This window comes from Silene latifolia, chromosome 3, assembly GCF_048544455.1.
Source record: "Silene latifolia isolate original U9 population chromosome 3, ASM4854445v1, whole genome shotgun sequence".
In the NCBI taxonomy this organism is placed as follows: Eukaryota; Viridiplantae; Streptophyta; class Magnoliopsida; order Caryophyllales; family Caryophyllaceae; genus Silene; species Silene latifolia.
This window is the reverse complement of record NC_133528.1, coordinates 144184392-144243095: the sequence shown is the minus strand read 5'-3', so window position 1 is coordinate 144243095 and position 58704 is coordinate 144184392. Positions and strand designations below refer to the sequence as shown.

The 58704-nt window shown below is 41.2% G+C and overlaps 3 protein-coding genes, 1 long non-coding RNA gene and 4 other non-coding genes across 34 annotated transcripts; 6 read left to right on the top strand and 2 right to left on the bottom strand.

Annotated features, from left to right (window-relative positions):
- Positions 1-4292: 4292 nt before the first annotated feature.
- LOC141648266 (putative protein phosphatase 2C 28) lies at positions 4293-9572 on the top strand. Of its 4 annotated transcripts, none has more exons than XR_012545979.1 (6): positions 4329-4726; positions 5349-5788; positions 6206-6573; positions 7189-7425; positions 8081-8504; positions 9401-9572. XR_012545979.1 is itself a non-coding variant. In XM_074456808.1 (5 exons), the coding sequence occupies exons 2-5, from the start codon at positions 5470-5472 to the stop codon at positions 8324-8326; spliced, it is 1170 nt and encodes a 389-aa protein (XP_074312909.1). In that variant the 5' UTR covers positions 4293-4726; positions 5349-5469; the 3' UTR covers positions 8327-8683. The 4 variants fall into 4 exon arrangements, 2 of the variants coding, with proteins under 2 accessions (XP_074312909.1, XP_074312907.1); XR_012545978.1 differs by having other exon boundaries at positions 8078-8504; XM_074456808.1 differs by lacking the exon at positions 9401-9572 and having other exon boundaries at positions 4293-4726; positions 8081-8683.
- Positions 9573-11686: 2114 nt separating this feature from the next.
- LOC141648265 (photosynthetic NDH subunit of lumenal location 1, chloroplastic-like) lies at positions 11687-15952 on the top strand. Of its 2 annotated transcripts, XM_074456804.1 has the most exons (8): positions 11688-11890; positions 11975-12058; positions 12809-12882; positions 12968-13090; positions 13184-13255; positions 13546-13642; positions 15140-15163; positions 15637-15952. In XM_074456804.1, exons 1-8 carry the CDS (start codon positions 11779-11781, stop codon positions 15738-15740), a joined length of 690 nt encoding a protein of 229 aa, XP_074312905.1. In that variant the 5' UTR covers positions 11688-11778; the 3' UTR covers positions 15741-15952. The 2 variants fall into 2 exon arrangements, with proteins under 2 accessions (XP_074312906.1, XP_074312905.1); XM_074456805.1 differs by lacking the exon at positions 15140-15163 and having other exon boundaries at positions 11687-11890.
- A 1774-nt stretch (positions 15953-17726) lies between these two features.
- LOC141648263 (dihydroxy-acid dehydratase, chloroplastic-like) lies at positions 17727-23030 on the bottom strand. 22 transcript variants are annotated; one of them, XR_012545971.1, is made up of 13 exons: positions 22949-23030; positions 22663-22849; positions 22323-22394; positions 22182-22229; positions 21147-21208; positions 20931-20970; positions 20751-20845; positions 20376-20641; positions 20076-20260; positions 19394-19682; positions 19119-19251; positions 18266-18619; positions 17727-18147 (listed from the first exon to the last, which is right to left on the bottom strand). XR_012545971.1 is itself a non-coding variant. In XM_074456802.1 (11 exons), the coding sequence occupies exons 3-7, from the start codon at positions 22392-22394 to the stop codon at positions 20204-20206; spliced, it is 333 nt and encodes a 110-aa protein (XP_074312903.1). In that variant the 5' UTR covers positions 22663-22849; positions 22949-23030; the 3' UTR covers positions 17727-18147; positions 18266-18619; positions 19119-19251; positions 19394-19682; positions 20076-20203. The 22 variants fall into 22 exon arrangements, 10 of the variants coding, with proteins under 10 accessions (XP_074312903.1, XP_074312895.1, XP_074312898.1 ...); XR_012545967.1 differs by having other exon boundaries at positions 20751-20988; XR_012545968.1 differs by having other exon boundaries at positions 20751-20970.
- Positions 23031-23557: 527 nt separating this feature from the next.
- On the bottom strand, positions 23558-25770 carry LOC141646390 (uncharacterized). Of its 2 annotated transcripts, none has more exons than XR_012545533.1 (5): positions 25465-25770; positions 25272-25328; positions 24529-24582; positions 23766-23934; positions 23558-23689 (listed from the first exon to the last, which is right to left on the bottom strand). It is a non-coding gene; the product is annotated as an uncharacterized LOC141646390 (long non-coding RNA). The 2 variants fall into 2 exon arrangements; XR_012545534.1 differs by having other exon boundaries at positions 23825-23934.
- A 15151-nt stretch (positions 25771-40921) lies between these two features.
- LOC141650047 (small nucleolar RNA R71) lies at positions 40922-41028 on the top strand. Its single transcript, XR_012546110.1, has one exon. It is a non-coding gene; the product is annotated as a small nucleolar RNA R71 (small nucleolar RNA).
- Positions 41029-45257: 4229 nt separating this feature from the next.
- LOC141650444 (U5 spliceosomal RNA) lies at positions 45258-45374 on the top strand. Its single transcript, XR_012546476.1, has one exon. It is a non-coding gene; the product is annotated as a U5 spliceosomal RNA (small nuclear RNA).
- Positions 45375-46966: 1592 nt separating this feature from the next.
- On the top strand, positions 46967-47069 carry LOC141650456 (U6 spliceosomal RNA). The gene has a single exon (XR_012546488.1). It is a non-coding gene; the product is annotated as a U6 spliceosomal RNA (small nuclear RNA).
- Positions 47070-47412: 343 nt separating this feature from the next.
- Positions 47413-47515, top strand: LOC141650454 (U6 spliceosomal RNA). The gene has a single exon (XR_012546486.1). It is a non-coding gene; the product is annotated as a U6 spliceosomal RNA (small nuclear RNA).
- The last annotated feature ends 11189 nt before the right edge of the window (positions 47516-58704 follow it).

Sequence of the window (58704 nt, the reverse complement as noted above, 5' to 3'; positions counted from 1 at the left end):
ATCCGGACCCTGATGGGTAGGATATGGATCCTAATTTTTCGGACCCCGTGGATATGGGTTGGATATGGATCCACTTATTTGAAAATGGATCTGGATATGGATCTGGAAAATTTGGATCCGCCGGATATGGGTCGGATATGGATCCAACGTTGGTGTGGCGGATATGGATCTGGATCCTATCGGACCCTACCCAGATCCGGTTCATTGTCATCCCTACTAACACTACACAAACACAGTACACAAGTTGTAAGTTAAAGATGGCAATGGATCCTGGACCCTACCCAGATCCGCGGATCCGGACTCTGATGGGTCGGATATGGATCCTAATTTTTCAGACCCTGTGGATATGGGTTGGATATGGATCCACTTATTTGAAAATGGATCTGGATATGGATCTGAAAAATTTAGATCCGCCGGATATGGGTCGGATATGGATCCAATGTTGGTGTGGCGGATATGGATCTGGATCCTAGAGGACCCTACCCAGATCCGGTCCATTGCCATCCCTATATAAGTCGAATGGTTACGGACATGTGGTGATGTGGACATACTAGCTCCTTCGTCTGTCATAAAATTAAAATTTCAATTTGGTCACACTAACTTCATGCCTAAATATGTGAGTAATGTGACTGACATTCATGTCCTACATTTTTTAGGTAGAATAATAGTCGGCCTACGAGTTACGAAGTACAAGATACTATACTTACCGAGTTGCTGTTCTATCGTAGTTTAGTGTTCGACTGTTCTTCCATCCGTTTAAGGGTAACTAAAATTCCACATAATTTTTAAATTCAGAAGTACCCTGTATGTTCTTTAATTTGTTAATGAAATAGAAATATCACTTCAACAATACGTAATGAATACATATGAATGAGAACAAATGAAAACAAGAGTTAGCTAAAATGATAAGAGCTTTTTTATCCCAAATTTAAAATTGGGGGTTTGATTTTTATCCGCGACATAGTGCGCTTATTTGAACCAAAAAAACAAACAAAGAACAATACGTATATGAATTATGGAGCACAGTCTTTTGACAATATATACTCGTAGATAAATAAAATTGAACAATTACTAATAAATGGAGAGAAGATAGCCTAAGATTAAGTGAATAAATATAGGGAAGTGCTAGGGCGAGACCGGGTGTTACCGAGTTTCGATAACACCCTAATAAAAAAATAGAAAAAAAATTAAAACTGAAATTGGGGTTTAACTTTTGCGCCAAACTTTGATGGATACACTCGTAATTTTAATTCGATTTTTCCACAAGAGATTAATCTCATCAATTGACGATGATGAATTTAACAAGATAAGCTTTTGCAATGTCATCAAATTGAAGGAGGAGAAATGCAAATGGTGCAGTAGTCTTTGCAATCAACCATTAAATTCCCTTTTAGCAAAATCTGTACTATAAAAGATGCACAATAATGAAGATGAATAATAGACTATAATCCTACGATAGAAAAAGAATAGTGGATTAATCTAATAAACGAATGAACAGATTAAAATAATCTTGATCAACGTAATTTATGGAACTCTGAATCGATTCCGAAAGCTTTCAATTAATTTAGAAGAAGTATGGTGTTAAATACTTGCAATTTTTACGAAACTACCCTTTACTTACTAAAATATTCAAATTTCATTTTTTTTAAAAATAAACTAAAAAATGCTACTAATTTACTGAAATACCCTGGGTATTACCGAGTTTCGGTAACACCCGGTGTTACTATCTCATTTTCCATAAAGGAACCGTCAATTTTTTGAATATCTCAGTGACTCAATCTAATGATTGAAACAAATGTTCCATCAAATAGGTCGTATTTTTGAATCACTCGGGCTTATTAGTGTATCGATTATGCGGATATCAACTCGTTTAGTTGGTAAAATTCTAACTCATAAAATGTGATACTAATAACTTGGATTTAAACACCGTGAACAATAAAGTCACCCATATAACTCTTTTTACACAAATACTATCCTACAACCAGTTGTATAGTAGCATTGTACAACTGCCTCAAAGTTGTCGAGCTCTTATACAAAGTTGTTGACCTATTTTACAAGTTATTGAGCTATTTTACAAAGTTATTGAGCTTAATAATTATTATGTTAAGCTCAATAACTTTGTATCATAGCTCGATAATTTTGTTAGTAGAGCTCGATAACTTTATAACAAAGTTCAACTACATTGAATAAGTTGTATATACAACTAGTTGTATAATATATTAACTGCTCTTTTTACCCGAAAAAAAAAAAAAAAAAAAAAAAAAAAACTAGTGTATTAAATCTCTAGTACATACACTCTACATCCAAGTGAATGTTTCACATTTGTTTCCAAAAACAAACATCAATAATTGAGAAACAGTGACATAATTTTTAAACAAAAATCATTTAGGTGAAAAAGTACTACTTGCTTCATATTCAACGCACATGTTTGTTTCAATTACTATTTCACACACCCCAAAATTCACATATTTAATAGAGCAAGAGTTAATTCAAGTGGTAAGAGTCTCATGAGTTGTAATATTATGAACTTGTTTGCTTGTCAAAATCACGGGAAGTGAAACTTTTCATGGAATTTAAGTTCCTCCATTATGGAGGAAGTCACTTACTTAGCCCTCCCCTAGGTAAGTGGCAATTCTCACATGAATTCATTACCCATATGTCAACCAAACACTTTTTGTGCAATTCACATGAATTTCCATTTCATGTGAAATTGGAGTTCATGTGAATTTATCTTCCCTTATGACAACCAAACAACCCCTAATTATAATGTTGACGGTTCGGTGTGCTTATTTGAACCCGAAAAAAACCTCACATACTAATTTCGAAAATATCTAAAATATCACAACTCAAGTTTAAAGGGTTAGATTTTGTCGAAAAACGCCGTTCACTAATAGGATAACCACCAATTCTTATTTAAAATCATCTTAACTTAAAAGCTCTTTTACACCCGTATCAAACAGATATTGTTAAAGATTTTGAATCACAGACAGTTCACAACAAAGTCAATCGATAACTAAGAGAGTGTTTGGTTGGGTATATTGGAATGGAATGGATTTAGTCCATTCTATTGTTTGGTTGGGACGATTTGGAATGGAGTTAGATACCCAATGGATTCTAACTCCACCCCAACCCCTTGGAATCACATACCCACCTTCCCCTTTTAGATTAAAACTCCATTTTAAACCTTCTATAACGTATGATGAATCAAACAAGATTAGACAAGTATGAATTTAGAACCTCATGCTACCATACTTTCAAACTTCATTCCATTCCATTCCAACTTGTTGAACCAAAGGACCCCTAAAAACTTACAAAATGCTAAGTAATTTATTTAGTCACAAATTCTCATTTTAGACGGATAATTTCTTTTGAAATTAAGACACTTAAAATGTGATCATTTTACGATAAATATGACCATTTTAATAAATACGAACATTTCATGATAAAAAAACTATCATTAATTTATTATTTAAAAGGCAATTTTAATTATAACTTTTAATTTAAAATGACGATATTTTTCTCGTATGAAGTTAAACCGTTTCAAGGAACCTTGTTTAGTTCCAGTTGGTCTTACTTTAGACAGAAGCAATAAGATAAGATTTTGTAACCATTTTATAAATAGGTATGACCCCTATTGAAAAACAAGTTATCATAAGCTATAACACGTGCTATATCATTGTGGTTAAATTTAACCATAAAATGGTCACATATGTCCATAAAAAATTTCAGACAAAAAGTAGTCGTTTGAAATAAGAATTTGCGGTTTAGGCTCCGTTTGGCAAGGCATTTTAGGTACCTGATTTGGTCAAAGTAGCTTATTTGACCAAAATTTCAGGTACCTTATTTTTTTGTAGGCGTTTGGCAAGTAGCTTATTTAACTAAATAAGCTACCTGGAATGAAATGCTACCTAGAGTAGCATTTGAGATTTCAGGTACCTAATTTGGTTTGATTTTCCGTTTTTACCCTTTATATTTATACTATTAAATAATTATCATATCCTTTTACGTCATTTCATCAAAATCAGTTACCTTTTCAGTTAGTTTGCCAAACTTTTTTTATATAATCAACTACCTTATCAGTTCCTAATTTTCAGCTACCTTATCAGTTAGCTTTTCAGGTTTCAATTAGCTTTTCAATTTTCAGCTACCTTTTCAGGTTTCAGCTACCTTTTCAGTTAATTTTACCAAACAGAGCCTTAGTTTTACCTTGGGGCTTGGTGGCTTGGATGAATCAAGTTGGGGTGTGGAGCCCAAATCTGGTCCTATGCTTTGCTGGCTTGAAGCTCTCAATTGTTGGTTTTTAATGACCTTTGTCTGCCTAAACTCTAAAAACCAACACCTCCCCTTTCCCCTTTCCCCTTTCCTCCTCCTTCTCCTCCTTCCACCATTACTACTTCTCTCTCTATATTCAATTCAATTCAATTCAATTCCAACTTACTTCATTTCAGTCCATTGAATACTGTTTATATCCCACTTTCATTCTTTGCATCATCATCTTCTTCTTCTTCCTACTAAACTAAAAAGTTGACAAAAAAGTGCTAAAAAGGTTGAATCTTTGTTAATTACAACACTAATTTTCATTTAAATATCAAAATCCCACCATCAAAATTTGATCTTTTTGTTGATTCGATGGATCTTTAGATCTAAGAGTGTGTTAAAACTAATAGTGTTGCTTATTTTTGTGTTCTTTTTCTCTGGATCTTTGTAACCATCCCATAATTATAAGGTAAAAAGTTGTTCTTTTACTTCATTTATTTGTCTATGTTGAATAATATTCATAGTTTTAGATGATTTGTTAGGTTTAGTTGTTTTAGGGTTTGGATGTTGTGGATATGAAATGGGTTTTTTCTGAAAAAGAAATTGTCAAATTTGGTTGATGTTTTCATGGGCTTCTGTTCTTTTTAGGTAGAAATATATCTGGGTTGATGAACTGAAGTCCTTATTTTCTATATTGGGTTGTGATTGAATTAGACATGATTTTTTGGATATTTTCATCGTATGGATGATCTGTTAGGTTCGGAAACAATCTCTTTGTGTTGCTAGCATAGGGTAAGCCTGTGTATATCTGACCCCCTTATCCCGCAATTTGCGTGAGCCACTGAGGTATTGGGGTAATGTTGTTGTTGTATGGATGATCTGTTAAGCTCGGAAACAACCTCTTTGTGTTGCTAACATAGGGTAAGGCTGCGTATATCTGACCCCCTTATCCTGCATATTGCGTAAGCCATTGTGGCGTTGGGGTAATGTTATTGTTGTTGTATGGATGATCTGTACATGTTCTTAGGGTAAACCTGTAATTGAGGTTTATGTTGTTGATGTGGATTTTCCCGTGAATGCAAATTGTGCAGTAGTGAATTGCGAAAGCTGTTGGATACTTGGATCAAAGAAGAGTTGAGTTTTATTGGGTTGGAAAATGTTGTTTGGTATCCAATGTGGGAAGTTAGGAGGGTGGTTTGGTTGAGATGAGGTATGCTGTCAGGGTTCATGAATTTTCTGAAGGCCTGTTTGTGGCCGATTTCGGATCCTTCAATTCACGCGGGTTCTGATTCGAGTGGGCGACAAGAAGGACTTTTATGGTATAAGGATACAGGGCAACATGTTAATGGTGACTTTTCAATGGCTGTTGTTCAAGCCAATAGTTTACTTGAGGATCAGAGTCAGCTTGAGTCAGGAAGCTTGACTTCCTTTGACTCTGGTCCGTTTGGTACTTTTGTGGGCGTCTATGATGGGCATGGTGGACCAGAGACATCGCGGTTTATCAATGATCATCTATTTAATCATCTACGCAGTAAGTATTCGAAATTACTTCTGAACTTTAATGTCCTTTATAAAACTACATTATAGAATTGTTCTTATGGTAAATCATATTAACCCAGTGCCTCATACGCGCTCCCGCCAATGGTGGAGTAAGGAGGTTGGTGCCTTAAAAAAATGGAATGTTACCCCTACTTGTAGAGGTTGTTTTTGGATGACCCACTATGAACGTGGAATCGAGAATTGTATCAATTGATTGTTACTTCAAAATGGAATGAAGGGCAACTGTTTAATGAGCCTTTTTGCTTTATTAACTATAATCTAGAACTCAAAAATATTAAGTCTTTGGCTCTAAGTTAGTAAGAATAATGAGTCACTTGTTTTAGTAATGATTATTAATTTGCCGCTAAGCAGAAGCATCTAAAGTTCTGAACAAAGAGTAAACATGCAGGATTTGCTTCGGAACACCAGTGCATATCTGCTGATGTCATTCGTAAGGCAGTTCAAGCAACAGAAGATGGATTTCTGTCTGTTGTAAGCAAGCAATGGCCAGTGAAACCCCAAATTGCCGCAGTTGGCTCATGTTGTTTGCTAGGAGTGATATGTAGTGGGACCCTCTATGTCGCGAACGTTGGGGATTCTCGTGCAGTTATGGGTAGACTAGTGAAGGCAACTGATGAGATTCTTGCTGTCCAGCTTTCAACCGAGCACAATGCATGTTTAGAGGCAGTGAGACAGGAGCTACGGGCCGGTCATCCTGATGATCCACAAATAGTAGTGTTAAAGCATAATGTTTGGCGTGTAAAGGGTATTATACAGGTAAAACTTCACTCCATTATAGAACTTTCTTTTTGCAAAAAGCTATTTTTTTTTCTGTTACCTCCTATTAATGTTATATAATAGACACAAAACTCTCAAATGAGAATGAAGGGTTCGTACTTCGTAGTAATATTATCACGGGTCTCATTCTTATGAGAATTAAATGGAACAGTCATTCTTTGAGTTACTGGTGTCAATGGGTATTTGGGTAGGGTTTGTAGTAAAATGGATAGTTCTCATGTGATATAACATGAGTCCGTCGTTTAAGAGACTTATTGGCAAATAAAATAAGCTATTAACCATGAATGGTATCCTCAAATGTCTCTGACAGAATCAGAGGAACTCAAATTTTGTTCCTAATTCGAGGTAGTTGAAGTTTGAGAAGTCGGTGTTGATGTAATAAAGATATACCTTATACTATGATGGTCTAATCAGAGGAGGAAGTGGAAGTGGAAGTGAAAGTGAAAGTGAAAATTTATGGATGGCATGGTTTATAAGTTTAACAAAACTATGCTTCAACTTGTACAAAATAAATTTTCCACGTCGCCTCCATCGCACTTGTTCAATTCTTTCTTTGAAATAAATTCACTGTTCTAAAGAGTGTTCACTTGCCAGGTTTCAAGATCCATCGGCGATTTTTATCTAAAGAAAGCAGAGTACAACCGAGAACCTCTATACAGCAAATTCCGTCTTCGAGATCCAATCAGGAGACCGATTTTGAGTGCAGAGCCATCAATTTATATTCAAGAACTGCAGCCACAAGATCAATTTGTAATATTTGCTTCTGATGGACTTTGGGAGCACCTTAGCAACCAGGAAGCTGTTGATATTGTTCAAAACAATCCACGCAATGTAAGATTCATTAATAGCCCGGACATTTGTCATACAGTGATTTAGTGAGTCGGGTATGAAATGGTCTCACACCCATATCTCTCTTAGACCGCATTTAATTATGGTCTAATGAGTTGGTGTCTCGTTGGAGATTGTCTCGTATAAGCTTTTGTGGTAATCATAAATCTGAAGGGCATACTCCATACAACTTGATTTGCAACCCCCACCCCCAACACACACACCAAAAAAGAAAATGTATATCGCATGAACCGTTACTGTTTTGAACTGAAATTGTCAATATGTTGACAATCCATGGTTAACACCGACCTAATTCTTGCATGTCCGTTTTTTAATTACTACAATAAACTTGGCGGTAAGTTTCCTGTAAGGGTTTTTTTCTTTGATATATTGTAAAATCACCCATTAAGAGAACCCATTTGGTAATTATGGTAGCTATCATGTTAACCGAAAAATGGGTGGGATAATGCATGCTTTTACTGTAATATTAGCGTAGGGCCACATTATGCGAGTATTTGTGTAAACTTAAGAGGCAGCTTTTTCGACACATGTCCTGTATATATGCTCATCTTGTTTCTTTGTGCTTAAGTCACGCAAGTAGTTGAGTTTGTGGTTCATTTGGCTTTTAAGCTTTTATGTTTAATCTCTTATTTAGCAGGGCAGTGCCAAAAAGTTGGTGAAAACCGCACTTCAAGAAGCTGCTAAGAAGCGAGAAATGAGATACTCAGACTTGAAAAAAATAGATCGTGGTGTCCGCCGTCATTTCCACGACGATATTACCGTGATTGTTTTGTTCCTGGACTCGAATCTCATAAGCCAAGCCTCCAGCGGGGCCAAGTTTCCGAATGTATCCATCCGAGGCGCTGGAGTAACACTCCCAGCAAATACTCTCGCTCCGTCATGAGGCCCAAGTTGCCTCGGTTGTGGCCCCTTCAGCATGTCCATATGTTCTTCAGATAACGTGGCATCTTCTGTAAGGCGATAAATGCAGTTAGCTCGTTTAACATGGAATCTGATAGTGAGATTGAAGTTACTATCCTGGAAGAGAACGCTGTGAACTGGATGTCGAACTTCAAGTGATGGTTAGTATCTTTTGTTGCTATGATTTTCCACTTACCTTTGCTTCTTAATCTTCGGAGTATCTGTTAAATTCTATTGTTTATTTTCAAGTGTTTTCATAGGCTCAGTGTAAAAAGAAAGGAAAGTCTATGCTTTTTTGGCTATTTATTCTTTATAATCTGAAAACCCTTTCCCTATCCCAGACTGAGCTTTTACATTTATGACCCGCCAAGGGAAAACTGAAAACAGTAGACTGTAAGTGAGGTGTTCCTCCGGAGCAGGTTATCGTTATGGATATGCGAATATGATTGAGGCGCATATTCATCTGGAGAATGCGTTTGAGCCACATTTTGCTATTGTACTCAGTACCACCATACCCACATGGAAAATTGTATTAAAGTAATACGAGTCACATTCTCTATGTGAGTATGATGTTCCTGAGTTTCAGTAACTCGGTGCTGGACTGCTGGTGGAGGCCCAGGTCTTTTTTATCAATATAGCCTCTCTTCCGGTGTAAGGTTGGAACTTGTAAGGTTCGCTTATGTAGTGTATTATGGGATCTGTGATTTTTCGAGGAGTGTTTTATCAATCAATATTGTATTTGCTGATCTGCATAAATCAGCTCAGTGTCAGTGTGTTCAGTTACATTTTGGTTGGAATTATGCCGTCTGATATTTCTTAAAGATGGCCAATGTGTAAAACAGACTATGAGTGCTGTGTATATCCATCCTCTCTTATATGTACGAACGATGCTTTTGATATTCTCCGATCAGAGACGGAGAGTTTACGGTTCTATATGCTCCATCATTCCATCTCCCTCAGGAAGCCGCGGTTGATTCTATATTTTGCATAGTGAGGAAACGAGTTGTGTTAGAGTGCATACCATACTGCATCACTCATGTTGGCTAAATGATCTCAGGTTTGTCGGCTACATGAAATGTTTGCAGTTTGCACCGATATCAAATTTTGCAATCAGGGCCGAAGGATCTCATTGAACGCTATGTTTTAGACTATTTGTATCATCAGGACGAAAGTTTTGGTTTGAAAGTTGTTGACATGATATTTGTGGTGATTATGATCTCTTTCTCTCTCGCTATCGACTCGAGATCCGTTCTGTTGCTAAATCGATAACGTGTGGCAAACAATGCCCGTAGAGTCATAGAGAAGATTATGAGTCCTGCTAGCAACCTTAACATGGTTTAACACAGTTTCTCGGAACACGGCTTATAGGGGTTACAACATACAATGAGTCAATCCTAACAACCTTAACTCAGTTTAACACGGCTTATACAACTTACAATGAGTCAATGCTAACAACCTTAACTCAGTTTAACACGGCTTTTTCGGACGGTACTAGCGGTAGTCCCATCCCATCTCGATAATGGAGTCGTGAATCATGACCTTTTTTTGTTCATCGTCGCAGTGGTTTGGGTCCATCAATTGCCGGATTTGAATGCTACTATACATATTAGGATGACTTATGGTGAATCCGGTAACCCTGCCCTAGGCCCAAGAACTCCCACCCGCCTGCATGGGTACTCAAATTCACAATGAACGAGTATTTTGCATTATGGCTAAGGATAATAATGGATCGAGTTGGGGTTGGGTGACCCTTCTTCCGGTATCCATTTGATGCTTTTGATTTTCATCTGACTTATCTGTCATCCATAAAATTTATCACCGGTCAGGCGATCATCCATCTATCCGTTATACGTGAATGAAACGAGTGGGTTGTGCGATAAACGAGTGAGTTGAAGAAGACCAACTAAAACTCTCTCAAGGGGAGAGTATCCATATGTGAATGCTCGAACTTATGCTCTCGTTCAGAATAAGTTTATTTAACTGACATTCCCAAGTTCAAAAGGACTAAAGATCCACTTTAGCACATTCGGTCCTATAATGAGCATCTGTCGTTGAAAGCTAAGGGGTGCCCGTTGATATGATATCCAATATCTTTGCCCAGTCACTAGGTGAACACCAGAAGGCGTGGTTTTACAAACATTGAAAAAAACAATTTCCTAACATCCGAAGACCTTACGGTGGAATTTTGTAAACATTATGCTGACAATGCCGAGATCCAGACTAGCATAAGGACTCTTTAAGTGATGACACAGAAAGAAATGGAGGGATCTACTGAATTCCTAACAAGATCGCGCGCGGAAAGCGTGAAACTTACTAAGAAACAAGAAGAAACTGATGGTAGACAGGTTCGTGAAGATTCTTCGACCCCTTTGTCGAGATGCGCTTACTCTAGGGGTGATATTGGTGGTATTTACTAATATTATCGGAGGTATGGAGGTTGTTATCTTATACTCCCTCCAATCCTCTATTTTCTTCCTCTTTAGTTTGGGCACAAGAATTAAGAAATGGAGTATTATATTGATAAAAAGTTGGGTGGGGTTTGGTGATAGGAGAGAGGGATGAATAATTAAGAGTTAAATAATGAATTGTGGGCCACAAATATTAAAGTAAGGAATAAAATAGGATTAAAAGAGTTGGGTGGGTGGAGTAATAGGAGAGAGGTATGAATAAAATAAGAGTAAAAAGTTACCAAAAATAGAAAGGGGAAGAAAACCTGAATAACCGTTTTAGGAAATAGGGAAGAATATGGTGAATTGGAGGGAGTATTCTTGTGGGTTCCGAAGTAGCATTTAATTCGAGACGGTTACGTTGTACTGGTACTATTATTATTGTGGATTCTAGTCTATTTGGCTAGTGTGTTTTACTTCCGGTTTGAAAGATTTTGTCATGGGTTCGACTTTAAATACTGTTTCATCTTATTATTACTTATATTTATTTAAGTTTACGGTTTACTTGTGGCTTCAATTGCGCGTGGGAAATTGGCGCTAATTTCCCAACATATTAAAGCAAATAAAAATAATATAAAATGATAAAAATAATCTGAACTTTCAAAAAATTGAAATAAAATGTACTTATGTTGGTTTTATTGCATAATTTTACGACATGATTAATTACTTAACGATTACGATATAAAAATAAACATTTGTAAACGACGTTAATATTACCCGTTTCTTTCTGACCCTAACCCTATCCAAAACTCATACCAGCGGTATTTTACAAATCTGAAATAAACAGCCTCCCAGAATTTACCCAAACTCGATAGGATCGAACCCGTAACCTGTCCTCCGAACCCATTTGACATGTTTAGATTCACGGTGTTACAGCCCTTGGAATCATCCACCTTATCTTATCTTATGTTGTTTGGACAACATCCAAAATGAAACAAACAATAAGAATAGAATGCAATTTACATGAGAAACAGTAGAATCCAAAGTCATGGCTGCATCATCATTCTCTCTAAGCCTGGCTCCTGCAATCCTATATCACAAGGTATCATCATGTAATAACAGAATAACATGCTCCAATATCTCCTCCTTGCCTCATCAAAGTAAGTTCATTTTATATTTGTGTTATGTCTTTGATTTTCTTTGTTTGATTCATCATTCTCCTTATGCTTGCTTGCTTATATCAGGATACTGTGACAGACGATCACTGATGATGGCAGCTGGAATGCTAGCTTTAAGTTTCATTTCTCCTCAAACTGCTTTAGCCCAAGGTACTAGCCCAAGCCTCTCCCCGTCGTCGACCTCTGCTCTCCATGTTTGTGTTCAGTAGTGTCCCTTTCTCAGTTTTGAGATTTCCAATTTTCCCTAATTTCTCAATTTAGGGTTTCTGTGTTTTGCTTTCTATAATTTAAAGTGTTGATAAATTATGAAATTAGTGATGTTGTTAAATTAAAGTGTTGTTGGTGATTAATTGAAGATTTGAGTGTTGTTGCTTCTAAAGTAGTGGTGTTGATTAATTAATTGAAGATTTGAGGTGGTGTTGCTTGTAAAGTGTTGATCTGTTAAATAATCTAGTTCTTGAACATTAGTTAAGATTTCGTTTGGTTAATAATGCTCAACGGTGTTGTTGCTTTTTAATTTTTTTTTTTTTTTAAAGTTTTGTAAGACCCGCATATTTATTTAAATTTGGGTTTGTAATTTGTAAGATATGTTTGATTTTAACGTATAAGATATTAAATTTTTTATTATTGCCATTTTACGTCTTTGGACCTTTGAATGACCAAGTTTAGATGTTGGTTATGATGTTCTTCTAATTCCCTTTATTTTAATATGTATATTGATTTATTTATTTTTGCCGTGTCCGTGTCGTGTCCGTGTCCGTATCTGTGTCCGTTTTCGTGCAACCTAGATCGTAACTACCTACTGTTTTGCACTAACCTTTTGGCATATATCTTCATTAATACTACAATCTACAGAAGGGTGAATAATGTACCACTGACGCACACTTTTTAGTTTCACAGAAGTCCCACAAAACTACAGGGCCTTCATCGACAAAGCCGATGGCTACTCGTATGTTTACCCATCAGATTGGAGGGTATAATATCTGTCTGTCTCAAAAGCCTACTTAACCTGATCAAAAACCTTTATAAATCATACATTTTCATGTATTTTTTATTCAGGATTTCGAATTCAGGGCACATGACTCTGCATTCAAGGATCGGTATTTGCAACTACAGAATGTGCGGCTCAGTTTCCTACCAACTGACAAGCAGGATATCCATGATTTAGGTCCTATGGAAGATGTATACTTGACTAACCCATACACTTTATCACAATTCTCATACTTTTCATCTTTGTTTTCAAAAATTTTGATTTGATAGTATGCGATTGGGCAGGTCGTTCGGGATTTGGTGAAGAACATATATGCCGCACCAAATCAAGTGGCTTATATAAAAGAAATGCAAGAGGTTAGTACTACTACTACTACTACTACTATCAGGCTTTATGAGCATTAGACTAGCAAACAGTGGCTTTGGACCTGACTCAAATTTGTATGATCCATACTTAGACAAATAGACTATTATTACCAAATTCTGTTTGGATCTGTTAGACGATAGATCCAAACATTTGGAGTAATTTTTACAACGACATCTGGATTTTATATCAGACATCACTGATTTGGATTTCAATCCAGCGCCCCTTGACTTGTGTTTTTCATGGATGTTTTTTGGTGATTGACTCAAATTCCTATGAACAGCGGTCCGACAATGGCAAGAACTATTACACTGTCGAATACCAGCTTACATCTCCAAATTTCTCCGTTACACGCTTCTCGACCCTTGCTATTGCAAATGGTAAGTTTATTACTTTAGTAGTAGGAATAACCAAGTAGGAGTTTTTTTCCAAAATGGGGTTCAACAAAAAACAAATTAATGAAATGGGGTAACTCCGAAAGTTATTACTCAAAATGGCGATCATAGCGATTTTATAGCATTTTTTTTCCGGCACAAAAATAAATAAATAAATAAATAATGTAGCTAAGGGGAATTGAACACAGGATCTCATGACTTTCATTACCATGCACTAACCATCATGCCACGTTAATGCTTGCTAATTACCTATGAAATTAATGTCTAATATTTAAATAATCAGGGGAGTACTTAAATGCTTCCTGAATGTTACTTATAAATTTAAGCGCTAATTTTATACATAGAATCTTGATTAGTTTGGTGGTTAAGCTGTGCAAGCGTATAACGTGTAAGTGCTGGGTTCGACTCCTTGCTGCTACCATTTTTTGTTTTTTATTTTTTTCAAAAAAAATTTGAAGTCTGGTCGCAGCCTGGTCGCTCACCCCCAAGGCGACTTTGTCTCAAGTCGCTGCGACTTGATTCAAAACCGGATAGCTCTAATATCAACTCTATTTACTTGTTGCCCGTGAAATGGTCGCTTAGCGGGAGGGCGACTTAAATCCGACCCTAGCTCTAATATCAACTCATCCGAGCCTTGATATCATTTTGTTAAATTTGTTGGTTTTCAACCCCATTTTAAGAAAAAATTCACCAAGTAGAGAGATGCTCTTAAAGTAGAATTTTTTTCTAAAATGGGGTTGAAAAACAAAGAAATTATCAAAATGGGTTGAGTTTCAAAGTAATTACCCAAAATGGGTCCACGTCAGCACCGAAGCTAGCTTCGGATTCAAGTCGTTCTCCTCCAAAGCGACTACATTCCGGGCAACAAGTTAATATTAATGATGTCAAGGCTCGGATGTTTTGACCCAAATCGCTGTGTCGGAAGGCGACTTGGGTTAAAGTCGCTCCCCCATTGAGCGATTACGATATTTTGGGGAAAAAAAATAATTATGTATGGTAGCAAAATCGATCGCGCGTGTACTGGTACAACTGCCTAAATTCTTAACCACTCAAGGAAGTGTGCTTCAATGTTTATTTAGCGCTTAAACATTTATAACACATATTATATGGGGGGTGTTTGGTAAACGGCGGATTGAGAAATTTTCAGTATATTCAAAGCTTTTAGCATGTTTGACTCACCAATCTACTATTTTGAGTGTTTGGTAAATGGTATATTGAAAGAGTAGATTGGAGCTCAATCTACTGTTTTCCAATATGCTGCTCTACCCAGCATATTCACATTAGTAGATTGTGAAATATGAATCCGTCAACAATCTACACATAGATACAACAATCTATTAACCAAAATCTGCTAATTACCAAACACTTCTACTAAATCTGCTAATTGAAATATACTAGTCAAACCTGTTAATCCAATATGTCATTTATAATTTGCTTGACCAATCTGCTTCTGCTAATATCAATCTGCTGATTACCAAACAGGGCCATGCACTGGTTATATTTTTGGTAAGAATATATAGATTTGATTGCAAATAATGAACATTAAATATTCTGTTGGTAATGTGGAGAAGAGGTAAGGGTTAGTGTTCGACGTTCGTATGATCTGGGTTCGATTCCGCATAAGTTATTTTTTTCTGGTAATTTTTTTTTATTTTTTTAAATACTACCAGTATGCCTAAAGTCGCTGACACCCACAGCGACTTGTCTTATAACCGTCGGCCGCCTGAGCGACCTGGGCTAAAATCTTGGCTTTTAAAAACAACTTTATTTTCATGTCATCCCGGATGTAGTCGCTTAGGGGGAGAACGACTTGCATCCGGGGCTAGCTTCGGGCTGACGTGGACCCATTTTAGGTAATTATTTTGAAACTCAACCCCTTTTGATAATTTCTTTGGTTTTTAAACCCACTTTAGAAAAAAATTCCTTAAAGTAACTGTAATATACAATGGTCAATGGCTAAGACATGTGTTGTGTTACAGGGAGATTTTACACTCTGACAGTCGGGGCAAACGAGAGACGTTGGAAACGAGTCCGTAACAAGCTCAAAGTTGTTGCCGATTCTCTCCAAGTGTTTGATATCTAGTGCCGATCATTTGCAATTGGTGTAACCATCTGTGACATAAAGAGACGGCAAGAGAGTGAGGGTACGCTACAGACTTGAAAAATGAACTGGATTTAAAAATTCAAAACTACATTCTTTTATGTAAACTTTTTTTAAACTTACTCCTAATCAAAATTTCCTTATCAGATCCCAATTCATTTTATAGTGAGAATGAAAAGATGAAATTGTGCTTTCTTGTAATTCTTGCCCACCCATTCACATGTAGCTCAAAAATCCTTAAACTTCATCCCAAATTAACGTCAAACAAATTTACCTCACATTACCATAGAAAGTTCCTAATTTTTATCCAGTTCATTAATCTACATCGTCAATCCAGACGCTGTTATTTGTGTATGCGTAACTGCGTAAGTGCTCATAGTTTGTAACCTTTTGATACGGATATCGACACTCTAAATGATGTGGTACTTGAATTGGGAGGTCCTATGGACCGTGAGATTGGCTCGAAACAAAACAGCCCAATTTTAACCAATCAAGCGTGGTTTGGATCCAACAAAGGTGAAGAAGTTTGCATGATCACAAGTCAAGGGCCCAATTGAGACAAATCAGGCCCAAGGCCGTGGAAGATGCCGTGAGATGGTTCAATAAACCATCTATATTCATGCACCCAGTTTTTTAAGAGTCTTTCCTAGTTTTCTATAAAAGTCTTACCTAGTTTTTCTCCTAGTCAAAACTAGGATTCATGCATCTTAGAATTCATGCACCTTAGTCAAATGTAGTCTTGGAGGCCAAGGCATTTCAGCCTATATAAGGACCAAGACTCCCTCATTTGTAATCATCCATGTTTGAGAAAATATTCACTTTGTGTGAGAAACTCACTGTTGCGAACCCATTTGTTTTATCTCGACGCGTTTTGAGTAAAACCGGATTAATCTCAATAGGTCTTGAGGATTAATCATCATTGTTCGATCTATAGGTTTAGATCGAGCAAATATCCTTTTCTTTTCAAGCAGAGCGGATTTGAGACGGATTGAAGTGCAAATTAATAAGATCTTAAATTCTGTGAAGAAAGCCACCCATATATTCTCACATGTGAGTGTCCCACATTGATAGAAGAGGAGGGGAGTTACCACTTTATAAGGTAAGGAGCTACTCCCTCTATTGCCAATCCTGATTCGTAAATATCGACGACGTTTTAGTAAATATCGACGACGTTTTCATTGCAAAAGACGTCGATTACCCCTACTCTCTCACTAACAAACTAATTATCCTCTCTAATTCAAAAAACCAATCCACCAATTAACCACCACCACCAACTTTTCACACCACCATGCTGCCTGCCTGCCGGCCGCCGCCGCACACCACCACCACCAACACTCAACAAAAAATCCATAGTGAAACGTGAATTTTGGAGGTTTGGCCATGGAGGAACGATGGTTTTGGCCGTTTGCCCATGGACAAACGTTGGGTTTGGTCGTTTGCCCATGGTGAATTTTTTTTTTTTAAATTCTTTCTTCTTTTTTTTTTTAAAATAATAATAATAATAATAATAATAATAATAATCCGTGGCCAAACGTGGAAATCCAACGTTTGGTCCACAGTGAACGTGGATTTCCATTGTTTGGACCACGGTGAACGTTCATTTCCAACGTTTGGACCATGGGCTGAACGTTGGTTTTCAACTTTCGTCCATGGCTCAACTTTCGAGGGACAAATTTCAGATTTACGCAGAAAATCGCAATGTTTGCTATTACTAAGTTAATACGTGATGTAAATCAATTATCAAACAAATTTAACGACGCACAAAATAAAAAAAAATTAACCAAATAATGAAGCGATTAAGTTGTTTAAGTACCGGTAGGGCGTGGTGCCCCAATTTGGTTGAATTGTAATGGCTGTAACTCGGAAGTATAGCAGTAGAATACTTGTACATGTTCTATGTAAAGACTCGTTATAAGAAACCATTATTTAGTGAAGCTAGTTATAGAGTGGTGTTGTAGGTCAAAGATAGAAAGCAGAAATTTGCCTGTTTTTGTATATATTTGATAATGGAAAACCCAAGTTCTTCACGGCCGAAAAAAGGTGCATAATCCATGGAAATGAGTTCAAAATCAATATTGTATTGCTTTTGAACGGAACACCTAGCATTGTAAGAATGGGTGTTCCCAAAACACTACTACTTAGTTTTTGGGGTGGATTCCTACACATATGGTGCAAACGTAGATGTTTGTCGCATAGTCCGAGAACGTTTCTGAGGTTGCCTAGGTTTATAGTATACATGTGACCTTACATAGAAACTATAGTTCTTGAGGGTGCTGCCTGTGGTTTGCTAACATCATGGTCGAGACTCGAGATCCTTCTGTCGTTTGCTTTCTATTGATGTGCTCCATTGCATTTGGTGTAGCCATGTAGGGTTATGTGCTTCCTTGAGCTGCGCAGACATTACACTTACATAGGTCATCATCAAAGTGCAATGATTTTAAATATAATCACAGTTACAGAAGTTAGTGCAGAAATGGAATCAGAGGGAAAAAAACAGGCAGAGTTACCCTTTATTTGCATTGCTGGGTCCAATCCAGATTCATCGATATTGGCTTCATTCGCCAGGGGTCCAGGACTCAAACTCAGGACCGTTAGTTGGTCCGACCCTTCAATAGTTAGTCAATAGTTGCATTGATTAGAGTGCACCATTTATTCTTTGAATAAGGGGCCATAAGATAAGAGGTCCAGTTAGCTTAACATTTAGAGAGAGCCTCTTAAACGGAACTTGCGTATGTTTCAGGCACTATTGGGACCTAAACATGAGCCAAACACGAAGCTCAAGAATAATTTGCTTGCAGCATCAAGTGAGGTATCTTATCTTCTGGTGAATGACTAATCAATAATGCTTGCATCATGCATAACTGCGTAAGTATCAATGATATATATAGTTATTTACTGAACACCCATATATCTCATAAAAAAAGAAAGCTAAAGTAATAATGCATCTCGCAATTTGTATATGTGAAACAGTCTCTAAAATGCTGGAATTTTTTGCATTCCAAATTAATAATTAAAAATTTAGGACAAGGATGACATTATATAGGAGTGTAACATTCTGCATCAGGGGAAATCTATAATTTTTAACCAATCATGTTGAAAGTTTGAACCAACAAACACTTCCCATTAAACCCCAGGTCAACCCAGAAAATACATTCCTTAGAAAAATACTACTAACTTAATTAACTAAAAACCCGACATGATCCAACAAAAATTTACCGAAAAGGCATCTCACTCAACCCAATAACCGTACTAAATTTGTAAAGAACAACAACAACTCATAAAAAATAAGCAAAGGGCAACCTTAGGATGAAAAGAAAGACAATGCAGTGAGTAAAAAATTGAGCAAACAATAGCACATACCACACACAACCTAGCTTCCACCGTCAATCACCGCTTTCATCACCACTCCCTGCCACCGGTTCCGCAGTCTCCTGCTTCGAACAGTTGCAGGAAAGAAAATAGGACCTCACAATAACCAAATTGAAAATACACCCTTTATAAAATTCGAAAAAAAAAACACCAATAAGATTTAACAGTACAATGATTTATGCGAAGGCTCAAAAGAATCCATATTTTCATAAACAGGAAAAAGGAGAATATCAAAGACAAAATCAAAGTATAAAGGCAACAACTACCTTATCATTCCAAGCATGACTTGTTGCGGGTGTAACCTTTATGCCCTTGCTCAAATAACTATTAGTTGCTTGATCATTAATAGATTTATTCGTCACAATTCACAACTGCTTGTTTTGGTAGTATTTTTTCATGCAGAGTACCATATGAAGTTCTTTTGATGTCTATGGTACTATTGGTCATCCTAACTGAAGCTCGTGTAGTGTTTTTTATGTTCACAAGTTTGTCACTTCTGCCTCTACTTTGACTCTTTTGTGGCTTTGGCTCTCTATTTCCCTTAGTTTACACTTTCTACAAACAAGAGTACAGATAAAGATGTGAGATATGCCAGATACCCCCTCGAACCCATTACGTAATCCTCATACAATAGTTAAAACGTTTGAAAAATGATAAAATTAAAAGAGCGCGGAGTATTTGAAGCGTTTTAGAGTTTTTAAAGTGAAAGAAAAGATTTTTGGCAAATAAGGCTTAAAATAACTACATATCATAAAAATGCTTAATATGTCAATCTCTTTCTCTACATTCGCCATGCAACCCTCCCTCTACGGCTTATCTAGAAGTGTTGAAGTCGCCATAGTACGGATTGGGTTCAACATTCAAACATATACTTGCGTATCGTATCAGACACGGGTAAAAATTAGGAGCTAGTCAAAGGAACATAGCTTGGCGAACAAGAATACTTACATTGATGAGCTCTTTTCGTGCATCCTGCAATTCAGCGTTGGAGTTCCGTTCTTTCACAGGCTATAGGCCAGGTCTTTTAAAGCCTCCAATTCCTCTAATTTGCTCTATTACTAACTCCAGAGCCTGCCTCAGATCAAATTTCTTTCTGAAGCTCCAAGGTTTTTCTGTGTCGTTCTTCTTGTTCTCTACAAAACATGGAAAGAATTAGTGCGCGAGTAGGATAAGCACATTTTAATCAGGAGAATGAGCTACTATCTCAGTTCAAAAACATAGATAGTAATTTTTAGGCGGGGTAATAACCTGCCACTCTTCAAAAAGTCTTAGAACATTCTCCTCCGCTTTCTTGTGCTCAACTGATGCCACTTCATTCTGAAAACGAAGAGACAAAATATTAATATTACCCTCGAACGCCGAAGCCTAATGATTTCATTTTCAAAGTTTTCTTCACGTCCTTTCAATGGCCTCTTACGCCTCTCTACCTCCTCCTCAATCATCAGCTTTAACAACTCATGGCCAACAAATATCTTCCTTGTATGCTCAATTCTCATCTCTTGTATGTCTTTCATCTATAGTATGGAAGGACAAACCGTAGTAAAAAAAGACAAACCAGACAGAAAAGCAAAATACAGCAAGAACATAAGCTAAATGAAAAAATGGAGGAAAATAAGCAAGTACCCCTTCATTAAAACTCTTAGTCATGTCATCTACCTCGCGAAACACCTTGTTTATCGTTTCACACTTCTCTTGAAGCTTGCTTAGCAGCTCTTTCTCTTAATTATACCCAGAAAATTAAACGACGCGCATACAAAAATCAGACAAATAGAAAGGATCTAATTGATGATTTGAGTATATTACTCTGAGAGGAAAGCCATCATCTTATTCTCCAAAATCCGTCCTAGTCCATCCGCAACAACTATAACAAATTAACACAACTAATTTCTACTGCATATATGACAAATTGATAATTTGATGATTTGACTTGATCTATTGATAAAAGATATCATATTTATCAGAAGCTCAAAGGAAGTAAAAAAAAAAAGTATAACCTATAACAGAATCAGGGCAACTCACCTTGATAAAATGACCCCGAAATTTAGGTGCTGTTTGGCCAAGCTTTAGAAGTGTTTTTGTAACTGAAAAAGTAGTAGTTAGGCCAAACACTCTAAATTATGGAGTTTTTAAACTACTTTTAAAAAGTCAGATTCTGATTATTGACCCCAAAAGAAGAAGTAGATATTTTCTACTTCTACTTCTACTTCTCACATAAACTCCTAAAAATCATTACTTTTTTTTTATAAAACCATTACTTCTTTATATATTTTGTTCCTACACTTTTTCTCTTCTATGTACAATATTTACTTCTATCCTCTCACATACATCGTCAAAGTACCACGATGTGTAAAATTATAATTTTGATTTGCTTCTACTCTCTCACAATATATTTGTTGGCATAATTTTAGTTTGACAAGGGTGTGTAAAACTATAAATTGAAGGGTAATTATATTGTTTTAGTATAGTTGTCGAGTGATTAAATAAATTTTTTAAACGTTTATTTTTATTCAAATGATGAATCTACAAATAACATGATTAATGAAGAAAGAAAAACAAAAAAAAGAAAAAGTTGGATGAGAATAGTTAGGCCAAACATACAGATTTTATAAGAAAACACTTTTACAAAAGTATGGCCAAACAACCAAAACTTTTCCCAAAAGTAGGTTGTGAATAAACTTGTTTTAAAAAGAAAAAGCTTTTTTACACAAGTAAGGCCAAACAACACCTTAGAAAAAAACAAGAGATAATGACTAAAACCTTTGTTTTGATGGATGCATTTTAAGGGTAAGGGAGAGGAGAAATTTCCTTAGTTTGGATAGCAAATTTATTTTTGAGGGAAATGAAGGGATCCATTTTATAAAACCGTCCAACAAAGGGAAAATTTGGAGAATCTCTTCCCTCTATTTTCTTCCCCAACTATTTTCGTACCAATAATGCATAAATATAATTTCTCTGCGAGCACTTGTTTCACCTCATAGATATAGAAAGAATCTTACTAAGTACAATGGAATAACAATGGTTACTGAATAACAAGAAAAAATTTGAGTAACATACCTGGAATGCACTAACAATATCGAATGTGCGACCTTGGAAATGTTCGGGCTGCAAATAACAAGCAAACGATCATCCATTAGGCAAGCATGGACTAATCGGATTATTGATGAAGATTAAAATTTTATACGCTATAAATCTCACCTTAATAGTACCACCATAGATCATGATACTTGGTCTGTTAAGGCGTCTCATTGCCATGAGAGTACTTGGCATCTACAAAATTCCAACCATAAAAAACAGATAGTATACCATCTCACTATATTACGAATTGACCAGACTCATAATCACTTAAGTGAACCCAAAATTGGCGCGATGGTAGCACGCTCGAAATGACCTGAACCAAACGTATACCAGAATGACCCCACTGAGGGTGATTACCCCAAGCCAAAGAATAGAGAATGTTTGGACTTTGAACCCATTGGAGATAGTAAAAGAAATATACAACAGATTGTGTTCATATGAAATGAGTGGTCCTCTTTACCAGGTTAGGTTTCCCAAGGAAGCTCGAAGCCCATCAACAACTGTATTCGTCTCCGGCAGTGTTATTATCCTGCCAGACGCTTTTGATAGTGCTGCATCATTCGCTCCAACAGGCTCAGCAGCTAGTACTCATATTGATGCATTTACAGATTTAGCAGCAAGTGCCACACCTCAGATCAGATCCCCTCCTACACATTTTCAATGTCGAGGTCAAACTCACAATATATTGTCAAACAAATGCAAAGTATACAGAAAGGAACCAAATTTGCAGGAGTGTAGTGGATTACCACTTAGTGGAACTATAATTGTGCCTATTTCAGGGAACTGCTCCAAAAGCTCCAGTGATATTGTTCCCTGCCCACTATATTGAAGCAATTAGATATCCATGCATGAATTTTCTAGCTATCACACTGTTCTCTACGCATTGTCGAACCCCAAACCCCAGTTCTACATTCATTTACTCTATTGGGAACGACTATTTTCACTGTTTTTTATTATAAGGTCAATTATTTATTTTTTGTGTAACATGAGCCACAAGGGCAGCAGTTCTATGTTGATGAATTTTAAACCCGGGTTATGACTCATTGAAACCATAACTTAATGATTTTACTAATTAATTCAGATAACATCCGTTGATCTAGACATTTGTAGTTTGCTGTGAATAGCCATTTCTAACAAGAAACAGTGCACCAATCAAAGAATTCAAGAAAAAAGTGTAAAGTATTGGAGGGACTATTGCAAATTTTCTATAGTGATGCTAAAATGTTTAATCCAACTCCAACATTCTAAAAAAACATTAAACTTCAAACAAGTCAGGCATAGCGACGATTGAAATCTCAAGGAAGTAAATCAGAAACTTCAAACAAGTCAGTACCTTATGATGTGCATCATGCATTGTATAGGTGTATCAAAAATGCACTGGAAAACTGCAACAGCTCGGCAGCAGTATTTCTGAAGAAAGTGGTTGTGATCGTCAGTCCAAAAGCGGTCGTAACCTCGCTAAAAACCCACTCTTCTACTTGGTGTCACTGAAAAAACAAACTCGTGTTAGGTGTTAGATCACAAGACTGGAAATAGTATGACTAAGGTTAACTTATAGTGTACCATGTCATGGGTAAGACAAAAGAATCATAAAAGGCAGCCATCAAGCAGAAAACACTGACTCTAAACTGGCCGCAACAGCTCGGAAGTCCAAAATCTGCATCAAACAACCAACTAAAGAAGTCGCGATAGCTCGGAAGTTCAATATAGCACATTAATTTCCGCGCTGGGCCTGTATATTGGCAGGTTGACCCAAATGAATTTCCACACAACAAATAAAATCGATTGTGACAATGCAAATAGGAGACCTAACCATATCCAATATAAAATGATCAGTAAAACCCATTATAAAGCACAACCAAAAACACTCATTTAAGGGGACTTGGAGTAAACACAAATGAATAGTGAGATGTTAGATATACACTAATAACGCGCAACAAACACAAAGAACCCCATTAAAGTAAAACCCTAATTAAGTAGTATAACTCACCACCGTTTGTCGAACCAATCCTAATAAAACCCCAATGAGTTAGTCAACCGAAAAAAATGACAGCAAGCCACCAAAATAGCACGTAATGCCCCCGTGATCATAACCACTCTACTTTCATCTTAACTATCCATTTAATAAAGTGAGTTGATTAAATCCTAATTTACCGTCTCATAAAATTCTCAGATTTCTGACTTCCAACCATTATATCAAAAGAATAAAATCTTAATAAGCACAGACCCACTCCAATCAAACCCTAGAACCAGGCCAATCAACACTGCAGTCATATAATTTCTAAAATAAGAGAAGAATTGTAAAAGTCAAAAGCGTAAATCCAACCTGAGGCGTTGCATATCATTGCCATGTATTGCCTAGCTCGTCACCGCCATAGTCCTAAAACCGCAATATACAAACAAGAAGGAAAAGGCTGAGAGAAAATACAGAACATGGGTAATGAGATAATGAAAAACACAACAGGGCATCTTCACTCTATATCTCATTTTAATCATTGGCTTATCATGTTTCTGTAGCCACGGTTGCAGCTCATGTTTCTGAATTATTTAAGCAGTCCAAGGGCTGGATGATCGCTCTTTCTAATTGAATGCGGTGTAAATGAGATAATAAAAAACACAACAGGGCATATTCACTCTATAACCTTATCGATGTCCACAATAAAGCAGTTGCTTCAATTGTTAACAAGGTAGAACCTTTGGAAACACAATTATCAACTTCACTGGTGTCTAGAGATTCGCCAGATATCTTAAGGGGAAGAAAAACTCACGACTGCAGTAGATCATAGCAACCACCAAAGTACTATGTATTTTGTTTACTAACAATCATAATTTTCAAGTGACCAAATCTAAGATACCTTTAAAATGGTTATATATTTAACCGAAAATAAACCCAGACATATGCAAAGTCACTCCAAAAAGGCAGCAAACCACACCAACACTTGCATGCAACATGACCCGAATTAGACAAAACATCAAACACTTGGAGTGCATCCCCCAAAAACAAAGACAAATGATTGAGCAGTAGATCGATCACGTAAAAAGCAAAATTTGGATCACAAAAAGACGAACCTCTAATAATACAAAGGAAAGCGTCATAGGAGCAACCACCGATGTAAGATGCATAAACTGCAGAAAAGAACAAAATAATGGAAGCACTTCAGTGGCGATGAAGAAAAAAGCAGAGGTTGAGCAGCAACGAAAACACCATATTTTAAAAAACCCCAATTTAAAAAAAAAAAAAAAAAAAAAAAAAAGAACAAACCTAAGTTTATAGATCATCGAATGAAACCCTCCTTTTACCAATGCCTCAAATTGCTTATATTTGATTTGATACCCTCTGCAGAGCAAACCCATATATAATTGTTCTAGATTAATGGGAAATCAAATTGGGAGAGTGAGTGGTAGAGATGAGATTGCCATTGTGTTGACTGAAGCAGCATGCAAATGGCGGAAAAATTAGTAAGAAAATCGCATGAGAGAGAGAGATAAAAATGACAGATGAAAAATACTATTTGTTGTATTTGTCATACGCCCGTCATTCATCCATCCGTCATATGTTCAAGTCATGTTTTCAACTTTTCATCTATCTTTTATGAGTGGATCGAATTTTGATTGGAAGCGGGCCGTGCAGATGAAATTTACATCCCTAATCATGGCTTAGTATGTGAGAGTTATAAATAACCTATTTAAAGTACATAATATAAGGTTTTAAAATTTTCAAGTATTACAAGGATATTCATAAAATTACTCACTTCTCTCTCTAAAAAAACCTCCCACTTCTCTCTAAACAAAACCCCCAAAAATCAACCTTGTTACCTCCGCCTTCCCTATCCCCCCCACCGATCCTCCTCTGCCTGATCCGTCGCCGGAGATGGGGTTGTCTTGGCCTATCTCCGATGACGATTTGTCCCTCACTCTCAAATCTTAAATCTTTTACCCAGGTTTTCATCTTTTTCCGTTTTGTTTTTGTTTGACCCGTTTTCGTCGTGGTTCTTGCGATCGACCCTTTGGTGGTTTTGTTGGTTGATGGTGCGGTGTTGCTTTCTCCGGTGTTTTATCTATCTCATTGTCGTTGAGATAGATCTTGATGATGACGTTTTCGTCTTTGGGTCTTGTTTATGGGCCAGGTCTGTTCTAATGGTACTTGGGTCGATATGGCATTCCCCTTCCCCTCGCCCCTTCCCCCGCCTATCGGTTTTGTGTCATTGACCGCCTGGTGGTTATGTTGTTGGGCTTTCATCTTCTGCTTTGTTGCATGCATGTGTGTCTCCGGTGTTTTCCAGTCCGTCGATGTTAGTCTTTGGGACATGAAGTTTGGGCAGCATCGGCTCTAGTTGCGTGGTTAATGTTGGCTTTGGGTCCTTCGCTGGTCTTCATGGTGTTGTCGGGTCCCTTTTCTTTCTTTTCTGCTAGGTGAGTCTGGGTGTTGATTTAAATTTGTATTGTGTGGTTTTATGTTGGCTAGAGTTGGTTTTTTCGGTGGGGTTGGATGGTTTGGAGGTGGTAGTTCAGTTTTAATTAATGTCATCCCCTTCGTCTTGCTTTTATTTTCTAATAATCTCCTTATATAGGAGTCTTTATGGTGTTCTCTTTAGTATTAAGTTAAGTCAAATAAAAGGCTTTGGTGATGAAGTGTTTGTGCCTTTATTGGTTCGTGTTAGCCATTGCATGCAGGTTTTCTCGGTCCGTTTGTCCTATGATCTATGGGTGCGATCTCTAAGGTGTAGACTTCGTCGTCTTGCTTTTCTTCTTTTCTTTCTACGTTCTTTTCGCAAGAGCGTAACTCCGTCGCTTGTATGTACCAATGGTATTTGGAGATCTTCCGTGCTAATGATGTTGATACCAACGCTCGTGGCCAAGCTTCCGTCTTTCAACATCACGCTTACATTGCTCTAGTTTGCCTTACTATTGTAATTTTACTTTCAAAAAATATTAATATAGTCTTTAAGTTTGGCTTTGTAACACTAGATTTGCTAATCGGGCGTCTAGGGTTGCTTAGTCGTGTAGTTTGTTATGTTACTTTTGGGAAGCTGTAAGCTATCCTTTTTCTCTCTGACAAAAAAAAAATAAAAAAAAAATCAAGTATTCAACATTTTGTATAGTAGGTTTCTCTTATGACGGGCAGTATTCATCTTGAGATGAAAGCAGATTAAAAACAATGCTCTCACTTGCATATATAGGACAAGTCTTTTGTTAGTCCGTTGGCATCCTCCTTTCCTCTCATTTATTATTATTATACTTAACCCGTGTTAAATTTAAAACAGATAATGCCGTCATACACAATAAATTGGGCATTTTGTATGGCTTGCTTAAAGAGGATATTGTGGCTGTCGTGTCGTACCTAAGTAACCTAGCACAAGTCATTATCACACTTGTCGAGACACGTTTTGCAACGTAAATATCTTTAGTTTCACATTATTAAAAATTATAAAAAATTGATATTCTTATAACATTCATGACGATAAACCAAACAAGATTTCACATGAATATATTTTTTCTTATAAATTAAAAATAATATCAAAGATTCACTACGACAATGAATAGTGCCAAAAAACAAGTGTTACCTTTAGTTTGGATGAGAGGAAGTATAATCAAGCTTGATTAGACGACAAAAGTACCTATGGCGCTTTTGGTTTGGATAAGCAAATGATCACCCAAGGCGTACTATAAAAGAGAACAATTTTACGGAATCGTTTGAGAAAATGTGGAGCTTGACATTAATGAAAGTTCATGAAATCAGTTGAGAAGGTAGATTTAAGAAATGTGAAATTACACCATCTTTAACAACACGGGAGGAGTGGACATTGATGCTAGGGTTTGGGTCATTAACTAGGTTATTTATTTCCTAAGTGGCCCATATCCTAACTCCCTTATTTTCCCCCTAATCGCTACCCTATGGAGAATTTGGTGTTGCAGGAATGATATGGTCTTCAAGAATCGTCGCCCTTGGCCTATGAGTGTTCTTCTCTCTATTCTTGGTGACATTCGGTGTATGAAGGAGGTTGTGTGCAGTAAGGATGCTAGCCTCCTTAGAGCGTCCTTGCTGGACTCCTCCCCTGATTTTGGGTTAGCTAAGAGGATTAGAAACTCCTTCCCCTTTTGGATTGTTGGTGGACCTGGGTGCGGAAATGTTTGTACCGTCAAGTGTGATGCTGCTTGGAAGGATGATAGAAGTGCTGGCATGGGGTGGTGTTTATTGGATGGTAATGGAATCTTAAGGAATACTGCTCACGCTCGTTCGTTTGCCTCTTCTGCCCTGCATGCCGAAGGACATGCAGCTATCATGGCGCTTAAATGGGCCTTGGACGAGGGGTACTGATTATAGGAAATTTGTCGTCTACTTCCTACACCAAAACTATTTGTAAAACCCGAAAAAGCGTAGTATTTAGTCGGGGTCGAACTCAAGGACGGCGGGGGTTGCTACAAAGTTCGATTAAGAGTCAAGTTTAATCAAAATTAAAAGAAAGGGTTTTGGTTATAATCACTAGAGCAAAGGACAAACAAGTTGATGATAATGAATACGGTTAATTAAGAGCTAGGGCTTTCGGGGTCATTAATATGGTTTAGGGGCAAACATGAAGATAAAAAAGAGTCAATGGTGAGAGATTAACCTAAGATGAAGAACCAATGTCTTGGCTATCTTAAAGGTGGCTACTAATTTTCATTAAGTATCACACCCCTCCTAGACATACATCAAGACCCCCAAAAACTTTCATTCCAAGGGAGAATTAAGCAATAATGAAAGAAAGGCAAAAGCTTTCACTTGAGCAAATCAACAAACACCTTGAGTGCATAAATAGGAAAGATAAACAATTTCACCAAAGACCAAAATATTCAAAGAAACATGCCCATAAATTCCATAAAGAATCACCCTAAACCCTAGAAGGAATCTACTCACTCATGTTAAGGGAAATTATGCTAAATAGAGAAGAAATGCAAACAACACAAGGAGGAGACATGATGAATGTTATAGCAATATCAAAAGACAAGGAAAATGTAAACAAATGATAAACAAGTAAAAGAAAGGAGAGGAATTATACCAACAAAAGGAAAGATGAATGCTTGATTGATTAATAAGAAGGAAAACCCTTCAAAATCCCCAATACAAACTTCAAAGAACAAGAGTAAACTATTGATTCTAACTAACAATTACTAATTTCACTAAATATTAAGGAAAGATTAAGGAAAGATTAGTGCTTGATTAAGAAAGGATTACAATTAATAAGGAAAGTTTTTCAGATCTAGGGTTGTGTGTCGAAATGAATTAAGGAGGGGGTATTTATAGCTTACAATTGTTTAGGTCGAAAATTACAAAAGAGTTCAAAATGCGGAGAAGGGAGTCTGAGCCGGTGGACCGGCCGCCGGTCATTTGACCGGCACAAAACCTTCTGGAACTTTTGAGTTCCAATTAAATCATCAGGTATGGCAAGCCGGTGGGCCGGCCGCCGGCTGTTGACCGGCTCCAGGGGGGTGTCTTCAGCCGGCTGGCCGGCTGCCGCCTAGCCGGCTGGGACTCCTTCTTCAGGTCTTCAATAGTTCACGTAAGCATAGTAGGACTCTCAGCCGGTGGACCGGCTGCCGGCCGACCGGCCGGGAGTCCTTCCTCTCTTCGATTCACTCTTCTTCTCTTCACTTCACTCTTCTCTTCTAAGCATCTCTTGAGGGTCCAATATCTAGCTCCCTTAGCCCTCTTCCTTATGCAAAATCTGCAGTGAGGCATACAAATTTCATAGTACGGGCTAAAGCTACAAAAATGGGGCTAAAAAGGGTCGAAACCCGCATGTGATCGGGAAATATGCAAAGAAAAGAAAGGTGAAATAGACACAAAATGGGGACTCATCAACCTCCCCACACTTAACTCTTACTCGTCCTCGAGTAAGTCCTAAATCAATGCAAAAATCACTACTATAATAGATATGGAGAGTGGGTGCACAATATAAGCATCACACAACTAGAATACTACCTAAGCCGATCGAGTATTAGCGCACTCAACGCCCCTTCAACTCGCAATTTGACACTCATGAGGGAAGAGTGCCCTATTGCAAGGCAAGTTGGGTCTTGCTACAAAATTATTGATGCAATCATTCAATTAAGCACAAGTCAACATATATGATGCATCACAAAAATCAAACCGCTTTCCTCATCTAAGCGGCCGTTTTACTTTGAACGATTAAAGGTTTTGGTCGGGAGATACCGTCTCATAGTCTCGGCGGGGTGTCAATGCCCTAATGGTGGCTCAAGCAACCGCAATTTGACAACCAAATGCCTAGGAAACAAATTCAAAGGCGGAAAAGGGGGAAACAAAGCCTAACCTTCGAGAATCACATGACACACTCAAGATTCAACCAAAATGACCCATGACTAAGGGGACCAAGACTACCGACTTCCTCACGGTTTTCACTAATCTCTCATTTTGTTTTTGGAACGGGTGATTTTTGTGCAAAAAGTAACCAAAATCACTCATCTACTCGACTCGTGAGACATGCCCGCAATCTAACATGGAATCTTTTCCTACAAGACCATTAATGAGATGCAAAAAAAAGGAAAATATGCATAAAAGAAACAAGGGTTGTAATGGGGTTAGGCGATGGGTCGAAACGGGATTGGTGCAAGCACCGTTATGGATCATTTGGAGTTTAAGATCAAGTAGTTGTCAAAATTTCCCTTTCTTCCCAACTTATCACAACAAATGAATGAATCAAAAAGAACATGATATTAGTTGCCTAAATCACACAAAAATTTGAAAATCCGACTCATTTGGAAAAACATCATTTCCCCTTTATTTTGCAACGTCTTTTTCTACCCCTTTAATGATGCATAAGGAGTGTTGCTCGGCTTTTTCTCAACAAACAAAGTATAAGTGCAACGCATTTTTTTTTTTCTTTTTCATTACATTTTGTTTTTCTCCTTTTTTTTTTTTTTTTTTTTTTTTCAAAACCTCCTTATTCAAAGCAAACCAAACTAAACCATCATTCCGACTCAAGTGGATTGTGCACATCCACTAAACCAAGATTCCAAATCCCCTTGCTTCATACTACCAAAACTCATAGACAACTTTCTTGATCAAGGTCGGTTGTTTTTGGGTTGTAGTTAGTATCGTAGGTATCAATTGAAAGGTCAAGGCTCAAAAGGGGTAAACAAAATCGGTCCTAGTCTAAAGGGTCGAAAAATTAGGCTTGTTTGGCAATGTGAGGCTCAAAAAAATGAAATGCAACTTGTTGTTTCAAAATATGCATATAAATAAACATCTCATGGTCTAAAAGGAAAGGACGCCATGCTTGTGCGTCGTGATGTGACATGCCACGCAAGGAGCCTACTCACAATCCTAAGTGGGGGTCGGGTAAGAATGCACCGACCCTAGGAGGCTCTAATCCTCACATTTGAGTAGCTAGGTCGAAATCTAGGCCTAGTCTACGGTCTATGGTCTCACAAGGTGGTCAAAACTCTCCGGTCTAGCCTCATTTCCCGCATATAACGAGGGTGTCACAAGGTGCAAGCCAATAGGAGGGGAAAAACAAGGCCAAGACAATATCATCATTGAGGTATCATGCTCCCTTCCTAGACCACATTTATGTACAAACTTGATGCAAAGGGTAAATAAAGCAACAAACACATATTCACAAGATACGAAATGCATTTCTAAGTACTAGCAACATAAATAAACATGCAACAATTGTCTAAACCTAGCAGCACGTAAGCAACACACACCAAGTTCCAAAATGGAACATCCTCATCAACATAGCCCATCCTCCTCCATATATCCAACAATATAAAGGAAAAGAATAGTAAAGGAGAAAGAGATAGGAAAGATTAAACCGAGCGGTCTTCTAGTCTCCTAATGCCTCAAATGTCCCGTATGTGCCTGCGCCACTTGTTAGACAAACATATATATACAATGCAATATTTTTGGCGATTTTTGAAATTTTTCAATTTTTAGGCATTTTTTTTTTTTTTTTTTTTTTTTTTGAATTTTTATCAAATTTAAAGGTGCAAACAAATATTCACAAAGGATATTTCCCTCCCCACACTTGAAATTTACATTGTCCTCAATGGAACAAAGTATAGGGAGAGAATAGGAAAAATAAACAACATATTTTTGGTGGTTTTTTAATTTTTGAAAATAAAAATAACATATTTTTGGAATTTTTGATTTTTGGAAATTAAAATGCATGTTTTTGTTTTTTTTTTGGGCCCTCCCCACACTTATTCATTTACATGGGAGGGCAATTGAGTGAAATAAAATAACATGTTTTTGATGGTTTTAGTCATTTTTCAAATTTTTTAGTTGGTTTTTATTGTGAAAATGCAATGCATGCTCTATTCTATATGCAAAATTGAAATACAATGCAAGCTATACTAGATGAATGCAATAACTAAATGCAATAATATATTACAAATTTGAAATCTAATGCAATCCTATATGAATGCAACTAGGTGAATTTCTAACTAAATGCATACAAAATTGAAATATGAATGAGAAAATTTGGATTTAAGGGGAAGATCATACTTGGCTTTGGATTTTTCAAGGAGGGAGCAAAGATAGGGGCTCATTCAAGATCCGAGCCATAGTCCACTAGCTCGGCACGAGGGGTCTCATCATCAACATCATCGTCTCCATCATCATAATCATTGTCATTGACATCATCATCATCGTCATCAATGGTAACCACACACTTTCCTTTATCACGGCTTTGATCAACAAAGCCTCCTTGATAACCATAGTCTCCAAAACCGCTTCCACTAGCTTCAAAATTACTTCTAGGAGCATTAAAGCTGCTCCCGCCATACTCAACATTTCCCACATCAAAACTAATATCATCATAAATACTAGTATCCATCCCTTGCCCACTTCCACTACCCCCTTGGCCACTACCACTACCACTACCAACAAACCCTCCTAGGTTGACTTGAGGGTTGAAAGGAGCATCCATAGTGATGTTGGTGTTGTAGCCTCCCGATCCCCTTGGCTATCATAGCCCCCCCCCCCCCCCCCCCAAAACCACCGTAGCCGCTCCCTTGGTTGAAGTCATATCCTCCACTAGTTTGGAAGGAAGGAGCGCTATAGTAGTCGGGGTTTAAGTTGAGGCCCCCATGAATCCCCGGTTGAGTGTACCCTCCATTAGGTAGGTTGAAGTAGGAGGGAAAAGGACCGTCCGGTGGGACCATACGCCGGGAGGCGTAGTCTTCATAGAGAGGGTAGTTGCCGAGAGCTTTATCCACGTAGATCCGATCAATTTTTTGGTGTGCTCGGCCTAAGGAGTCGTCGACTTGTTCAAAGCGTTTGTCGACGTGGGTGCGGAAGTCTTCCAAGGAGGATTGCACCTTTCCAATCCCAAGGTTCATGCCCTCCATGAGCTCCCAAATTTTTGGATCAATGGGTTGGTATTGGGAGGGTTGGGCGGAGGAAGAGGTGCCGGTTTCGGGCGGGGCATCATAATTGTAAGAAGATTGAGTAGGCCCTTGAGCATTTCTTCCGTAAGAGAGGGTGGTACGGGCCCAATCCCGCGTGGAAGGGTCAGTGGTGTTTGCAATAGGAAGGAGATATCTCTCTTGGTCCGGTTCAAGAGCGACCAAGTCGGCATTGGGGAGAGCAATAGAGGTCAAGCTTTGCCTAATCAATAGGTAAGTCTTCTTGTCATTGAAGTCATACTTAGTAAAGAAAAGGGAGCTCAAATGATTACTATCCATTATGGTGACCCCATTTATCGGTTGATGCCTCGATTCCACAAACCCCACGGTCTCTTTAGCAATTTGGGTTATCAAACCCCCTACCACGATTGGTGAATTGGTACGGATGTTGTTGCCAAACTTTTGCAAATGAAGTATCAAGTGATGAGCAATATTGATTTGATACGCCGTTGGGCGTTGCCTAAGGTAGCTCCCGAGTATAAAGAGCTCGTCCGAACGCATATTGTGAGGCTCATGCCTCCCAAATATCGTCCAACCCATAGAACGGTGCCAAGTCCGGATAATAGGGCTATGAATATGGTGCTCCTTCATCTTAGGCTCATCCTTAACATTCTCACCGGAAATCGCTTTCCACAATTCTTGTTGATCATACCTAGACGGGGGAAGGTGGCTCCCCGTACAAGGCAACCCAAAAATTCTTCCAATTCTCTCAAGGGTCACTTGAATGGTTTTGTTCATTAACCGGAAGGAGATACCGGTTATTTTGCTTGTATTCTTATTCTTTTCTACCTCGAGGGAGGATAAAAACTCAAGTGTGATCCTAGCAAAGGTTTGGCGATGGAGGTTGAACATAGCTCCCATCCCGACCCCATTAAACAACTTTTCGCAATCGGTGTCCCAACCTAGCTTTCTCAAGGTATTCCGGCAAATAAATCTAGTAGGGATAATTTCACTAGATTTTAAATGAGAAAATCTCACCTTGTGTTCCTCGGAAATGAATTGGACCTCCGGGAAAGTGGGGTCGCGAGCTATCTCCGATCCACTAGCCGCCGCCCTAGCTCTCTTGCTTGGAGCCATTAATCCTAAAAATGCAATTACCCTTACTAACCCACAACAAAATCTCCTATTTCTCCACCAAAAAGGCTTAAAAGGATAATTAAACCTTATAAAAATGAAGCTAGAGTGAAGAACTTACCCAAAAATTTGATGTTGGATTTTCGGATTTTTCAAAACCTAGCCTTGGAAGTGACGATTTTCTGAGTTTTTTGGTGTTTTGAAGATGAAAAATGGAGTTTGGAGTGATAATATAGGGTTAAAAGGAAGTTTTACTTCATAAAATGGAGGATTGGATGATGATTTTGATGATTTGAGGTTGGGTAGGTGAAGGGAAGATGGAGATGGAGAGTTTTAGGTTGAAGAGAGAGAGAGTGATTTTGGTAAAGTGAGGAAGAAATGAGTGGTTGAGAAGGTATAAAGGGGCACGGGTGGGATCTGGGCCGGTCAGGGGACCGGCACCCGGTGGACCGGCGGCCGGTGGACCGGCTGGGGTTCCAAAAACTTCCAGTTGGTTCCGACAGGAGTCCTTCTCCATTTTTTCGAAAAAATTCTAAGTATACAAGTGACTCTCAGCCGGTGAGCCGGCTGCCGGCCGACCGGCTGGGAGTCCTTCCTTCGTCATTTCCCCAAAAATCCACGTCACCATGACTCTCAGCCGGTGAGCCGGCTGCCGGCCGACCGGCTGGGAGTCCCTTCTCAAAATTACGACCCAAAACTTACAGTTGGTTCTGTGCCGGTCAACCGGCCAGGAACCCTTTTTCTCTCGTTCCTCACTTTGCAAGCTTGAACCTTTCCCAAAAGTCGAGTAGGCTCTCTCCAAACCTCACCAACTCCATCTTTCCAAGTACGATCCCTTCCAATTTTCTCATAAGCTAACTAAAAATGCATGCTATGTACAAGTGGTGGTTCTTGAGGAACTCCACCAAACCAAATTGCTTTCAAGAATTTCAACTTTCCCTCTCCTCGGGGAGGGGTTCCCCGAGATAGAGCACTTCAATAGGACCTTTGTTATCACCGTCATAGTATCGCTTGACTCTTTGACCATTGACCCTAAAAGTTCCCCCTTCTTCACTCCAAAGTTCGAAAGCACCATAAGGAAATACTTTCATCACTTTAAAGGGTCCGGACCATCGTGATTTGAGCTTGCCTTAAAAACACCTTGATTTTGGAGTTAAAAAGGAGAACAAGGTCTCCAACACTTACCTCTTTCTTCATGATCTTGGCATCATGCCATTTCTTCGTTTGATCCTTGTAGATTTTGGAGCTCTCATAAGCCTCCAATCTCAATTCCTCAAGCTCATTCATTTGGAGAAAGCGCACTTCTCATGGCATCAAAGTCAAAATTCATCTCTTTAAGGGCCCACCAAGCTTTGTGCTCCAACTCCACCGGCAAATGGCAAGCTTTCCCGTACACAAGCTTATACGGGGTGGTGCCAAGGGGTGTCTTGAAGGCGGTTCTCAATGCCCATAAAACATCCGGGAGCTTTTGGGACCAATCTTTCCGGCTTTTGTTGGTGACTTTCTCCAAAATGGCTTTAATTTGGCGGTTAGAAACCTCCACTTGCCCACTAGTTTGAGGGTGGTAGGCAAGTGCGGTTTTGTGCCGCACTCCATGTGATTCAAGTAGAGCTTTGAAGGTACTCTTGCGGAAATGAGATCCGCCATCACTTATGACTACTCTTGGGGTTCCGAACCTTGGGAAAATCGTGCCTTTGAAAAGCTTCATCACAACCTTGCTATCATTGGTGGGGGAGGCAACCGCTTCAATCCATTTGGATACATAGTCCACCGCAACCAAGATGTATTCATTTCCACAAGAGTTGGGAAAGGGTCCCATGAAGTCTATGCCCCAACAATCAAAGAGCTCAATCTCCAATATGTTAGTCAAGGGCATCTCACTTCTCTCCCCAATGTTCCCAACCCTTTGGCAAGCATCACAAGATTTAACCAAGTAGTGAATGTCTTTGAACATGGAGGGCCAATAAAACCCACCTTGGAGGATCTTGGCAATTGTTCTAGAAGTGGCCAAGTGTCCCCCATAGGCGGAATTGTGAACCCGGTCAACAATCTCTAAGCCCTCCTCTCTTGAAACACATCTCCGGAACATTCCATCCCCACACTTGCGAAACAAATGTGGGTCATTCCAAAAGTATCTCCTAGCATCATTTCTCAACTTCCGCCTTTCTCTTGGTTCCATTTCATCCGGTAAGAAACCACTCACAATGTAGTTTGCAAGATCCGCAAACCAAGGGGTCTTGGCGGTAACTTCCATGAGTCCATCATCCCGCAACCACTCATTGATGGGTCCACTCTTGTCTTGTATCCCATGGTCTTCAACGGTCAATCTAGATAAGTGGTCGGCAACAACATTTTCCGAACCGGCCTTATCCTTAATCTCTAAATCAAATTCTTGAAGGAGAAGGACCCATCTCAAGAGCCGGGGCTTTGCATCTTTCTTCACCATCAATTGTCTCAAGGCGGTGTGATCGGAGTAAACCACCACCTTAGACCCAACAAGGTATTGCCGAAATTTCTCCACGGCATGAACAATTGCCAACATTTCCTTTTCGGTAGTAGCATATCCACATTGAGTTTGATCAAGAGTCTTGCTTGTGTAATATATCACATGATGCTTCTTATCCACAACTTGCCCAAGTACCGCACCAACCGCGAAGTCCGAAGCATCACACATTATCTCAAAGGGAAGATTCCAATCCGGAGACCGGATTATCGGTGCCGTGACCAATGCTCTCTTCAACCTATTAAAAGCTTCAAGACAAGAATCATCAAACACAAAGGGGGAATCCTTAAGGAGTAATGAGGTTAAGGGCTTTGCTATTTTTGAAAAATCCTTGATAAAACGCCGATAAAACCCGGCATGGCCTAGAAAACTTCTCACTCCCTTAACATTGGAAGGGGGTGACAAGTTCTCTATGACCGCAACTTTGGCCCCATCGACCTCAATACCCCTCCTTGAAACGATGTGACCGAGGACAACCCCTTCCTCAACCATGAAATGGCACTTTTCCCAATTAAGGACGAGGTTATGCTCCTCACACCGTTTCAACACACAAGCCAAGTTCTCAAGACCAAGCTCAAACGAGTCTCCATGGACACTAAAGTCGTCCATGAAGACTTCCATGCTTTTTTCAAGGAAATCGGAAAATATTGCCATCATGCACCTTTGAAAGGTGCCGGGCGCGTTACAAAGCCCGAATGGCATCCTACGGTAGGCATAGACCCCTATTGGACAAGTGAAGGTCGTCTTCTCTTGGTCATCCGGGTGGATGGGAATTTGGAAAAACCCGGAATAACCGTCTAAGAAGCAATAATATGCATGGCCCGCGAGCCTTTCTAGCATTTGGTCAATGAAGGGAATTGGGAAGTGGTCTTTGAGGGTGGCGGCATTGAGCTTGCGGTAGTCAATACACATTCGCCACCCGGTCACGGGTCTAGTAGGTAGGGTGGTGCCATCCTCTTGTTCAACCATTTGTATCCCCCCCTTTTTGGGTACCACGTGGACCGGACTAACCCATTTGCTATCGGTAATTTGGTATATAATACCGGCCTCTAGGAGTTTCAACACTTCATTTTTCACCACCTCGGCCATCTTTGGGTTAATCCGCCTAAGACCGTCAACCTTGGGTTGACTCCCCTCTTCCAAAACTATTCTATGCATGCACAAACTCGGACTTAAGCCCTTGATGTCATCAATGCTATACCCAAGTGCTCCTCTATGAGTTTTCAAGATTTCCAAAAGCTTCTTTTCTTGGGACTCACTTAGGTTAGCATTAACGATCACCGGATAGGCCTCTCCCTCATCAAGGAAAGCATATTTGAGTGAGGGAGGCAAGGGTTTGAGTTGTACCTTTGGAGGGAGAAAGCCCTCCACTTTCTTCAATAGTTCCTCATCAACTTCGTGATCCTCTTTCATTGCCTCATCATGCAAAGAGATTTGAAAAACCTCTTCCATCTCCGCCTCTTCACGGGCTACTTCGTGCACTACTTCATCAATTACCTCAATTGTGCTCAATCTTTCTACACTTGGACCTTTCATCAAATTTGGCAAGTTAAATTCGATTTTGTTGCCCTCAATTTGGAAGGTTAGCCGCCCATTCTTCACATCAATGAGTACTCCTCCGGTAGCAAAAAATGGCCTACCTAGGATGATGGGAGTGTGGCTATCCTCCGGAATATCAAGGACAACAAAATCGGTGGGAATCAAAAACTTTCCAACCTTGACGGGCACGTCCTCAAGCACCCCCATAGGGCGTTTGACGGACCTATCCGCCAATTGGAGAGTCATGGTAGTGGGAGCCAAGTTTTGAATGCCAATCCTTTTTGCAACTTTCAAAGGAATAACACTAACACTTACTCCCAAGTCACAAAGAGCTCTTGAGATAGGAACACCGCCAACTACACAAGGAATGGAAAAGCTTCCCGGGTCACCAAGTTTAGTGGGCAATTTGTTAAGGATATGAGCACTACATGCTTCTTCCATAGCCACTATTTCTTGGTCACCCAATACTCTTTTCCTTGTCAAAATGTCTTTTAAAAATTTTGAGTAGGTTGGCATGTTCATTATCACCTCCGTAAAGGGTAGGGTAACCTCAAGTTTCTCAAGCATATCACAAAATTTGGCATACTTGAGGTTTTCCCTACTCTTTATGGCTCTTGAAGGGTAAGGAATTTTAGAAACAAGTTGGTAATTGGAAGATACCTTTGGAGGAGCCGAACTTTTTGTTACCTTTTTAGAATGTTGCAAAGGTATTTCTTCAATAGCTTCCTCCTCATAAGGGAGGTCTTCCACATATTCATCAACATCCTTGTCCACTTGAATTCCTCTTCTAGTCAAATCTTCACAAACTTTCTTTCCTTTCTTGTCTTCATTAGCTTTACCCGAAGTCTCAATGGGTGAGCTTTCCTCTTCATCATCCATTTCTACCTCATTCCCCTTGGGATCTTCATCAACTTCCAACTCAAGGTCTTTGTAAGGGTCCTCAAGCTCTAAACCACTCCTTAGCACTACCGCATGAGCATGGTGGCTATTTGAGGCATCTTTGGAGCTTTGTCCTTGAGCCAACAAACCACCGGGCGGCCTTTGAGGGTTAGCCATAGCATGAGAAGCCATCCTAGATTCCATTTCCCTCATGTCCTTAAGAAATGTAGCTCTCAAGTTTGCTTGTTCTTGTTGAGTAGCTTTTGCAAAATTAGCTATCTCTTGGCTATGTTGAAGTTGCATGTTCTTAATCATCTTCAAAAGCTCCACTTGAGAGAGCTCACCTTGGGGTTCTTGATGAGGTTGGTTGGCTATGGGTAAAGGGAACCCATAGTCATATCTAGCATTGGGACCTTGGTTGTTGTTTTGCCCCACTTGGAAGTTACCTCTCGGACCATAGTTGTTGAAGTTTGATCCTTGACCTTGTTCTTGAGACCCTTGAACATACCCTTGCCCAAATCCTTGATTTGCTTGATTTACTTGATTCCCTTGGTAAAACCCTTGGTTGCTTTGGTTTCCACCAAACTCTTGGTGCCCTTGTTGTTGGTTGCCATAGTTTTGGGGTAGATTGTTGCTTGACCATTGGTTTTGATTTCCAAAATTATTTCTTGGGTTTGGGAGAATTCCCCTTGGTTGAGCAAAACCGGGTGGATTGGTTTGGGTTTGTGGTTGGAGATGTTGGGGGTTTTGAACATTGGTGCTTTTGTAACTAAAGTTGGGGTGGTTCCTTAACCCGGGGTGGTAGAAATTGGTATTTGGATTGTAGGTGTTTGGGTTGTTGTAAGGAGGCCTTGGTGGTCTAGGATTGTTGTTGTAATTTTGAAAAGCGTTCACCTCTTGAGCATTCTCTTCATAGGCACCATTGTAATTGTTGCCACACAAGTCATATGTATGACCACTTCCTCCACAAAGTTCACAACTCGCGACTTGAGCAACTTCTTCCATGGGCGGCCCATATGAGGTCGCGGCTTGGTTCACTTGATTCTTTGAAAACTTCTCAAATTGCTTTGTGAGCAAGTCGAGCTTGGCATTTGTCTCGGAGTTGGAGGCATTTTCCTTAGGAAATTTCCCGTTCCTTCGTAGCATGTTCCCTCTAGAACCATAGTTTGCCTCCGAGTCTACCATTTTTTTGATCAATGTCGTGCCCTCTTCATCATTCAAGTGGTCAAAACCTCCCCCCGCGGAGGCATTTACCATCTCCTTAGTTCTTGGTAGTAAAGTTTGGAAGAATGTTTGAGTAATGTACCATTCCGGTATTCCATGGTGTGGGCAACTTGCTATCAAATCTTGATAACGGTCCCAAGCCTCACCTAAGGACTCCCCATCCTCTTGTTGGAACGTATGGATCTCGTTGCGGAGCATCGCGGTCTTTGAGGAAGGGTAGTACTTGGCCATAAATGCTTGGGCTAAGTCATCCCAAGTAGTGAAAGTATCCGGTGGGTGGATGTTCAACCACCGGTCCGCTTTGCCCGTCAATGAAAACGGAAACAACATCATTCTCAAGGTGTCTTCGGACACCCCATTCTTCTTCATCATTGAAACTTTCCTCTTAAACTTCCGGAGATGAGCATGGGCATCCTCCTCAATATGACCTCCAAACAAGTCCTTCTCAACTAACCCGACTTGGGCGGGATGCATTTCAAAGTTGTTTGGGGCCAAGGTGCCAAAGTTGATGGGATTACATGAATCATTATGGTTAGGCCGGTTGTGATCTCTAAGAGCCATTTGTGGTGGTGGATTTGGTTCTTGATGTGGTGGTGTTTGAGGTGGGCTATTATAATTAAGGAAGTTATGAAAGGGGTTCTCTACTAAAGTCTCAATTATGGTATTTGGTTGAATCGTAGTTGTTGTATCAAAATTTTGTGGGATGTGTGAGTTCGGTTGATCAATGTTTGCTTGTGTGGAATTATTCCTTACTCTTTCAAGAGTCCTAGTCCTCAAGGTTCTAAAAAGCCTTTCGGGGTCGGAGTTGAATAGAAGAGCTTGGTGATTCCTTCTAGGCATACACTTAACAAATCGTAAGTCTCCTAGTGTTTTTACACACTAGGGAAAGGCAAAAATCACACACACTCTACAAACAACAATCAACTAATAAAGCAAACTAACAATTGAGACAAGATTAAAGCAAAGACTCTAAATAAAACTAAGCATAACCTAACGCCATCCCCGGCAACGGCGCCATTTGATTATAGGAAATTTGTCGTCTACTTCCTACACCAAAACTATTTGTAAAACCCGAAAAAGCGTAGTATTTAGTCGGGGTCGAACTCAAGGACGGCGGGGGTTGCTACAAAGTTCGATTAAGAGTCAAGTTTAATCAAAATTAAAAGAAAGGGTTTTGGTTATAATCACTAGAGCAAAGGACAAACAAGTTGATGATAATGAATACGGTTAATTAAGAGCTAGGGCTTTCGGGGTCATTAATATGGTTTAGGGGCAAACATGAAGATAAAAAAGAGTCAATGGTGAGAGATTAACCTAAGATGAAGAACCAATGTCTTGGCTATCTTAAAGGTGGCTACTAATTTTCATTAAGTATCACACCCCTCCTAGACATACATCAAGACCCCCAAAAACTTTCATTCCAAGGGAGAATTAAGCAATAATGAAAGAAAGGCAAAAGCTTTCACTTGAGCAAATCAACAAACACCTTGAGTGCATAAATAGGAAAGATAAACAATTTCACCAAAGACCAAAATATTCAAAGAAACATGCCCATAAATTCCATAAAGAATCACCCTAAACCCTAGAAGGAATCTACTCACTCATGTTAAGGGAAATTATGCTAAATAGAGAAGAAAGGCAAACAACACAAGGAGGAGACATGATGAATGTTATAGCAATATCAAAAGACAAGGAAAATGTAAACAAATGATAAACAAGTAAAAGAAAGGAGAGGAATTATACCAACAAAAGGAAAGATGAATGCTTGATTGATTAATAAGAAGGAAAACCCTTCAAAATCCCCAATACAAACTTCAAAGAACAAGAGTAAACTATTGATTCTAACTAACAATTACTAATTTCACTAAATATTAAGGAAAGATTAAGGAAAGATTAGTGCTTGATTAAGAAAGGATTACAATTAATAAGGAAAGTTTTTCAGATCTAGGGTTGTGTGTCGAAATGAATTAAGGAGGGGGTATTTATAGCTTACAATTGTTTAGGTCGAAAATTACAAAAGAGTTCAAAATGCGGAGAAGGGAGTCTGAGCCGGTGGACCGGCCGCGGTCATTTGACCAAGACAAAACCCTCTCGAACTTTTGAGTTCCAATTAAATCATCAGGTATGGCAAGCCGGTGGGCCAGCCGCCGTTGACCGGCTCCAGGGGGGTGTCTTCAGCCGGCTGGCCGGCTGCCGCCTAGCCGGCTGGGACTCCTTCTTCAGGTCTTCAATAGTTCACGTAAGCATAGTAGGACTCTCAGCCGGTGGATCACAGTGCCCGACCGTAGAGTCCTTCCTCTCTTCGATTCACTCTTCTTCTCTTCACTTTACTCTTCTCTTCTAAGCATCTCTTGAGGGTCCAATATCTAGCTCCCTTAGCCCTCTTCCTTATGCAAAATCTGCAGTGAGGCATACAAATTTCATAGTACGGGCTAAAGCTACAAAAATGGGGCTAAAAAGGGTCGAAACCCGCATGTGATCGGGAAATATGCAAAGAAAAGAAAGGTGAAATAGACACAAAATGGGGACTCATCAGGTACCTTCATGTTAGACTTGTTACGGATTGTCTTAACTTGGTTTTGCAGGCTGCGAGAGCGGAGAAGCCAATTGCATCTATCAACTGTATTATCCATGATATTAAGTCTATTGCGTCTCATTTTCATTGTTGCTCTCTTAGTTTCTGTCCTAGGGGAGTGAATAGGATAGCTCATAATCTTGCTCAGGGAGCTCTTATGTAAGCTATACTATTTGTTGCTGTCAAAAAAAAAAAAAAAAAAAAAAAAAAGCAATGTTCGCATAGACCGAAATCATATGAAATTAATAAACATAACACAATGAACGTAACTAAACGAAACTTAGCTTAATATTTTTTTGATTAATAAGTAGGGATAAACCCAGAGACCTACAGCGAGTAGAGTCCCGCACAAAGTTACACTGACACAACAAAGACGGAGAACAACAACACGTATTCAAACACCAAGACGAAAGTCGTTCTTTGTGCTATCCTTTTCTCTTTCCATGATCTCATTGCTTTCCAATTATTTAACCAATCTTCTAGGGTGTAGGGTAGATTTTCCTTCAATGATTTGCACCACAACCCAACTCTTAGAAACACTTTATCTAATATCACAAAATCTCATTTGTGACGGCACGTATCCGTCACTTTGGAGTGACGGATACACGGCCAATTAGGTGCCTTGTTCTCGAAGATAGCCTCATTTCGCAATTCCCAAATAAGAGTAACTATAGCAATGAAGAATGCTTCCCAAAGACATCTTTTAAACCCAACAAAATGATAGTCATACCATACCAGAAATGCATCGTCAACCTTCAAGGGGCATATCCATGTCGTATCCCACGCATCACAAATACCCGTCCATAGCTGCCAAGAAAATTTGCAATGCAAAAATAAGTGGCGGGGAGTCTCCAACTCATCACCACAGAAAGTACATCTCATCTTCTCCCAAGTCATCGCCTTCCACTTCAATATTCTATCCTTGGTATTCACCCTTTTCCACAGTATTGCCCAAAGAAGTATTTCATACCTTGGTGGTGCTAGTCCTTCCCAAATTTTGTTGAACCAATGCTTCCGATCTAAGCCATTGTACTTCAGTTTATAAAAGGCATCGACAAAAGTTTTAGCCGTGTAGCATCCTGTATTATCAAATGACCAAATGTGGCAATCATCTTTGTCTCTTAAAGGTTTGAAACCCTCGATCAGCAAGTTTAATTGGTCGACTAGTGATAGCTCCCATTGAAACAAAATTCTCCTCCACTGAAGTTGCCACACCCAATTGTCGCCTTGCCAATCACCCATTTCAGCCACACCCGTATTTTTTTTTGAATTGATACACTAAAGAGTTTGGGAAAGCCTTCTTCGAGCGTTAGATTTCCAATCCAATTGGAAATATAACTACATTGAATTTATAAGAACCAAAATTTGATGTCGAAAAGAACATTGAACTTAATACTATGTCAAAACGAACGTGACCTTAACAACTCCGGATACAATATTTCAAAAGACTAGAATTAGTATTCTAAGATGAACTGAACTACCGCTAATCCTTCCCAAAGCTACCTTCTTAGAAATCGAAAGATTTTTTTTTGCAGTGATCAATTTATCTAGGCGATGGAGCTGACAAGCGACATCGACAAAAGACAACATAAAAACCCGGGAAAAAACCGACAAACTGTGAGGATCAGCAAACGTACAAGCCATATGTGTTTTGCAGAAGAAATAGAGTAGTGGTTGATCTTCTTTGGGTTGAGTAGGGTACGATGTTTGCTGAAGTTTTCTATTTGGCTGCCCATGAGGGACCAGATTCAGATGTTTGTGTAGTTAGTCTTGTCCCACATCGTTAGAGCGACTACAGCAGCTTATTACCTTTGCTTTAAATTTGCAGCTGCTTATGATGTTAAAATCACGCAGCCATGCAATGAGCACATAGCGAACTATTCTTTCGCCTTTTACTAAAGAATACCGTGTGCTCGTTGTTTATAAGTGGCATACGTTAATTTTTGTAGGGAGTTCTTTTATAAGAGCTTCCGTCAAATTAAGTCTGAAATTTGTGTTATTTTAATTAAACCTATAATACTGGGTTGAACACGTTTGTGACATTTTAATTAAATCTACAGTACTCATTTTAATTTTTTTACATTTAAATTTCCGGAATTTGTGATATAAAATGAACAAAGTTTTCTTGTCTTTTAAATTTTTGACATTTAAATTTCCGGAATTTGTAATGAACTTTAGTTAATTTTTTCTCTATTAGTAAGCAGGAAAATACGGTCTTCAACCAATGGAATGAAATATAAAAATGGCGGTTTAATTTCACTAAACAATATAGGCATATATTCTCAACCTAGCGTTAAAAATATCCAAAGGAGTTTATTGTATTAACATAGTTAGATAAGAGGCTTTGACACATTGGGATTTACGTTCTTTCCATCACAGTATCACATTTGTAGATGTATAGTCTAACACTACTACCAGAATTCAAAACCTCATATATGAGCAGGTGCCAAAGCAATGCGCAAACGTACTACGAGCATAAACTCTAGAATACAAAACATTTTCAAGTGATGTTACCTCGAGAGTAAAGTATGTGGACTGAGCTTTCACCAAGTGTTTAGACGCCAGAATTGGATAATTAACAAAGGACCTCCTTACGACATCACAATCACCGGACTCGGTTACGGCGCAACTACTCTATGCTATAATTCACCGTCGGCGTACATTACAACAAAGGCGTTGGAAAGAGGGACGCACCAATGGAGAATCTTGCAAAATTGTAATTGTGCTGCCTTTTCGGCATCCGAGAAGCGACCTACTCTCCGATAGAATTCAAATCTAGTACGAGAAACAACTTAATAAGCGTAGCTACGTACAATCATGAGCGTGTCGGAGTAAGTCAGGCGGCAAGTTCGAGTTCCGGCTGTTTGTAAACGGTATCTCGATTGTGTACTAGATTTGTAAACCGGAACGCTGGGAAGAGCGAACGAGCTAAGAATAGGATAGATGCACCCAAAAGTCCAGCCCACGACGAGCCTTAACCAAGCGAAAAAGCAAAGGGTGAAGCATTCTGGACGCGCGGAAGCAATGCGCGAACTTAGGGCATCCGCAATAGGAGGTTTGTCAAAGAGGTTTGTCCACTATTTGAGAGGTTCATAGACAAACCTTTTATTGTTGAACAAAGGTTTATAGGTTTATGGATGATAAGAGTTATAATTTTGTATACAAGTTTGTGGACCCCATGTAGTATACTTTGATGAAGTTTGTCTGTATTTAAGATGTTTGTCTATTGTTGTTAGAGAGGTTTGTGTGTTGAGTGATGTACTGATGTGGCATTAGGCAAACCTCATTTGGAGTTTATCTATTGCTAATGCCCTTAGTGCTAGCATATCTCCTAGAATACAAAACATTCTAAGTGATTTTAGCTCGAGAGTAAAGTGTGTGGACTCAGCTTTTCAACAAGTGACTAGACGCCGGAATCGGATAATTAACAAAGGTGATATGAACTTTTCAAAACAGGCGCGCATACCCGCGAGAGCGTGCTGAGTAGCAGACACTTGTCCCACAACGCCCGGGAACCATCTGATTATCTAGTTTTTAACGGGTGTACAGTAGAATTTAATTGTCCCTTCGGGGACATTTGATAAAATTGGAACGATACAAAGAAGATTAGCATGGCCCCTGTACAAGGATGACACGCATGAATCAAGAAATGGCAATTTTTTTTTTGACATTTTTTCCCCGAACAATGGTGCCTTCTGGCTTTAGTCACGTGTGTCTCGCCATCACATCACCGCAAGTTCACCTCATTTTTTGAAACTCTTGAAATACACAAGTAAACTTTCATTAATTTTAGTCTGAAATTTACATGTAATTTATGATGCTTGAGTAATGTATTTTACTAAGTAAAATGAGATGGCGACACCCGGTGGTACCGAGATTGGGTATCACCGAGGATAGTTTTGTAAATTTAGTGACATTTTAATACAGTATTTTTTTATAAGAATAATCATTTACTAGTGTAGATCCCGCGCAAATGCGCGGTAAATAAAGGTCTTTTAATTTTAATTGTCCCTTCGGGGACATTTGATAAAATTGGAACGATACAGAGAAGATTAGCATGGCCCCTGTGCAAGGATGACACGCATAAATTGAGAAATGGTCCAAATTGTTTTTTGACATTTTTTCCCCGAACAATGGTGCCTTCTGGCTTTAGTCACGTGTGTCTCGCCGTCACATCACCGCAAGTTCACCTCATTTTTCGAAACTCTTGAAATACACAAGTAAACTTTCATTAATTTTAGTCTGAAATTTACATGTAATTTATGATGCTTGAGTAATGTATTTTACTAAGTAAAATGAGATGGCGACACTCGGTGGTACCGAGATTCGGTATCACCGAGGATAGTTTTGTAAATTTAGTGACATTTTAATACAATATTTTTTTTATAAGAATAATCATTTACTAGTGTAGATCCCGCGCAAATGCGCGGTAAATAAAGGTCTTTTAATTTTTAGTGTATTAGTTATAGATTTTAGATTTATATCTCGCGAATTTTTATAAAAAAACAACTAATATTAAAATTAATCAAAAAAATTGAATAATTCCATGAATTGTGTTTTTTATGAAAATATTTTTGTTCCGGGTGTAATTCCAAAGCAGTTATTTGTTACCACTCGTGGCTTGCAGAATGACGTCCTTGATTGAATCCTCCTTTCGGTCTCCTGAAACAATGAACAAACTGAGGGCTCGGCTTTGGTCGAGCGTACTCACTCCGACGCTCAAGTCAGTGAACTTAAAGAGATAATATAAGTTGTTGTTACTTGGCGAAGTATATTTCGTAGAGAGATAAGGAAGATATTACGATCTTTTCCTCAATGAGAGTTGAGGAGTATTTATAGACTTTCACCTTTTGTCACGTAGTGGCCAAGTGGCTAGCAGGTGGAAAGACTGTTCTACCCTCGGCCGAGGGACCCATGGCAGGCCGGCGGGCCCTGTTGACTCCATGCCGAGGGGTCTTGGATATGAGTACGCGAATATGTGCCCCGGCTGGCTAGTTGTCCTAGCCGAGGCACAAGAGACAGGCCGACAAGCTGCGTCGGTTAGGCTGTCTAAGTCGTTGACTTGCTGTTGATATCTTTGACCTTGCTCAATATGTTGACTCGGTCAGCGGGTGCAGAATATACCCCATCAATTTGCCCCCAGCGTAGTCTATGCCGTGGTATGGACTTTCGATGAGTGTTGAGCGTATTCTGCGCAAGTTGAAATTTTCTGCCCCGGCTTCTTCTACCTCGGCTTGGTTCTGCTTAGGCCGTACCATATCCCCCCTCCACATGGATGTGTAATGGACATCAGATGTGGAAAAGAAAGTGGCGCTGGCCGAGACCGAGGTTGTGAGTGCCGTGTGCTTTTGATTGCCCCAGTAGTCTTTGCCAAGCTTGGTTGAATCAGCGGGCCGTTTGGCAAGTAGATACCAAGGGGTGTGTTGAAGAAGATACGTCGATTGACATTCTGTCAAGGAGCGTGTTGAAGAAGTTTTGTAACTGTTTGTCGATTGACATCCCATGGCTGCATGCTTGACATGTGTCTCGTTGTTGATTGGTTGACGCTTCATGGGCTTTGCCCTGATTGGTCGGATTGAGTGGGCTTTGCCCTATAAATAGGAGAGTTAGCCCCTGAATTTGGCCTTCCAAATTCATTTTCTCAAAAAAATTTCTTCTTGCTTAACTTTCTTTGACGAAACTTCTCTCTAGTCTTCGAAGCGTTACTCCGGCGTAGCACTTTTCTTCAAGGTAAACAAACAAATTTTTAACTTTTTAATTGTTAAGTTTTCGTTGTGAATCATGTCTTCTGCTGATGCCGGTCCTAGTAACCGTGCGCCGGGGGGTTCCCCGTCGCGTCTTGATGAAGAGGAGGCACTAGCCGCCGTTCCGATAAGGTCTGGGGGCCCTAGGTCTTCTTCTCCTGAAGTTGATCCAAAAGCTCTGGAGGATTGGGAGGATGATGATGATGATGTTGATGATAACGGTGATGATGCTGAAAGGGCTCGTCCTAATGAGGAGAGGCCGTACATCATGGATCATGGCGACGCCTGTAAGGTCTGCCTTGACCGTGCTTGGACCCACAAATTTGCCAGTTGTTCTGGTCCTGACTTTTTCGAACGTCACTTCTCCTTCGGCAGGGAGTATAGTATTGTTATTCCTGGGAAAGGTCAGGCGCTCTGTTGCCCTCCTCCGGGCTGCATCGGCGTGTACATCAGACACCTGGAGTATGGGCTCCGGTTTCCTCTGAATGAACACGTTATGGCCATAATTAAAGCCATGAACGCGCGCCGTGCCCAACCGCACCCGTTGGCCATTAGGACTATAGTCGGCTTTGTGTGGCTCTGCCTTTTCAAAGGGGAGGTCCCAACGGTTAACTTATTCCGCCGGCTTCATCACCTTCGGCCGTCAGCCCCTGGTCGCGTTGGGTGGTACAGCGTGCAGACGGAGCCGGGTTACGTCTCCGTTGATAAGCTTTCTTCCTGCAAGGACTGGAAAGAGCGGTGGGTGTACGTTGAGGTTCCGGAGGATTATCCATCGCCCGGTCCTTCCAAAGACCAAGTCAATTTGCGGTGCGAGAGTAAGGGGGAGCATGACAAATGGGTCTCCCGGAGTAAGCTTAAGATGGATGCCAGTAAGGTCCCTCTTAATGCGGATGAGAAGCGGGCGATGAGTCTGTTTGAGGCGGAGAAGAATGGGTTGCCGAAGGGATGGATTCCTCCGACGCAGATCATTCTCCAGGATGCGCCGCTCTGCCACGTCGGCCTCATACCGGCCCTTGAACGGGGTGAGTGGGGTCGATGTGAGGCCCATCTCTGCTTTTAATGTTCCTGTTTTTCGAACTTTGATTTATTTCTTCTACTTAACCTTGCTTCGTCTCCTTTGCAGACCATTTTGGCCCAGATCTGTCTGAAGATATCCTTGGGAGAATGGGACTTGATAAGAACAAGCAAGTTGTTGACTTGCATCCTAAGGCCCAGGCTCGTGATCGCAGACCGCCGCCGAATGATCTCATGGATCAGCAGCTGAAGGGCTTAAATACGACGGCGGCCCAGGCGAAGGTTGCTGGTAACATACCGCGCCGAACGCGGAAAACAAAGTCTTCGGCGGCGACGGCGTCGACATCAGTTCCACCTCCCATCCCTTCAGTCCAAAAACAGACGGTGGAGGTCGTTGATATTACCGCCGAGGAGGTGGTCACCTTGGCAGTGGAATCTCCTTTCCGCAAGAGGAAAAAGCCTACCACTGCCGCTGATGCTACTGCTGCTACTACTGCCGGGGCTGACAAAGAGATGCGTCCTCCGACCAAGAAGGCCAGGGCTGGTACAGATCTATCCTGTGGCTCAGACTTAGCCGGTTCATTAGGCGTTCCTGATGACAGACTCTCTGGTATGTCCATGTATGTTGACACGGATGCTTTGATTGAATTTTTTGTAGATCAACCGCTGCCGTCTACCGGTCACACTGTTGAACGGCGTGCTGAGAAGAAAACTGCGCAGGCAAGTGGTCAAGATGCCACCGTCGTCACCTCCTTCCCTCAACCTACCCCCGTCCAGATTAGGTCGAAGGGCCTAAGTTTGGCCAGGATGCTGTCGAAGTGGGCTGATACGGCCGGTGCTCTTATTGTGGAGCAAGAGAAGGCCATTGCTGAAGCTGCCCCACAGCTCGAGCGGCTCGAGCTTGAACTCGACGCTGCGAACAAGGAAGCCGAGAGGGCCAAGGCCGAGGTCAAGAGGCAGTCCGTCTTTGAGAGAAAACTTAGGGAGGACGCTGAAAAGGCAGTCCTCGCTGAGAGAGCCAAGGCCGAGGCTGCGGCGGCTGAAGCTGCTAAGCTGCTGGAGGGGCGCGACCACCTTCAGCAAGTCGCCGACTTCAATGCTAAGAAGAGGGACGAATGGAAGGGCATGTTTCATGCCCAGGGGAAGATGGCTCGGAATAAGGATGCTATCATCGCCCAAAGGGAGGGGGACATTGAGACGCTCCAAACCGTTATCCTCCCTAACATGTGCGCCCAATACCGGGACCTGGCCGAAGAAGCTGCCAGGGAAGTGATTGGGGAGCTCTTTCCTCTTGATGGCTCCTTTCCGTGGCCAAAATTTGACGAGCTGCTTGATGACAAGCTTGAAGCTAAGGAGAAGGCCGCGGAGGAGAAGGCCAAGGAGGAGGCAAGGGTGAAGAAGGAGGAAGAGGTGGCCGCGGAGAAAGCAGCCCTTGCTGAGAAGGCTAAGGCGGCCAAGGAGGAAGCTGAGAGAATGAAGGCAGCTGAGGCTGCTGAGGCTGAGGCTGCCAAGACAGCTGAGGCTGCCAAGACAGCTTCTGGGTCGCCTACCAAAGACGATGCTGCTAACGTTGATAATGGCAAGCAGCAACAGGCATAGGGAGACGGGCGGTCGTCACCAGGTTCACCCGGCATCTCGGATAGTTTCAGCTGTTCGGGGGCCAACTATTAAGCCTTTCCTCCTTGCCATCTTTTGGCGCTTCAAATGATATGTCTGTAACCTTTTGCTTTTCTTTTCCTTGTATTTTGTAATACTTTGGTAGGTTGTGTTTTGGCTTATCCCTATGGGGACGACCGTCGTCTGTATTCTCCTTGCTTGTAATCATTTTTTAATAAAGCTTGTTTATTGGCCCTCGGCTTGGCCGGGGTTTTGATCACAATCCTTCACTTGTCTTCTTGCGTTATTAATTGAGCGCTTTTTCGTTTTTACCTTCGGCCTGGCCGAGGCAGTTAGAATGCGTATCTCAACTGTGTTTAACGTCTTTTTTCTTAAACATGTTAGCATGTTGGTCGCTTCCTCTTTCACTCTCGGTCTGGCCGAGGCGTCCGATTTGCGTTTTCCAACCGCCGCTGTGAACATGTTAGCGTATCGACCGTTGTGTCCCCTGCCAGGCCTTTGGTTGGCCGAGGCGGCTAGAGGTTACGGCTCGACAGCGTTCGTATCTGTAGACATATTGATCGCTTCCTCTGCCAGGCCTTCGGTTGGCCGAGGCGGCTAGAATTGCGTTTCAACTGTACTTATACGTTCCTAAGGCATGTTGGTCGCTTTCGCGAGTATCAATCGCTACTGTTGTGATCTAGCCGTAGCGTCTACTTCTTGGGGTGACTTTGCCGGCTTGGGCGTGGCGTCTACCTCGATATGACTACGGAGGGGATAAACACTTTGATGGAAAACTTGGATGATTCTTTATTAGATATAAACACGCGTCGGGATGCCAACAGTTGTCTTGGACACCTCCGCCGCTATACAAAGTATTTCCTGAGATTGTCAGTGTTCCAATGGCTCATCAAAGGCACACCCTCCATGTCTGTCAGCCGGTATGTACCCGGCCTCATTTCTTCAACCACTTTGTAGGGACCTTCCCAGTTAGCCGTCAATTTACCATGAATGTTCCCTTTGTTGGTGGCGGCCGACTTTCTTAGGACTAGATCTCCTACTTTTAAGTCCCTTTTGTGGACTCTTCGGTTGTAGGCTCTTCTTATTCGGTTTTGGTATACTGCCAAGTTGAGGCGTGCTGTATCTCGGCTTTCTTCGACCAGGTCTAGGGAGGCTTTCAGACCTTCCTCATTTTCAACCGGGTTAAAGGTGGCCGTTCTGAATGTCGGCACCGTTGCTTCAATTGCGGATCGCTTCGGACCCGTAGACTAAGTGGAATGGACTGTACCCCGTTGCTTCTTTCTCCGTGGTTCGAAGGGACCACAGGACGCCGGGTAGTTCATCGGCCCATCTTCCCTTTAGGTCTTCAACTGTCTTCTTCAAACCGTTGAGGATTGTTTTATTGGCTGCCTCCGCCTGTCCCTTGCTCTGTGGGTGGCAGACGGAGGAGTATGCAAATTTGATACCAAGTTCTTCCAACCAGTTCATTATTGTGTCACTCCAAAACTCTCGGCCGTGGTCAAACACCATGACTTGGGGTAACCCAAAACGAGTTATAACATTTTCCCAGATTACCTTTCTTACGGCCGCCGTGGTCTTGGCAGGTACCGCTACGGCTTCAACCCATTTGGTGAAGTAGTCAACGGCGACAATCAAGTACTTTCTTCCTCCGGATGCCGTTGGAAATGGCCCAAGTAGATCCATCCCCCACTGTGCAAAAGGAAGGGGACTAAGTACCTGCCGAGTCTCGGGAAGGTGCATGTATCACCGGAGCATGCATTTGACAGTTGTTGCACTTTTTGGTTTTGGCTCTGGAATCCTCAAGCATGGTGGGCCAGAAGTAGCCGGCTCGGAGAGCTTTGTGGGCTAGTGTTCTTGCCCCCATGTGATGACCACAGATGCCTTCGTGAATTTCTGTCAGTATTAGCTCCGCGTCGGCTGGGCCGACACATTTCAAGAGTGGCCTTGTTACGGACCTCCTGTACAATTCTCCTTCAAACACCAAGTACCTTGCTGCGATCCTCTTTATCTTCTGTGAGAGACTGCGGTCCTCCGGTAATTCATTCATCAGTTTGTACTTCATTATCGGAGTCATCCACGTCGTCTCGGCCTCTATGTCGCCCACCATGCCGACGGTCTCAGTAATACTTTTGGCATTCCTGATGTCCACCAGCACGGTTCGACTGACATTCTTGATGGTTGAACTGGCAAGCTTTGAGAGAGCGTCGGCTCGGTTGTTCTAAGACCTGGGAATGCATTGTATCTGGAAAGATTTCAATTTTGAAGTGTCAGCTTTTACCCTTTCCAAGTATCTTACCATCCCGTCGTCCCGAGTCTCGTACTCTCCTCTGATTTGATTAGCCACTAAAAGTGAATCTGTTTTCAAAATGATGTGCTCCGCCCCGATAGCTCTAGCTAGCTCGACTCCGGTTATCACCGCCTCGTATTCGGATTCGTTGTTTGAGGCCGAGAAGGTAAATTTCAAGGCGTACTCAAACTCGTCCCCGTTTGGGCTGATAATAAGTATGCCGGCTCCTGAGCTGTTCGCCGTGGAGGACCCGTCGGTGTATACTTCCCATACTCCGGGGTTTTGCTCTTCTTGGTATGTGCACTCGGCCAGAAATCGCGCGTGCTGTCCCTTTATCGAGGGCCTCGGCTTGTACTGAATGCCGAAGCCGGATAGCTCTACTGCCCATTTGATGAGCCTGCCGGACTGTTCAAATTTTTCCAATGCTTTCTCCAATGGTTGGTCGGTTAAGATTGTCACGGGATGAGCGTCGAAGTAAGGTTTCAGTTTCCTTGCGGCAACGACGACAGCAAAGGCTGTTTTTTCAATCAGCGGGTAATTTCTTTCGGCGGGCAACAATGTATGGCTGACAAAGTAGATTGGGTGTTGCTGTTTGTCTTCTTCTCGATGATCACGATCGACCGTGGCCGAGGTAATCTGCTATGTATAAGTATAGCGTCTCCCCAAAGATCGGCCGGACAGGGGTTGGGAGAGTTTGAAGATGAGCTTTCGATTGCTTGAAAGTCGTGCTCTGTTCCTCCCCCCAGGCAAGTCCTTATTTCCCTTCAACACTTTGAAGAATGGGGTGCTCTTGTTGGGCGACCGAGAGATAAAACGGGCTAGAGCCGCCATTCTCCCGGTCAAACATCATAACCTCTTTTCGATTCCTCGGCTCCGGCAGTCCAGGATTGCTCGGACTTTCTCCGGATTGGCATCAATTCCCCGGCGCCGACAAGCACGCCGAGGAACTTACCTGACCGGACACCGAAGTTGCATTTCATTGGGTTAAGTTTCATCTTGTATTTCCTCAGTGAACAAAATGTCTCGTGTAAATCGGCTAAGTGCTCGCTGTCGGACTTGCTTTTTACAATAGCATCATCAACGTAAGCCTCAATGTTTCGCCCTTTTTGATTTTGGAACACTTTGTCCACCAGTCTTGTGTAAGTTGCGCCGGCGTTCTTCAAACCGAACGGCATCATTTTATACATGTATGTGCTGCGCACGGTGATGAATGCGCATTTAGGCATGTCTTCTTCGGCCATGAATACCTGATGATACCCTGAGAAGGCGTCCAGCAGGCTCAGCATAGTGTAGCCTGCCGTGGCGTCGATTAAGCTATCTATCCGAGGCAAGGGATAACAATCTTTGGGACACGCTTTATTAAGATTAGTAAAATCTACACACATCCTCCACGCCCCCGATGATTTCTTCACCATTACAACATTAGCTAACCACTCAGGATAAGTACAAGGCATGATAAAGCCCGCCGCTAGTAATTTATCTACCTCGGCTTTGATGGCCTCATCTTTCTCGGCGAGGAGTTCCTCATCTTCTCGCTTGATAGGGCGAGCGGTGGAGAGTACGTTCACTTGTGAACAATTACCTCCCGCTCACCCCCGCATCTCGGTACCGAGTAAGCGAAGACATCTTTGTTCTTCCTCGGCAGTCTAGGAGAGCGGCCCTGAATTTTGGCTCCAGGTTGACACCGACGATTACGGTGCGCCCGGGTCAATTTCCACTTCTTCGGTCTCCGCTCCTTCGACCATGCCGAAAGTGGCATCCATGAGGTCGCCCTCCTGTTGTAAGGATGGGCTTTTCCCCTTCTTCGACTTCTTCGCCACTTTGAGGGATTGCATGTTGCACCCTCCGCGCGATATCCGGATGTTGACTACTTCGCCTTTTTCGTCATTTGAGACGAGTTTATGCACTTCCCCCCGGTCCGAGACATACATCAGTGTCAGGGCCCGGATGGACATTACTGCATCGGCCTCGCTCAGAGTGACTCGGCCTATGAGAACGTTGTAGGCGGACGAGCCGTCAATGACCACGAACTCGAGACAGACGTTCTTAGCCGCATTCCCTCGCCGAACATCACCAAAGCGGCTGATTGACCCCATGGGTACCGGCCGGCCTCGAGAAACCGTACAACGGATTGGTGCGGGGGCTCAAGTCCTCAACCTTCGACCGAGGTTGAGAAAGCACTCCCGAACATGATGTTCGTGTAGGCGCTGTGTCAATCGGCACCTCTTGACCAGGTGGTTGGATATGTCCAAGTGGACTACTAGTGGGTCGTTGTGCGGGGCGATGACTCCTTCGTAGTCCTTCTTCCCAATAGTTATGTCGGGGATGTTGGAAGCGGGAATCGCTGTTTTGGGCACAAAGTTGATGGCCCGATATAGCTCGTTCAGGTGCCGTTTGTGCCCATGAGCGGACCCACCGTTCTCGTTGCCCCCGATGACAACATGGATCACTCATATCCGTTCAAAGACGGATTTTTTATTTGAGCCGCCGGTGTCCTTCTTTTGGCCCCCGGCAACATATTTGCTGAGTCTCCCCTTCCGGATCAGCTCTTCAATGGCATTCTTCAGATGCCTGCAGCTGTCGATTAAGTGACCGGTGTGGCCGTGGTACTCACAAGATCGGCTCGTGTCACCGTCCCCCTCGCCTTGGGAGGCCTTTCCCACTTCTGACCCTCGTTCTTGCTCAGGGAGAAGACCTCGGCGGCAGATACGACCAGGGGGTGTGACCATTGTACTTCTTCTGGTAGTACGTTCCCGAACTCCCCCCGGCGCCCGCCGAGTTCTGTTTCCTGGCGGACCTGTCAGACCGTGACCTATTATTGTCACGGCGTCTTTCGTCCGGGTTGTCCTCCCGGCGGCTCTTTCTCTCTGAGTGCCCGGCCTCGCTGGGGCCCACCCAGGTTTTGTGATAGTCCTCCACCTTTATGGCTTGGTCGGCCATCTTCCTGGCGGAGTCTAAGTTCGAGCCTCCGCACTTGATGAGCTCGTTCTTTAAGTCCCCTCTTGGGAGGCCTTTCATCGGTCGAAGGCCGCCGGCTCGTTTCACTCACGAATCTGCTGAACCTTGGCGTCGAACCTCTTCCCATAACTTCGGAGAGACTCGCCTCCCTCCTGTCTGATACTCAGGAGGTCCGATGTCTCGACGGCCCTCCTCTTATTGCAAGAATACTGGGCCAAGAATGTGTCCCTTAGGTCGGCATAACAGTACACCGACCCATCGGGTAGCCCCTTGTACCAACTTTGTGCCATCCCCTGCAGAGTCGTTGGGAAGACTCGGCACCAAACCTCATCAGGTTGCTCCCACACCGACATGTGAGACTCGAAAGCCTCGGCATGGTCGGTTGGGTCGCCTTCTCCTTTGTATGATATGGGTGGCAACTTTAGCTTAGTCGGCACCGGGACCTCTAGGACGTAGGCATCGAGGGGCTGTCTGACCATGTGTCGAATGACACGCGGCGATCGGCTCCTCACATCCTTAGTCCGGCTCCTCTCCCCGTGGCGGGAAGGGCTTCTTCTCCGACTCTGGTGAGTCGGACTTCTTCTCCGACTCTGGTGAGTCGGACTTCTTCTCCGACTTTGGTGAGTCGGACTCCTTTCACTCCTCTGGGGCAGGCCTTGTCGGTGATGCGGCGACACTGTCCTCCCGCGAGTGCGGGAAGGGCTCAGGTCTACCACTTGCACTCTGGGCTCCCCCGGCGTCTTGACATGGTCAGCTTCCTCCAAGGCTTCGTTCAAGTTTCTCGGAGTCACCTTTTGGGCCCTGGTCTCTTGTGAGGGTGCCGCCGCTCTTGTCGTTGTGACAGTGTGAGTCGGCGTGCTGCCCATTAGTTCCAGGAGTAGCTTCAGTTTAGCTGCATCAACCACATGTCCCATGATGGTGACTTGGTCGGCGGGCAGCGGTGTATTTTGTTCTATTGGCATCCCGTACGTCGTATCAGTGATACGGCCGGTGGGGGACTGCCCGATTTCAGAGTTGTGGAATGTGTCATCTTGGCATAATTCAGTTTCCACAAGCACCGTTTCTGGCTGTTTCGACATCTTCTTAGCTCGTTGGGTGGGTTTTGTTTTGTGTTTTTTTTTTTGTAAGGGATTTGACTAGCTTCTAGTATCTGTTTCCCCACAGACGGCGCCAATTGTTCCGGGTGTAATTCTGAAGCAGTTATTTGTTACCACTCGTGGCTTGCAGAATGACGTCCTTGATTGAATCCTCCTTTCGGTCTCCTGAAACAATGAACAAACTGAGGGCTCGGCTTTGGCCGAGCGTACTCACTCCGACGCTCAAGTCAGTGAACTTAAAGAGATAAGTTGTTGTTACTTGGTGAAGTATATTTCGTAGAGAGATAAGGAAGATATTACCAGATGAATAATGAGTTTTAGGTTAGATTCTGGGATCTTTTCCTCAATGAGAGTTGAGGAGTATTTATAGACTTTCACCTTTTGTCACGTAGTGGCCAAGTGGCTAGCAGGTGGAAAGACTGTTCTACCCTCGGCCGAGGGACCCATGGCAGGCCGGCGGGCCCTGTTGACTCCATGCCGAGGGGTCTTGGATATGAGTACGCGGATATGTGCCCCGGCTGGCTAGTTGTCCTAGCCGAGGCACAAGAGACAGGCCGACAAGCTGCGTCGGTTAGGCTGTCT

Excerpts from the sequence above, each read along its gene's own strand:
- LOC141648266 (XM_074456806.1), top strand. The coding sequence starts at position 5,470 with ATGCTGTCAGGGTTCATGAATTTTCTGAAGGCCTGTTTGTGGCCGATT. Across the intron at positions 5,789-6,205 it reads TCTATTTAATCATCTACGCA|GATTTGCTTCGGAACACCAG; the intron begins GTAAGTATTCGA and ends GTAAACATGCAG. Across the intron at positions 7,426-8,077 it reads TTCAAAACAATCCACGCAAT|CAGGGCAGTGCCAAAAAGTT; the intron begins GTAAGATTCATT and ends TCTCTTATTTAG.
- LOC141648265 (XM_074456804.1), top strand. The coding sequence starts at position 11,779 with ATGGCTGCATCATCATTCTCTCTAAGCCTGGCTCCTGCAATCCTATAT. Across the intron at positions 11,891-11,974 it reads CTCCTCCTTGCCTCATCAAA|GATACTGTGACAGACGATCA; the intron begins GTAAGTTCATTT and ends TGCTTATATCAG. Across the intron at positions 13,643-15,139 it reads GACCCTTGCTATTGCAAATG|GGCCATGCACTGGTTATATT; the intron begins GTAAGTTTATTA and ends ATTACCAAACAG.
- LOC141648263 (XM_074456794.1), bottom strand. The coding sequence starts at position 22,394 with ATGCCAAGTACTCTCATGGCAATGAGACGCCTTAACAGACCAAGTATC. Across the intron at positions 22,230-22,322 it reads TCTATGGTGGTACTATTAAG|CCCGAACATTTCCAAGGTCG; the intron begins GTGAGATTTATA and ends TGTTATTTGCAG. Across the intron at positions 20,642-22,181 it reads ATATTGTTAGTGCATTCCAG|ATGAAAGACATACAAGAGAT; the intron begins GTATGTTACTCA and ends TCCATACTATAG.